This window comes from Grampus griseus (assembly GCF_964374135.1).
Source record: "Grampus griseus genome assembly, chromosome: 15".
Taxonomy (NCBI): Eukaryota; Metazoa; Chordata; class Mammalia; order Artiodactyla; family Delphinidae; genus Grampus; species Grampus griseus.
Window position 1 is genome coordinate 63,989,027 of NC_139009.1, and position 62,999 is coordinate 64,052,025.

General features: G+C 40.8%; 1 protein-coding gene, 1 long non-coding RNA gene and 2 pseudogenes across 4 annotated transcripts; 1 reads left to right on the plus strand and 3 right to left on the minus strand.

Annotated features, from left to right (window-relative positions):
- Positions 1-12,202: 12,202 nt before the first annotated feature.
- LOC309834131 (uncharacterized protein C2orf78-like) lies at positions 12,203-24,042 on the minus strand (the record flags this gene model as incomplete). The annotated part of the gene is given in 10 exon segments (XM_082672758.1): positions 12,203-12,339; positions 15,657-15,837; positions 15,841-16,115; positions 16,118-16,355; positions 16,359-16,474; positions 16,477-17,254; positions 17,256-17,336; positions 17,342-17,622; positions 18,902-19,648; positions 23,943-24,042. Coding segments are annotated over 10 exon segments (2,934 nt in total).
- A 4,419-nt stretch (positions 24,043-28,461) lies between these two features.
- Positions 28,462-38,222, plus strand: LOC309833438. The gene is made up of 5 exons (XR_014297759.1): positions 28,462-28,655; positions 30,061-30,136; positions 31,122-31,252; positions 34,590-34,714; positions 38,176-38,222. It is a non-coding gene; the product is annotated as an uncharacterized lncRNA (long non-coding RNA).
- Positions 38,223-42,712: 4,490 nt separating this feature from the next.
- LOC309834132 (uncharacterized protein C2orf78-like) lies at positions 42,713-47,328 on the minus strand (annotated as a pseudogene). The gene is made up of 3 exons: positions 47,301-47,328; positions 46,058-46,804; positions 42,713-44,778 (listed from the first exon to the last, which is right to left on the minus strand). The product of its transcript is annotated as an uncharacterized protein C2orf78-like (transcript).
- Positions 46,731-50,661, minus strand: LOC309833437 (uncharacterized protein C2orf78-like; annotated as a pseudogene). The gene has a single exon. The product of its transcript is annotated as an uncharacterized protein C2orf78-like (transcript).
- Positions 50,662-62,999: the final 12,338 nt, after the last annotated feature.

A 62,999-nucleotide genomic window follows, 5' to 3' on the forward strand; every position in this document is an offset into this window, starting at 1 on the left:
TGGACCACGAAACACTGTGGCATAGTTGGACAAATCTGAGACTTGATTCTAGTCTTTTTTTCTGTTTGCCTGCTGTGCAGCTTGGACTTACATCTCAAGCCTTACTTTTTCATTGTGAAATAAGAACAGTGCTAGTTAACCCGAGAACTCAACAAGCACATAGACCCGTGGCCTGTGAGGAGCAGTGAATGAGAGAAGGAATGGAGGTGTTTGGGACCCCAAGAGCCCTTCAGAAAACGTTTGTTCTTTTTAATATTGAGCATTAAAAGTGAAGGCATTCCATTTGTTTCACTCAAAAACAAATTCTATTCTTCTGTTAGCCTGTTTTTTTTGTGTGTGTGTGCTCCCTTTTTCTATAGTCAGATCAGTTCCTGATGGGCATTCTCCAGTCCACACTATTACATCTGATTGGAGGCTATGCAAAATTTCCCAGAGACAATGAATTTTGACTTTATAGTAGTTAATTCTTCATAGTACGTTCCTGCAAAATACTCTTTTCTTCAGAGTTTTTCCTTTTCAGGATAGTGGTCGTGTTTTGGTAACTAATAAACGCTACTCTTCAGAAAATTGTATAACTTGTGTTTAGTGTATCTACTTCGCTTACTTAATTCCATATTCCCTGTTTTATAGACAGACTTATTGGTGTCCAAAGTACCCATGGTTGAAATAGGACTGCCTACCTCATCTGCAGGTGAGTTGCCAACCCCAAGAGGCAGACCATGTTTAAATTGTTTTGTTTACAACAGTAACGTAAGCTAATGTAAGCTGAATGCAAAAAATGCAGTCAGAGAAATGTATGAAGTGGAAGGCAATTTTGCCCCCTACTCAGAGGTTACCACCAGTAATAATTTAGCACATATTTTTTCAGACGTAAAAAATGCAGATATAAGCATATACAATGGTCCCTTGGTATCTGCAGGGGATTGGTTTTAGGACTCCCCATGGATACCAAAATCCTCGGATGCTCAAGTCCCATATGTAAAATGGTGTAGTATATTCGGCCTTCCATATCTGCAGGATATGGAACCGTTGGATATGCAGAACTGACTGTACATGTGATTTAATGGTATAGTATTTAGACATTCTGGTTTATAATTTAATATATGGTGGACATCTTCCTATGAAAATATTTGGAGACCTCATTCTTATTTATTTATTTATTTATTAATATGTTTTTCCTCAAATTTGCTTTATGTAGTTGGATATAAATTAATGAACAAAAACTTAAGCAAGATACATTTAACAATTTACTAGAACCTGATACTCGAATTCTTTCAGTTTTTCTCAAACTCACCATGGGACTCGTAAGAAAAGTCCCTGAGGCACGACTATGCTTGGCATGTTTGAGGAATAGTAAGGAGGCCAGTGTGGCTGGACAGGGGAAATTCAGTGAGGGCAGGGCAGTAGAGAATGGAATCAGGGAGGCTGGCAGGGGAAAGGAGGGAGGTGGATGATGTAGGTCCTTGTAAGTCATAGTTTGAACTTATAATTCAGTTGGAGAGACAGACTGATATTTGTTTATAAAGAGTTCTCAGTGCTATGCTAACAACCTGGGCTGTATTCTGTGCTACGTGAAGATGTTCAAGCAACAGAGCAATCCAGCCAAGTTTATATTTTAGAAAGATAACAGCGTCACTATCCAAGACACATTGTAGACTATGTATATAGTATGTGTATAGTGTGCTGCTCTTCTATAAACTACAGGATACCTGTTACGTACAAATACTTACATACAAGATACAAGTGTGAATGTAAGCACTTGGGAAATATCTGAAAGAACCACACAAGAAACTGGGAGAGTGGGACAACTTTCCACGTCCCGTATGATTGGAATTCTGAAGGGTACACACACGAGCTAATGGACCTCTGCTACCAGTCTCCTGCTAAGGAGGGAAATTGCAGGCATCAAATCCTCTTTACTAATGAAGCGTCTCAGTAGGCCGACGTGATGACGTCATCTCGACGGGCGGTGGCGCATGCGCAGTAGTAGGAGGGCCGCGACCTGCGTGGGGTAACGCCTAGCCGCCTGTGGTTCATGGCCTTGTGCTGGCACCGGGGTCGCCGGGTTGGCGACTTTGGCACTCTTGGCGTTGGGTGGGCGGTATCTTGGGGGGTCACGTGAGACAGTGGCATCATGCCCGAGGGCGCTGGAGTCAGCGTCGCGGCTTTTCCGGACGTTCATCGGCCAGGAGGAAGGGCAGAAAGCACATCTCGGAAAGGTAATACGCCTTGGCCCCTGGGCGTTGCCGTTGGAGCTCAGAGCCCCTGGGCCTGGGCTTCGTCTCTTGTGCTGTTTCCTGTGACTGTTGCCCCCACGCGCTGCCCCGTTCGCACTGTGCTAGGGGGTATTGGTCGTCTCGCGGCTCAGTTCACAGTAGCTGAAAGGGGCAGTGTGTGGTGTTCTGATTTCCCCCCATCGTTTTAAATGGGAGGCTCTGGCCATTGCTCCTCGGGTAAAATGCAGAGGGACTGTTTTTTAAGATGGGACTGTCTGTCAGTGTTGGGGACACTCCTTAATTACCAAAATGGAATCCCCTTCAGTTCCTCAAGCTGTGTTGTTTTGGCACAGAAAATGTGAGTAAGAGGAACTGGAACTAAGTTTGAGTGAAAAAAATGCACCGGTACCGCCGAATTTTCCATCGAACAGTTGATTTGTGTGCCCCTCGGAATTATAAAGGGCGTACTGTTGCTTCCTAACCGGTGTCATTTGAGAGATCTACCTCTGTACGTTCAAATGATTAATTTTGAGACTTTGCTCATGTGTGCGGTAAATGCTTTAATTCCCTAAGACCTTCCTTTCCTCCATCTCATACCTCATTAAGCCCGCTTCAGTTTATCTGAATTTCTTCTGAATCTGTCAACTCTTCCTCAACATCCTAATACTGAACTTGCCTGCCTGTTGCAATTAGGTCCTAAGTAGTGTCCATATATCTTGTTTCCTTCCAATCCATTTTTCACACAAGAAACCTAAAAAGCAAGTTGGAACATTGCTCATAAACATCGCTCAGAAACATTGTTTTGAGAAGAGAAAACAAACCGTTGGCCTTTAAGACTGTGCGTGGTCAAGAATCCTCTCTGCTTCTATGGCCCCACCTTGTGCCACTTTTGCCCTCACTTTCTATGCTTCAGATACACTGAATTAACCTTAGTTCTAACTCATCTTACAGAAGTCAGTTCAGATATTATTTTTCACTGTGATTCCTAGCATTAAGGAATTTTATTATCAGGTTTTGTATGAGGACTGAAAATAAACTGTGAAGTGGAAGAATTGAGTTTAAACTATTTCAGTCAACACGCATGTATTAATGATACCTTAGTAGTCAGCACCGGGCTAGGTTTTATCAGGGATGCAGAAGTTCTGGCCAGCTCTGGTTTTAGATATCCCTTATTTGTTGAGACCTTTGCATTGTTTTGTTGCCTTTTATCTGTTATCAAGATGGGACAACAGGAACAAGGGAAGTATAAGTTATTACTAGGTGGGGTTGAATAAGTGGAGCAGCAAAATGCAAAGCAGAAAGAAGAGGGACCTACCCTAGAGGGATATGATTTCCATTTTCAAGGCACATCCATCCTATGCAGGGAGACAGCCTAACATAAAATTTGCCTAACAAAAAATATATTAACAGGTGGAAGGACTATCTCCCAGTTGAACAGCGGATGCCTGGGACTCGTTTCCTTGCTTTCAAAGTTCCTTTAAAAAAGGTAAGCAAAAGTTAATACCGTATTCTTCCAGAAATCTGAATTCACCATATAGACCTGGCTCTCAACCCTGTCATACTCCATTTTCCCTTTTTGTAGCAAATACTTTTTAATACCTCCTTTACTATCCAGAAATGGAATTCATAGATGAATACAACCTACTTTTGATCTTAATTAAAAAAAAAGAAACCAATGGAATGCCCTAATTATAAATAAAGAATAAAGTAATTTATAAGAAAGTAATATGTATCTCAGTATGTAGATGTTTGGGGATGACCATACTAGAAATAAGAAATAGTCAGTTACTTGTACCATGAATGCAATAAACTATGGACTTTGAATGATAATGATGTGTCAGCGTTGGTTCATGAATTTTCACAAATGAAGCACACTGGTATGGCATGTAGATAACAGGGAAGGCTGTGTGGGATGAAGGAGAGCAGGTATAAGTGGGAACTGTGTACTCTTTGCTCAGTTTTGCTGTGAAGTTCAAACTGCTCTAAAACTAGTCTACTAATTTAACAAACACTGTGTGTTGCTGACACTTGAATAACCAAAGAGATCAATGGAACAGGGTACATGTATAAGCCAAATACATGAAAGAATATTTAGCAGTGAAAGCCATCCTTCCTATATGTAGATATTCAAGAAGTATTTATTTCTGTGTCTATTTTCAGGCACTCTGCTTGGAGCTTGCAATACAGTGGTAGGCAAAATTGATGTGGTCCCTGCCTTCTGGAGGTTTACAGTCTGGTTAGGAGACCAAAATGAAATAAACAAACCTAGAAATAAATGTATAGAAGTGAACTTATTTTCTTCCATCTAATCTCTCTGGAAGAAAGGATCATAATATCGCTTGTAAACTCCAGAGGAGGAAACTTTACTTTGAATCTCATATGTTAGCATCACAGGGTTTGAATAAATGGATAAGATAATAAAGGATTTTAAACACATGTGCTTTCTTATTTTATTCTTTCTGACACAGTTTTGAAAAGAATCTTGCTCCAGAAGAATGATTTTCCCCCTTGGATCGTTTTTAACAAACTCCAGGAACAAAATGAAGAACTTGGGCTGATTATTGACTTAACATATACTCACCGCTATTATAAGCCAGAGGTAAATGGAACCCGTAATTGAAAATGACCTTCTTTCTGATACTGTAATAATTGAGAGTAATTCAGTAGTTATCATCTTATGCTAAGGTGAATCCTGGCCTTCTCTCGTGGGTTCAAAAAGGGAAGCTAGTGGTTTCCATAAATACACATTTGTAATTGCTGTTTCAAAATGAGATTAAAGATATGAATTGAACTATAGTATTTGGCAGTAGGCTCTAGATATGCTTAAGAAATTCTATAAGCTTCCATGTTCTATATTTTGAAATTGAAATAAACTTTTAGGTAGAATAGTAGTAGCCTAAAAGGAAAGAAAGGTATGTTCATTATGTCTTTAGCACTTATTTTAAGCAGTTGCCTGAGCATGTTTAAGCATCAGGGTAAAAGACACTTGTTCTCTAAGTTTTATGCTTTCTTTTCCTAATATCTTCTGATATAATACAGAAACATATGCATTCTCTTGGCCCATGTAGGACATACCAGTGCAAAATAATTATCCTTCTTCTGACCTGTTCCATGGCCTTGAGAGACAGTAACACCTAATGTTTGTTAAGATTTGTATAGCAGTTTGCCATTTAGAAAGTTCTTTCATATCCATTGACTTTGTTAATCTTCACAACAATCCTTTGCTGCTGAAGTGGAAGTAGTACTGATACCTCCTACTGAGGGCTTACTCTGCACTAAGCTCAGAGGATAGACAACTACAATTACTAATTTTACAGACGATGAAACTGACTCTCGGACAAGGAAGAATTGAAATTTCAACTCAGTTATTCCTGTTTTTTTACTGTGGTAAAATATAGATAAATCATATTTATTTTCACCATTTATAAATATGCAGTTCAGTGGCATTAAATACAGTCACAGTGTTGTGTAACCATCACCACTGTCTATAACCAAAACTTTTTCATCATCCTCAACAAAAACTCTGTAAGCATCAAACAGTAACAACCCCATTATCCCTCCCACCGGCCCTTAGACACCTCTATTCTATTTTCTGTCTCTATGAATTTGCCTATTCTAGGTACCTCGTGTAAGTGGAATCTACAACATTTATCCTTCTATGTCTGGCTTATTTCACTAAACCTAGTGTTTTCAAGGTTCATCCATGTTATGGCATGTAACAAAATGCCATTCCTTTTTTGGCTTAATAAATCCCATTGTGTGTATATAGACCATAGTTTGTTATTCAACGGTTGATTGACACTTGGTTGTTTTCCACCTTGTAGGTATTGTGAATCATGCTGCTGTGGTCATTGGTGTACAGATATTTGTTCAAATCCCTGCTTTCAGTTCTGTTAGATGTGCAGCGTAGGTAGTAGCAGAGTTGTTGGATCATACGGTAGCTCTACGCTTAACCTTTGAGAAAGCGCCAGACTGTTTTCTACAGTGTTGTCTTGTTTATAAACAATTATCACAATCTTAAGCATATACAAAAGTATACAAAATACTGTGAGTGTTCCTTGTATATCCACGAACTCATCCAGCTTTAATATTTCCCAACTGATGGCTGTCATGTTTTATCTATACCCCCACCTGTTTCACCCCATTCCATATTATCTTGAAGCAGCTCCGAGACAACATGTAATTACACCTATACATTTTTTTAAATTAATTAATTTTTGGCTGTGTTGGGTCTTCGTTTCTGTGCGAGGGCTTTCTCTACTGGCGGCAAGCGGGGGACGCTCTTCATCTCAGTGCATGGGCCTCTCACTATCGCGGCCTTTCGTGTTGTGGAGCACAGGCTCTAGAGTGCAGGCTCAGTAGTTGTGGCTCACGGCCCTAGTTGCTCCGCGGCATGTGGGATCTTCCCAGACCAGGGCTCGAACCTGTGTTCCCTGCATTGGCAGGCAGATTCTCAACCACTGTGCCACCAGGGAAGCCCCAGGTATACATTTTTGGTATGTATATTTAAAATATAGGACTTTTATTCCTTAATATCATTTTTTAATAGTAAACACCCAGTGAGTGCTCAAATTTGCAGTTGTCTCCTAAATGTCATAAAAAATTCTTTTTAAGAATTTTGAATTAGATGCAAATAAGGTCCACACTTTGCCGTGGATTGTTAGGTCTCTGAAGTCTTATTTAATCTCTAGGTTCTCCCTCCATGTCTCTCTCACTTTTTTTTCCTCCTTGAATTTTTTTTTTAAAGAAAACAGGTAATTTGTTCCATCTAGATTTTGATGATTACAGTCCATGTGTTGTTAACATATTCTTCAGTCCTTTTATTTCCTGTAAATTGGTAGTTGATCAGTATGAAGCTTGCATGTTTTGTTTTGGCAAGACAGTTTCATAGGTGATGATGTGTTCTTCCATGGAGACATATATAATTGTGTCTTTCTGTGGTATTAGCAGTCATTGATGATTCATACCTTCATCCATTAATTCAGTTGAGGCTTCAAAGAATGGTGAATTCTGTTGTTCTTTTTTTCACTTATTAGCTGGGTATATTTGTATGAGGAGAAGATTCCCCTCATCAACTATTTGGTTGCCCAGTTATAGAGGCATGATTCTCTTCTTTTATTTAAGAGTTTTCAAACTAATGAGTTGATTCACAAATATCCTTCAGTGGTGACCAATTTCGTAAAATTTATTTATTCATATCATCGTGGACTGCGTTACAGTTATTATTCTAACTGAAGCCCTATCTTTGGCCAGTTGGAGCTTCTCAGTGACTCCTGAGTACTTTTAACATGACATCAGTTGTTTCTAGACTTTTTCAGTGGTCAGAGCTAGGAAATATTTATGTTTGTTTTTAATATTTTAAAAATATGTCATAGGTTCATACTGTTACTTTCCATTTAAATTCAGAACTAGAGAATTTTCACTTATCCTTTTCTGTCTTCTATTGATAGTCTACTTTCTCCCACCCCAAGAATACCAGTTCTCAACAATGCCTGAAATTGCCTCTATTTCCTAATTCGAATCCAAGTTCTTCTGACTCTATTCTACTCTTCTGCTTAAATCACAGCCTCTTTATGGCCCTTGAAATGTAAGATAGAACATAAATGTAGGTAGAACTGTTTATATCATTTTGAGTTACATGTCCATTCGTTCACATAGATTTGCTTTTCCTTTTGCATGCCTGGTAACTGTCCATTCTGCAGTTTTAATGAAAATCAAGTGATAATTACTGGTTAAAGCAGCTTTGGAAAAATGGCTCTTATCAGAATGACTGACATACTAAGTTTAATGTACTCTCTTTGTTTGTATTCTGCCTTCTCTAATTTTTTAGTCTTTCCCTACAAAGGAAATAATACATATTTTCATGGTTTTGCCTTATAGGACTTACCAGCAACTATTCCTTATTTAAAAATTTGTACAATTGGGCATCAGGTGCCAGATGACGACACTAGTGTTAAATTCCAGTGGGAATTTAAATGGGTTTCTGAAAGAAAATAAAGATAATGGTGAGTTGTTTTTGGTTTTTTTCCTTTACCTGAACTTTGGTATGCATTTTGAGTGGGGTTGGGGATTTTGAACATTTTTAATAGTTCTGACATTAGGCCTGTTGTGTTTGGTAACATTAAGGTGGAAATGTCAGATGGTGCTAATAGAGTACGGTGCTTTTCCTATTTATCGTCACTAACAATTTAGTTTAGTTTGGAAAGTGATTTTTGTGAGAAATATGAACTGTACTAGCTTATCTCTTTTCTAAAAATTTGAAGATAGGGGATAGGAGGTGAGAGAGAGAGGGAGAGACTGGAATTTCAAGATGACTTTTCATTCTATAACCTGGTTGCTTAATGCAGGTACTAGCTCTTAAATATCTGCAGCCCTATTCACAAATCTTCCCTGTACTTTAGGTTTAAAACTTGAGAGGCTTGGCCTTGCCTGTGATAACCAGGGTGTCTAGAAAGGAGGCAAATGATCTGATTTGTGTAAACTGTAGTCACAGAAATGTTACCTGTGCTGGCCTACTCACTTCCTCCAGGCTCCTTTGTGTGTGTTCTGTCTGTTCCGTGTGGGCTAGAAGATCCTTACTAGTGCATGAGAACACGTTTGTAAACCTTGATTGTTCACATGTTATACCAAGTGTAGTCCAGTGCATATGCTGACTCCTCTGTGGGTCTTCTGCATGCAGTGGGCTAACTTCACCATGCTCTCTGCCATTGCAGTCTCAGGACCTTAGTTATGATCCATTGGTGACTTCCTCTGCTATAAGCCCCTCCCACAGATGTCAGGCTCACTGATAATGAGGAGGAGACTATACTATCCACTCCCTAGAATTGGTAGAGACTCAGAAAATAAATTGTTTCAGTAAACACCGAGAGCCTTATAGGTTTGTTGTTAGGGCACGGGGATACAGAGGTGAGTAGAAGTCTTTGTTCAGTAGCAACTTACACTTATCTAGGAAGATAAACATGTAGTGACTATAAGTGGGTTAATTATGGTAAAAGAATCAAGTGCAGCAGGATGTTGAGTGATGATTAGTGATGTTGAGCAGCTTTTCATGTGCCTCTTGGCCATCTTATGTGTTCTTTGGAGAAATGTCTGTTTAGGTCTTCTGCCCATTTTTTGATTGGGTTGTTTGTTTTTTTAATAATGAGCTGCATGACCTATTTATATATTTTGGAGATTAATCCATTGTCTGTTGATTTGTTTGCAAATATTTTCTCCCATCCTGAGGGTTGTCTTTTTGTCCTGTTTATACTTTCCTTTGCTGTGCAAAAGCTTTTAAGTTTCATTAGGTCCCATTTGTTTATTTTTTTTAAGGCTGCATTGTTCCTTTGCTCACTGATGAACATATAAAAGTCTGAAGTTTTTGATACTATAAAATGTCGAAGTAATGAACATTGCTGTGTGAACACCTTTGAATATATATGCTTTGTCTCAGTTAACTTCACTCAGAATGGGACTTCTGCATCAAAGAGTTGGTGCCCTTATGCTTTTTGTGGTTGTTGCTACACTGTACCAATTTATGGTTGTTCATGCAGGAAATACTTATTGAGCATGTGTTATGTTTAAGCACTGTGCTGGGTGCTAACAAAAAGACTTGTGAAATTTTGTGAGTGAAAAGACTTGACCTGCCCTTTGTGAATTCTAACAGTCCAGAGAGGGAATAGATATTCAAGAATCATACACTGCATGTAGAATTACATCTCTGACAAGTGCCAAGGCGAGGAACATGGTACCATGAGAGCATATTTTAGGGAGGATTTGATCTCATCATGGAGACTAGAGAAGGTTTATTTAGGGATGTTTCAGCTGATATCTGAAGGATGAGTAGGTATTAAGTAGATAGGGACACTGTAGAGAGATTTCTGAGCATAAGGAATATCAAAAGACCCTATAAGAGGAAAGCATATGGTGTGTTGGAGGAACTGGCCAGGAAGGTGGGGCTGTTGGGGGAGCATGTGATTATAATGGAGCTACAAGTATGGGTAGGAGCTCGATCGTGCAGGCTTATGTTTAAGGTTTCAGACTTTAATAGAAAACCATTGAACTTTGTTGTTGAAGGTGAGTGCATGGAACATACCCAATTGCATTTTCAACCTATCATTTTGCTACCAAGTGGAGAATAGACTGCAAGGAGAAAGAGTGGAAGCGAGGAAACAAGTTAGGAGACTTTTGTAGAAATTGGACATAATGATGGCTTGGACCAGGGTATGGTGGTCATTTTGGTGGAAAGATGTGGACAGATTCTAGAGGTATGTAGGCAGTATCATTGTTAGCACTGGTGGTGGGCTGAGGATGAGGGTGAGGGAGAAATAGCTGTCAGTGATGGTGATTCCTAAGTCTCTGGCTCCTATGGTTGGTTAGATAGGGTTTTTTAGATATGATGTTAATATTTGTCCTGATTTGTCTTTTGTTATTTGTTGGTTCTTGATGAATACTCTGTCATATTAAGTCTCCTGTTTTTAGCGTACAGAGCATTTTCACCCAAACTGACTGTTGCACGTTATCAGATAACTTTTTAACATCTGCCAGTTTGGTCCTGTATTTTATTCTCTTTCATTTATTAATTAAGTTGTTGTATCAATGTAAATAATTATATTAATAAATTTTCTAAAGTTGCGTTATCCTTGCATCCTTGGAATAACGCCTTTTTGTGGTCCTGGTGTATATCATTCTTTAATAATTATTGATTAGATGTGCTGATATTTTCTTAGGATTTTTATATCTATATTTGTAAAGTGATATTGGACCTTTTTTGCAAAACCTTGATTTTCTTTTCTTTTTATTTACAAATGACTCGAATATTGTTGTTTTGTAGATATTTGATTGATGTAGAAGGCATGTGGCCAGATGATGCAATTGGATGTAAGTATAAGGGTTGTCACTACTTTTCCCTTTTTATAAAATTTGAAGGTAGAAGTGTAGGAGAATTTCTCAAATTTTGGACAAAGAGAAAAGTTTGTAATTCATTTGTTCTGACATAAGATAACGTTTTACCAAAAGTGTTGAAAGGGATGTATCTGGAAATAGCGAGATATAACAGCCTGAATAATTAGTCAGTGGATTTCAGCATTTTTTTTCTTTTTTAAAGTTATTTAATTAATTACTTTATTTTTGATATTATATCTACTGCACCACCAAGGAAGTCCCTTTTTCTTCCTTCCTTCCTTCCTTTCTTTAAAGCTCCAAGTCATTTAAAATATATGACTTCTTACTAAAAATCTCCAGTTCATATACCAAGGGGTTTATAACTTCTTCTCTAAAAGTTATATTCCTGGGACTTCCCTGGTGGTCCAGTGGTTAAGACTCTGCGCTTCCAGTGCAGCAGGTGTGGGTTCAATCCCTAGTTGGGGAGCTAAGATCCCACATGCTGCGCAGCCAAAGAAAAATGTTTTAAAAGTTATATTCCTGTATTATTGAATTTAGTGGTTTAGATTTTTTTTAATGTTTAGAAGATTTCAATTTATTTACCAGGAACAAACAAAACATAATGTAAAAATAGTTTTCCGGAAACTATTTCCATCATTCTCTTCTTCCCTTTCTCCTGCAGACTGGTGTTTTATCCTTACAAGTTCTCCGTCGTTCCATAAGAGAGCTGCTCTTCTTCTGGTTTCATAACAGATGGTGAACAGTGTTAAAATATCCAGTATACCTAAATTTCTAGAGTACACTTCAGGGAGTGAATGATGGGGTGGGATGTTGGGGCAGAGTGAGAGATACAGATTCTGGCGAGACTGAGAGTCATTCACAAAAATTACTGGGCTGTGGTGAAGGGAGAATAAAAATAAATCAGCTTCCTGCTGGTGGACAGGAAGCCAAAATGAAGAAGAATGGTGCGTAGCCGGGCAATGTAATTAGACCCATAAGTGCTGTGTCTTCTGATAGTAATTATGAACAGAAACCAACTAATAATTACGAATAACATGTAGGTGACCAATCCTTGAGAGCTGAGGCAGAGAGAAGGAAAGATGGCATTATACCTTGTCTCTGGTTCATTGAGTTTCCCAGGCTGGTTGGTGACCAATCTTGGGTGAAATCATAACTAAATCATTTTTGCTAAGGTGATCAGCTTTCGTGGGGTCCTTTCTCTGCACTCTGTCCAATGATAAAGCCCACTGGTTTATGCCTCCTGGAAAAGAGTTATTTCAAAACAGTATAAATGAAGCATTGATGAAACAGCCATGAGGAACACGTTTCCACATGGCCTCACACCTCCTTTTCAAAGTGCTTTAAAACTTTTTTCATCCAAAAATCAATAAAAGAAAAGGATTGGGATCATATCCCATACAGAGGTAGTGTAAGAAAAAAGAGAATAAGGAGCAGAATAGCATCTCTTCAGACAATAAAATCAAGTTGGAAAAGACAGGTCCACAAAACAGATCAAAACTGTAACCTATTATTTCAAAGTGGGCTAAAAGATGCTAAGAAAAACAGTGGAAAAGATGAAAGAACATGGATCAAGGAGGGAATGGGAAGTTATTGTTTAATGGCTCTAGAGTCTCTGTTTGGGATGGTGAAAAAGTTCTGGAAAAGGTAAATGCTGATAAATGCCACCTATGGGTGTTTGGTTTTAGTTGATCTTCTTCCATGAAAGGGTTTGGAGAGATTCAGAAACTATGCTGCTGCCTCCATCTTTCTGAGGTCCTGCTCAATCTTTAGACATAATTATTTTGAATTTGAATAGTGGTGATAGTCGCACAGCATTGTGAGTGTATTTAATGTCACTTAATTATATACTTGAAAATGGTTGAAATACTAAATTTTGTTTTATGTATATTTTACCATAATAAAAAAAAAAGGTGAACGAACAGCATAAACCAGAATATTAGGTAAGATGATAGAACTCAGGACAGAATTCAAAATAAAAGAAAAAAAAATTCAGAAATGAGGACTAAATTTAAAATAATACAAGAGTGGGGACTTCCTTGGTTGTCCAGTGGTTAAGAATCTGCCTTCCAATGCAGGGGATGCAGGTTCGATCCCTGGCTGAGGAACCGAGATCCCCCATGCCGCAGACCAACTAAGCCCGCACGCCGCAACTACTGAGCCCACGTGCTGTGGAGCCCACGCGCCACAACTAGAGAGCCCACAAGCCGCGAGGAAGAGCCCCAGCGCTGCAACGAAGAGCCCACGTGCTGCAACTAATACCCGATACCACCAAAAGTAAATCATTTAAATAAAATCATATGAGTGCATGAACATAATGCCTTAAGAGAAACAAACAGGAAAAGGAAAAATTTTTTTGAAGATAAAAAGGATTTTAGAGAAATGGAAAACATAAAAGATAGGCAAAAACGAGCCAGGACAGCTCTGAGAAAAGTAATATAAATATGTATAAGAATCTATTATACCATAAAAGTGACATTTCAAATCATTGGGACAGATTAGTCAGTAAATTGTGATACATACACGTTGAGGTATAAATAGTTCTCTGGAAGGATCCACAGCATGGCAAAAGCAGATGTCTCTGAGGAGGGAAATGTGTGGCTGGGGCATGTGGGGAAAAGGGTGACTTTTCGTTGAATACCCTTGTGTACCTTTTCTAATGTTCTGTCATGTGAATTTATTACCTCTGAAGTTCGCCTGAGTTCAAACCCCAGTTCCCCCAGTTGCTAGCTCTTAATCTTGGGCAAACTCTTCACACTCTCCAAGCCTCTTTATCTGTGAAATAAGGTCAGTAACTTAGCCTGGTGCTGCCTGGCACAGAATAAACTGTCAATAAATGGAGATTATTAGTGTAAAAAACCCAAATGCCCATGAATGGATGAATGGATTTTTAAAATGTGGTGTATTTGTGAAATATTATACAGTCATAAAAAGGAATGAAGTACTGACACATGCTACGACATGGACGAACTTGAAAACATTATGCTAAGTGAAAGAAGCCACACACAGTGGTCCCATTTGTATTATGTCATGAAATGTCCAGAAAAGGCAAAACCATAGCAACAGAAAGGAAATTAATGGTTGCAGGGACTGAAGGAGGAGGGGATGAAGAGGGCCTGCTGATGGTTACAGGGGCTTCTTTGTGGGGTGATGAAAACGTGATGGGTTAGATGACGGTGATGGTTGCATAGGCTTGTGAATGTACGAAATGACGCTGAATTTGCAGTTTCAGAAGGTGAATGTTATGGCATGTGAATGACATCTCAAAAAATTAATGTTGAAAATGAAAATTGCCAGTTTTCCCATGGTCACTATCCACTATCCACTGTCTCCATCTCTCCCTTCTCCCCACTGCATTCCTTTTGACGCCCACCCCTGCCGCTCTCTCCCATCCTCACTCCCTCGACCTGCCCCACGAGGCCTCCCAGGGAGCCTGTGAACCACTGGGCGCCTGGGTCCTGTGGCTGTTGGAGCGGCTGCCCAGTGTGCGTGCCCCCACCGCTCTCACCCGTGAGAGTGGACGCTTCCGTCGGATTTTTCTCGTGCGTTTCAGTTGATGGTGATGTTTACAGAAGGTGGCATGCGCCCTGGTCAATGGAGGAAGCCCCTCAAGATAATATTTAGGCCTGTCCAGAAGTTTGATCTCATCCACCAGTAACCTCAGGATGCTGTGCTCTGAAAGCCAGGTTGGCCGCCTGCGGGCACTTGCAGATACTGAGGACTTTGGAGGCATTTGGGCCTGCAATTGAGGCCTTGTACCTCCACATGCGACGTGACCTCAGCCCTTTGCTGCACCTCTCTAAGTGAAGTGGCACAGGAATACTGGCCTTGCCTGTCGTTGCCAGGATTAACTGAGTAGTGCATTAGCTGCCCTGGTGCTTAGGTGTGGAGTACATGGTGATTTACATACCAGGGCCTACTCGTGGGCCTCCTGATGCAGCAGTTCCTTGGCTGTGCCCCTGTCGTCAGCTACCCCTAGGATAACTGAGCCCTAGCCACCTCTCTGGTAGATTTCCTATCCCCCCACTATAATCACACCTGGATAAGGCAACTCAAACCTTTCAGAGATGTGTGCTGAACCTCCTGTTTTCTTAAATACCTATCTAGTGGTTGTGAGACTTAAGGCCAACCTCCCCAAGAGACTTTTTCTGTTTCTCCTAGTAAACCTAGACTCACCTTCTGTCATCTTCAATTCTACTCAAATTTTGTTTTTTCACCCCTGACCACTCACCATGCTTTTTACTTCTGCCATTTCATCCCCACTCCTGCTTCCTTTCATAAATCCATAAATGTCTTTTGGCCTTCCTAGCCCTGGGCCAAGTTCCTTTCTTTTTCCTCTGTTTTTATCCCTTTCCTTCATTCTCCCATCCAACTTTCAGTCCTTCCTTTCTCATGCAGACTTTGATTCCAACCCCATCAAAAAACAAAAACAAAAAACACACCACAGTTAGCAGCATCTCAAAATTCAAAAGTTTTATTACTCACCTATGAATTCTATTACATTTATTTATTCAGTTTTATTGTTTTAAAATATATCAAAATAAATAGAGAAATTTATACCTGTCTTATCTGTATATGGAAGAGCAGCTGGTCCCCAAGGTGGCACCAACACTCCTAGCAGCTCTGACTTTACATATCCGTAATAGTCAGCAATTTCCATTTCTTTTTCCCTCTCAATGAAAAATTGCACTTTCCCCAATGAGGTGTATTTGGCAGCAATACGTTCTTGTTGAGCCCATCTCTACATGGCCTCCCGCTCTGGCCTCTGCTCGTGTTCGGTGGGCTTTGACATTACTGGCTTAGGAACATTGGGTTCCCTCCATGGAACTGGTTGCTTGCTGAAGTCTTGCAGTAGAAATGGGGTTTGGAGCTTGGGTGGGGACTGGCGCTTAGTCACAGCAGGGGGAACAGGCTCCCACTGGAGAGAAGTGCAAGATGAAGTTCCGTAGGGTGCAGGCCTAGGAGCAGCAGACTGAGGGACACTAGGCTGCGTATGGTCGGTCCAACCCGGTTGGGTTGGTTAGTCATAGTTGGCTGAGATGGTTTGGCAGGACCTGGCAAAGAGGCAGGAGCTGGGTGGGATGAACTCACTGCAGGAGGTTGAGCTGAGTTAGTAAAAACAGGCCGGGCACACTCAGCCACAGCAGGCCGATGTGAGGCCAGAGACTGTGGCCTCCGAGGAGCAGGTCGAGATTGAGGCTTGTCCCAGGCAGAAAACGGCAGAGGTATCAACTTGACCTTCCCAGGAGGCGGCAGCTCCTACTGGGATGGAGATGGACACTCTTTCTCGGCTCTGCTGTCTGGTTTCTGGGCTTTGACTTGAGTTTTCTCAGGACTCTTACCCTCAGGTGGGGTATACCTCCATGGCTGGATAGCTGGGGGTGTTTAGGGTTGCTTGAATTTCCCAAGACCCGACAGGAAGAGAGCCCAGTTTTCTTATCATTCTTCTCCCCCAGTGCATGAAAAACCTTCACAGACCCCAGCCTGCACATGCCTAGGGAGGTTCGAGGCTTTTTAAAGCTCTCTTGGATAAGCTCAGTTTGGTGTTCCTTTCGCTTCGTCTGGGGAATTGTTGGCTTCTCTCCTGCCTTGACTTTGTTCCCTGACTGCTTTTTCTCATCAGCCTTCTTCCTTCCTCTGGTCCTTGTGGTCCTTTCCTGCCCGTGGCTCTTTGTTTTGCTGATCTTTCTGGATGCAGCTTTCTGAGGTTTGCCTTTGGAATGCTTGGCCGTGTTCACAGGAGCGCTGTCCCTGACTGCAGCATGGTGTAGAAGCACTTCTCCCCCTAACAGGCACTCTGGATTCTTTGGCTGGATTTTGGCCTTGGGAGCACCACTGATAGACTCAGAGGCTTTATGTTTGTTCTTCCTGGGTTGAGCAGAGGGAACCTTTATGACACTTGGCTTTTCCTGCACCTGATTCACCTTAATGGCTCTGGTGTCTTTGGCTTTGATCATGTTGGGACCTTTGAATTGATCAAGATCTTTCAAAGAATTAAAGAGCTGGGGAAGGTGAATATCCTCCGCCAGTGTAGTAATGTCTGCAAAACCACTGCTAGATTCCATCCCATTTTCAAGTGTCCCTAGGTCCTCAAGACTCAGGCTGTTCTTTCCCAGATCAGCATTTTCAGAAGCAGGCTGCTCCTCTGGGCTAAGGGGATACATCCGTGCAGGCCAGGAGCTGGTGAATATCAGGGATTTCTAAAGGGAGTAGTGGAGGCTCTTGGTTTTCTCTTGGGATCTGTAGGCATCCAGAGGCTTTGAAAGCTTGGTTTTCATATCCTCCAAGTGCTCACTCTCTATTTGTCCCTGGCTTGGAGCTGGAGGCAGGGCCAGGAGACTACTGGCGCTCTGGACTGGAGCTGTCCCTGAAATGTCCCCAAGTTCAGGTGGTGGGTTACTCTCAAGTATCTGGATATTTCTGCTCCTGCAGGGCCTGGGGAGTTCTTGAGTTTGTGTCACACAAGATGTCTGGCTTGGAGGTTGCAATCCCAGGGAATTTTTCGTCACCAGGGAAGTCTCCATCCCTACAAAGGAATCAAGGTAGAAGTCAGTCCCTGGTAAGTGAGATGCTCCCCCTAAACACCAACACAGCACTCATGTACCTTTCAAGGTACATGATTGATGTGTTGGTGTTTAGGGGCAAGATGGGCAAGGCATTTCTAGTAACTCTTCTTAAGGATCACGGACAGTGCCCTATGCTACGAGATAAGGGGTGACTGTTGTAATTCTTACTGGTGCTCATTTCATGTCACAGATTCTTGGCTTTCTTTGTATTTCATAGGATTGTTAAAAGTCAAATAAAAAATGAGTCTTATTTTTTAAAGAAATGAAATATTTTACAAAGCCTAGCATTCTCTTATAGAGTCCTTTCAATTCTCCCCACTTTCCTGAGAGGCTAAGAACACTTCACACCATGAACTAGGAGAGGGAGTAGAGCCCTTCCTGATGAAATAAATAAACAAGGACAGAGTCTTAGCCTGCTTGCTCTGGACAGGATCCCGGACCACAAGGTCTTAAATCCTAGTATAAATTAGGGAAGTGAGGACAGTTAAACTGTCACTATGATAACAAGAGTTCTGAAACACCTTCCAAAGAGACTGTAGCAGTAGATCAGGGAAGGGAGTGATACAGTGTGGTAGTAGAGGGGGAACGATCGGCTACAGCAGTGAAAAATGTGGTACCTGTTGGTATGCTCTCGGGGTTCTTGTACATGCAGCATAGATGACATTTAGAGTGTCCCTCCCACCTTCCCACCTGAATTAGGTGTTCTTTTTTAAAATTTTATTTTTACTTATTTATTTTTGAACTTACTTATTTTATGTATGTATTTGTTTGGCTGCACTGGGTCTTCATTGCTGTGCACGGGCTTTCTCTAGTTGCGGCTAGCGGGGGCTACTCTTGGTTGCAGTGTGCGGGCTTCTCATTGCGGTGGCTTCTCTTTCTGTGGAGCATGGGCTCTAGGCGCGTGGGCTTCAGTAGTTGTGGCTCACGGGCTCTAGAATGCAGGCTCAGTAGTTATGGCACATGGGCTTAGTTGCTCCACGGCCTGTGGGATCTTCGCAGACCAGGGCTCGAACCCGTGTCCCCTGCATTGGCAGGCGGATTCTTAACCACTGCGCCACCAGGAAAGCCCTAGGTGTTCTTATATAGAGTCTAAAACCAGAGAGCCCTGAGCGAAGGTAGTGGTTATTAAAGGCTCAGGATCTAAATTCTACCTGTCTGTACACCACTTCCCAGCTGTAGATTTGACCCCACTTTTGAATGCTGACCTCATTGTTCAACTTTCTTGCTGTTTGTACTCACCTTGAAAACTTGTTTCTGTGACGGGTTGAGCAGACACAGGGTAGTAGATTCCAGAGGTGGAAGCTGGTGGTTGGATATTTGTGGGCTGAATCTCCTTTAGTACCATAACTACTTTTGGTTGCACAGAGGCCCTACTTCCTGTGTATGACACAGAGCCATAGGATTGCAGGCAGGAGCCAAGTTCTCCATTCAGTAAAGACCCCAATGTGCCTTGGTTATAGTAATATACCTGGCTTCCTTCCTGGTACGGAAGTGACAGGCTGTGTCCCTGATTTGGAATTTGAGATGGTGTTCCCTGAGCAAGCCTGGCAGAAGGTGATGGATATAGAGGGACCATGTTATTGGTGTCTGCAGTTTTATCATACTGGGCTGCCATAAACATGGAGGAAGCAGCTGTGTGCTGGTCAGTGACTGCCAGAGTAAAGTCTCCGAGTGAAGGAGAATTCTTTTCGGTGCTTCCTGTGATGTCCCAGTCAAGAACACCCGGATAGGAAGCAGCTGAAGTGGACGTCTGGCTCTGATCAGTAACTCCAGATAACATAGTTGTGCTAGACTGTTGGTGAAGGTAGGCGCTACCCATGAGTGTCTGGAAAGAGGTACCAGTAGCTGATGCCGAACTGACAGCAGGAGCAGAGACTCTGGAGAAGTTGCAGACACTTCCTGTTAGGGAAGTTGCATTGCTCACCCCAGGAAGAGAGTGCTGCAGAGAATTCAGAGTTCCAAGTCGAGATGGATTTTGGAAATTTTCTGTAAGAACAAGAGGGTAATGAAAAAGTCAGGGACATTGATAAATTCTCACTATGTTTGAAGAACAGCATTATCTTAAGTTTCTTGCTATCCGGATACCTCTAGTGTCAATACTTACTGAGAAACCAAAAATCAGACCGTTATGATGGTTGCAAGGACTGAGCAGTTTTACACTCTTCTGTATTAGCTGCCTGTGCTCCCATGTTGGGCACAGATGGGCAGAAGACCCAAGTGGTATGGTTCAGACATTGTTCTCTAGGCTGGAAGCAACCTTCTCCCTGCCCTATCTTTCCCTTCAGCCTGCACTAGTATGGACTTCTATGCTGTTTCGTAGACTGGGAGCATTTTAGAACTAGGAGGTCCTTGGAGAACCTCTGTTTTCACAATCTCATTTCATGAGGAAGGCAATTGAGGCGCAGAGAGGTCGGGTTGACTTGTTCAACTTCTCTCATTATGTTAGTATCTTTACCAGGTTTCAGAGCCTAAGTATCCTGACTTACTTGCCAGGACGCTACTCTGAGCATGATACTGCCAGGAAGCGGGAGAAATAGAATTTATAGGCATTTTTTTCGTCCGTTAGAAAACAGTACGGCTATTACCATTGGAATCTTCAGTGTGTCACTTTGCTTGTGCAGTTCCCACGCTATTACCTAGAGTTCACATATAGCTCAGTCCAACTGGTAAATTTAAAGAGTCATTTCTACCCTCTTCAATCCTGGAGGTTGAGCTGAGTTAGTAGAAACAGGCTGGGCACACTCAGCCACAGCAGGCCGCTGTGAGGCCAGAGACTGTGGCCTCCGAGGAGCAGGTCGAGATTGAGGCTTGTCCCAGGCAGAAAACGGCAGAGGTATCAACTTGACCTTCCCAGGAGGCGGCAGCTCCTACTGGGATGGAGATGGACACTCTTTTTCAGCACTGCTGTCTGGTTTCTGGGCTTCGACTTGAGTTTTCTCAGGACTCTTACCCTCAGGTGGGGTATGCCTCCATGGCTGGATAGCTGGGGGTGTTTAGGGTTGCTTGAATTTCCCAAGACCCGACAGGAAGAGAGCCCAGTTTTCTTATCATTCTTCTCCCCTAGTGCATGAAAAACCTTCACAGACTCCAGCCTGCACATGCCTGGGGAGGTTCGAGGCTTTTTAAAGCTCTCTTGGATAAGCTCAGTTTGCTGCTTCCTTCGCTTCGTCTGGGGAATTGTTGGCTTCTCTTCTGCCTTGACTTTGTTCCCTGACTGCTTTTTCTCATCAGCCTTCTTCCTTCGTCTGGTCCTTGAGGTCCTTTCCTGCCCGCGGCTCTTCGTTTTGCTGATTTTTCTGGATGCAGCTTTCTGAGGTTTGCCTTTGGAATGCTTGGCCGTGGTCACAGGAGCGCTGTCCCTGACTGCAGCATGGTGTAGAAGCACTTCTCCCCCTAACAGGCACTCTGGATTCTTTGGCTGGATTTTGGCCTTGGGAGCACCATGATAGGCTCAGAGGCTTTATGTTTGTTCTTCCTGGGTTGAGCAGAGGGAACCTTTATGACACTTGGCTTTTCCTGCACCTGATTCACCTTAATGGCTCTGGTGTCTTTGGCTTTGGTCACGTTGGGACCTTTGGATTGATCAAGATCTTTCAAAGAATTAAAGAGCTGGGGAAGGTGAATATCCTCCGCCAGTGTAGTAACGTCTGCAAAACCACTGCTAGATTCCATCCCATTTTCAGGTGTCCCTAGGTGTCCCTTTCCCTTCAGCCTGCACTAGTATGGACTTCTATGCTGTTTCGTAGACTGGGAGCATTTTAGAACTAGGAGATCCTTAGAGAACCTCTGTTTTCACAATCTCATTTCATGAGGAAGGCAATTGAGGCGCAGAGAGGTCGGGTTGACTTGTTCAAGTTCTCTCATTATGTTAGTATCCTTACCAGGTTTCAGAACCTAAGTATCCTGACTTGCTCTCCAGGACACTACTCTGAGCATGATGCCGCCAGAAAGCGAGAGAAATAGAACTTATAATACAGGCATTTTTTTCGTCCGTTAGAAAACAATACGGCTATTACCATTGTATTCTTCAGTGTCTCACTTTGCTTGTGCAGTTCCCACGCTATTACCTAGAGTTCACATATAGCTCAGTCCAACTGGTAAATTTAAAGAGTCATTTTTACCCTCTTCAAACCTGGTTTCTTATCCCACCTCAAAATGATTACCTGAAAGTGAATTTCTTAAGTGCTTTTGGAAAGAAAAAAGTTATCTGATTACTTCAGATTACTCATCTGTAAAGTGCTTATAACACCACCACCAATAATAATAGCAATAATAATTAATACATGAATAAACTGATATATTGCGTATGATTTATATGGAGGAAGATACAATAAGTTCTAGAAAGACAAAGAAATATCATGAAAAACATATTACATAATGTAAAATACATAGTTATGGAAACTGGGGTATGTGGCAAGTGTCAAAGCATAATGAGTTTACTAACAAATGACATTCTGTACCATACATGCAATAATATGAAAGTGAATTTTGCCCACTGTATTTTAGTGAATACTATTAACCAAAAAACACGATAGAAGGTGATTTTGAATGAATTCCAAGCCAATACATACAGACAGAGAAGATATATCAGTAAAAATGCATAACAAGCAACAAAATTCAATCAATGTAAATGTATAGGGGGCCACAATATATGCAGACAAGTATTTCAATGAAAACTGGTACAAAGCAGACAGCAAAATAATAAATGTAAAAGAATTTCATTGTGCTCATTCATATTTTTACCCAGCAATAACAGGTATTAAGCCTGGTAAAAATATATATTTCAAAGAATAGAAACATACAATAAGCAGAAAGGAAGCTTAAAAAGTATCAAGAAGGTTTTTGTATTTATCCTAGAACTTAGATTATCTTATTATTATCTTCAACATCCACGAAGATGACATCCCAAAACCTAAAAAAACCATCATCACTAGAATCCAATTAAAAAAGATTTTCGAATGTAAGAACATCAAAAGGACTCCACAATATTGTTCTAGATAAATGTGGATTTTTTTTTTTTTTTTTTTTTTGCCGTGCCACGTGGCCCTGGCAGTGAAAGCACCGAGTCCTAACCACTGGACTGCCAGCGAATTCCCTCAATTTGGAATTAGAGATGTGGGGCTTGAATTTTTCTTTTTCTTCTTAGGTAGCTAAGATCTAAAAACGAACGATGGCTGTTGATCAATGTGCTCTCTGTGTTAGGAAGGAAAGAACTGTAAAGATGAAAAGCAACCTTGCCTTAGAAGCTACATATCACACAAAGGAAATAGTCCTTCTGATTCAATTTCGAAGATATCATTTAAAAATTTTAATTGGTAAAACGTCTACATAGTTGAAAAATTAGAAAGAATCAAACATTGAAAAGCAGAACCCTAGATAACCACTTTGGTTTCTTGTATATAGGAAGCATCATTTCTGGGACGTATTTCTAAAATGTTTATATTCAAAACTGTCAAGTGCCAACTGTATTCAGAGAGGCAATAAAAGAAAAAAAACTGAGTATGACTTTTCTGGTAAGCTGCCTTTCCTGGTGATACCCTGTTCTGTCCTTACTTTCCTCTTAGTCTGTTAAAATAAGGATTTGCTACAATCAACTTTGTTTTGCCCTGCTCTGAGCAGAATTCACTCTATGCTGTTTCTGCTTTAATTTAAAATCTTTTTTTCCCATCAACATTCCATTGCAAACTACATTTTTCTTGAGAGCTCCTCTATGCTTTCCCTCTTCATTCTTATATTTTTATCCTATCTCTTGGTTCCTCTTGGCCTGTGCTGATGAAAACAATCCTAAACTTCCTTACGTTTGACTCTGTGCCTCCCTATAGCCCAGTACCCTCCATCCTCTCTCCCTATTTTCTCTTTTCAACTAGTCGACATATTAGTGGAGGGAGACCTTTAGAGATGAAACATCTTGCTGTATATTGCTAGTTTTCTGTGTCACCTGGCTTTTCTGTGTTTCTGTTGAAACACTCTTGAGAAGTCTCTGATTTCATTTTCTACATGGGTACCCTTTAAGGCTCAATATTAGAAAAGAAAGGGATCAGAGTGATCAACCAATGTAGTATCCTAACGTAACAGATAAGGAAAATATCAGGCTTTGTGAGACAGTCAATGATTTGTCCAAAGTGACACAGATAGTAAATGCCAAAGTCAAAACTGAAATTAGGTCTCCAGACTTCTAGTTCAGTACTTTCGCTCATTATTCCATGCTATTGTGAATCTACTAGTAAATTTAGGGGCAAAATAAACCTAACGAAAAACTTTAAAAAGTTTCTTTTCTTACCTGACGTGGTCAGAGAAGAAGAGAAAACATCAACTGCAGATACAAGGGATGAGGAGACAACACCAGAGGATGTCTGAGTGGCTGCAGCTGAACGGCGCATGTGTGCAGTACAAAGGTCACAGGTTACTGCTCACTGGTCACTTGTGATGATGTAGGAGAATGATGTCACGAGGCAGGCAGTTTCAAGGTATGAGATAGCCAATAGGGAGGTCCGATCCCCAACAGGAAGGCGGGGTTGGGTGGAGAAAGTGTAGGAGAGCTAAAACAACACCTAAATTTCTGAGCTCTGGGGAGGAAATCCTAGAAGACAGATTTACCTCCCCCAGGCTCTTACATGAGGGAAATCAATGCAAGATTTCTTACAGACGTTCATTAATATAATTTACTAACAGTTACCTATATCCTGGAGAGTATTATATTTCATGTATCATATACTTAGAGCTATATATATATATATCTTATTTAATTAATATCCTTAGGAAGGCAAGAGCCATCTAGTTTGAACTATTACAGTTGTTCTGAAATCATACCTGTCTAATTAGTGAACTTATAGCAGCTTTTAAGGAGCAAAAGTAGGGATTAAGAAGCTCTTTTTGTAACTTGGTTGAAGCGTAGGGTGAACTTTGTTGAGTGTACCTTGTGGAGAGTGTTGTGGTCCAAGGCTCTTCTCTTTCAGTTTCGTCTCCTTGACTCCTACCTTCCTTGGGCTGGGCCAGGCTGGGCCAGGTTGGACTTGCGACTTACATTTCTCTTCTGCTTTCCTTTTTTTTTTTTTTTTTTTTCCATTATGGGCATTGTTTCTAGGACAAGCCTTGATCTTGCATTCTCACCCTCATGGATGTTACTTCCTGTCAACTTCCTGCAGCAGGAATCTTCTTTTCAGTGCTTGATGCTTCACAAAATAGACTCTGCTCGTTGGACGCAAATACCAGAGAGCTAGGAGACAGAGCTGGTTGCAAACCTTTCCTCTTCCAGCCTTTGATTGCAATTTTTTCCCCATAATTTGCTAACTAGAAGTTCCTTGGGCCACACAGGTATCCTGCCATCCAGCTCCTTTATATGTGAGAGACATTCTGAATACTGTCCCTTTTTCTTTGCACAGAAGTATATACAGTGTGGCAGTTACTGTAATCTCCTCCCCCTTGCAAACAGCCACTCTAGAATCTTGGACCTCTAGGATTCTCTGTCTTTCATGCTTGGGTGCAAGGCCAAGCAAAATGAAGAGGAGAATAATTAGAGAAGGAAGAGGACATTTCATGGAGAACTGGGAGCAGATAAGGTGAAAGGGCACAGGAGAAAAGAGATTCATGTAGACTTTTTGGTTTCTGTGGGAAACAAGTTGACACACTTTGGCCTCATTTTGTATCACCAGAACAGACAGTCATAGATGTAAGTAGCTCGATAGTGCGGCAACTGCCATGAATTCTGTACACTAAAGGGAACAGTCTTAAATATATTTCTCGTTTTGTTTTCTCTCATAGTACCTTATTAATAGCATTCACTGGTACGTTTGTAGAATACAGATTTTTTAAAATGCTCTGGTTTTGTCTGCATGGTTATTTCCTTGTCATATTTTTAAGGACTCCAACATTGTAAGACATACTGCATGTTTTTCTCTTGACGATCGTTTATCTTGAAGCATCATGAACGAACTTGACCTGCTGGATTTTGTGGAGAAACTTTAAAAAGGGTCTGTGAAAAAGGCATTGCGGTGAGTCGCGTTATGCACCCAAGCGTAAGGAGCAGACATCTGCCATCAGCCCAGCTTGGCCTGGGTTGCCTCTGTTTTAGTTCCCGTGGTTGGTGCTTTGCTCCCTAACCACTCTTGTGACTGTGGTGATGTGAGTAAGAGCTGAGTTGCTAATGATTTATATGTGAGGTAAGCTGGTTTGAGGGAGGAAATCTATGGATCTAGTCATTTTCCTTGGTGGTAAGCTTTCAGGGAGGGGTGAAAAGATTGATCTTTCTGGGGACTTTTCTAGTACCAGGAAGATATCCCATAGATGGGACCTCCAAAGACACACATTTAATTTTTAGGCCTGTTTTTCCTATTATGAGATATGAGTTTTTTCACTGATGGGGATGATGCTTACCTGAGAAGAAATTGTGAAAGGTGTTGTAGTACAGAGATGTGGCTTAAGCTTTTAAGTGTTTTTCAAGGTTTTTCCCCTAAGCTTCCTACTTCAGATGGCCTACTCACATGATGCTAGTATGTGATGTGAGGCTAACAACTACTGAATAATGCAAGCCAGATCAGTGTCTCTTTTCTCTGTATTTCCATGGAAATCAAGGGACCCATAGCTACTGCAGGTTAGGGTGGGTGGTGTGAGATTGGGGGAAGTGTGGTAAGACACATTTTGGTATCAGTAAAATGTTTACATATTAAAATATTCAGTTCCAACATTCTATTCTATTTAGTTAGGCAAACCCTTAGTTAGGCTTTTCCTGGTTCCGAGCCTATGTAACTTATTTTCTCTCTCTAGTTCCAGTCGTTTAACTTTAGCTTGCAGGTTGAGCATCATCTTAACCTCTAAAGAATCTTACATGTAGGAGGAAGAAACTAAAGAGCTCTATTTCAACACTTAGCAACATCAGGCCCTACCCTGACCTAAACCTTTATTCTTACAGTTAGGGTATTGTCTTGTCCCGTATACCCACTTCCTGCATTTTGAACCCATCAGGTTAACTGAGACATGTCTTTGTGTAACATCCCCAGTTCATCTATCCCTGAGGCTGTCCTTAATTCTTCCCATTGTCACATTGTGACTTAATTAAATACTGGAATCCCTCAAACCCTTACATGGTACCTGAGGCCCTATCAGATACTGGTAGATTTTGTTATTGTCAAATACTTAGCTCCCTGATTCCCCAAATATCCCTTGCTCCTATATTTTCCATCCCAGCCTACTACATACCCATTAATGCATTGTTTTATCTCATGTTGGACCCACTCCCATCCAGAGGCCTACTCTTTGCTAGTTCCCATACTTTCTGCCAACCCTGTTATGGCCAGGTCTGGATTTTTTTGTGTTCCCACCCAAAGCCTGTATCTTTTAACAAGCTGGAACTATAGGACCAACATAGATTTTCTAGTTTCTGATAGATTTATGTCACAATTTGTACACTGTCATGTTTATAGATATTTGTATCATTAGTACTTTTTGGCCATTACATGCCTATTGGATATTTTTCATAAATTGCAAAAGAATATTTTATGACTTAGCACCAAATTGAATGTGCCTAATTGTAAGTTTGTAAACTAGGTTGTGCTAACTTGTATTTTTTCTTTATCCAAATAGTAATTTACTGCTCTTGTCCCATTTGTAATTCTGTGGAAGTTTTCAGAATTGTAAATAAATGATTGTGGATTGAAACTTGGTTAGACTATGACTGTCCCAGGTACGTTAAAGCTAGTGATGTTTTACTCATTCACTCATTCATTCATTCAATAATTCTGACCTTCCTGACTCAGTTAACCCAGCTCAAATGGTTGTGAAGATTACTCACAGTGTATGTAAGATACTTTCAGAAATTAGAAACTGAAAAGTAAAACTAACAAAAAACATTTGTTATTATAAATAACAATGGAATTTAGTATGCTATTATACCTTCAGACCTACTATAGGACATGCTGTTCTTTGCTGTTCCACTTGTGGTAGGATTCATAGTTTTTCTAACAGGTGCAGATCCCTATGCCTGATACTGTGAGGAAATGTTATACTTAAGCTCCACTCTTATCTCTCTCAGGCATTTTTTGGTGTTGTCTAAAATGTAAATACATACTGTCAACCTCCAGCTTGATACCAGGCTCATAATAGAAACCCAATAAATGTTTCACTGTGAGTGGAGTATAAGTTGATAGAATATTTTTGGAGGTTGATCAGGCAGATTAGATTGTTTGAAAAACTTTCAATATTTTAAGTTTGCATCTCTTTCATTCCAGAAATTCTATGTCTAGAAATTTATATATAGCTATACACATGTATAAAGAGGTTCACATTGCAGCCTATCTGTAACAGAGGACACAAACAAAAACAAACAAAATGCCCCCAAACTGAAAACAACCAAAAGTCCATCAATATTGGACTGGCCATGTAAATTATGTAATGTGACGCAGCTATTAAAGAGAATGGAATGGATGTACGCAAAAATTGACTGGGAGAATCACTATCCAAGACAGATGGTAGACTATGTATAGTACGCTGCTCTTGTATAAAATACAGGATCTCCATTAGGTAGAAATACTTACATACAAGATACAACAAGTGTGAATGTAAGCACTTGGGAAATATCTGAAAGAACCACACAAGATACTGGGAGAGTGGGACAACTTTCCATGTCCCATATGATTGGAATTCTGAAGGGTACACACACGAACTAATGGACCTCTGCTACCATCTTCCGGCTAAGGAGGGAATTGCAGGCGTCAGACTCCTCTTTACCAATGAAGCGTCTCAGTCGGCCGGTGTGAGGACGTCATCTGGACTGGCGGTGGCGCATGCGCAGTAGAAGATGGTCAGCGAGCTGCGTGGGCTAGTGCCAAGGCGCTTGTGTTTCGGGGCCTTGTGCTGGCACCGGGGGCGCCGGGTTGGCGACTTTGGCACTCCTGGCGTTGGGTGGGCGGCATCGTGCCCGTGGGCGCTGGGGTCAGCGTCGCGGCTTTTCCGGACGTTCGTCGGCCAGGAGGAAGGGCAGAAAGCACATCCCGGAAAGGTAATACGCCTTGGCCCCTGGGCGTTGCCGTTGGAGCTCAGAACCCCTGGGTCTGGGCTTCGTCTCCTGTGCTGTCTCCTGTGACTGTTGCTCACGCGCGCTGCCCCGTCCGCGCTGTGCTAGGGGGTACTGGTCGTCTCACGGATCAGTTTCCAGTAGGTGAAAGGGACAGTGTGTGATGTTCTGATTTCCCCCCATCGTTTTAAATGGGAGGCTCTGGCCATTGCTCCTCGGGTAAAATGCAGAGGGACTGCTTTTTAAGATGGGACTGTCAGTGTTGGGGACCCTCCTTAGTTACCAGGATGGAATCCCCTTCAATTCCTCAAGATGTGTTGTTTTGGCACAGAAAATGTGAGTAAGAGGAACTGGAACTAAGTTTGAGTGAAAAAAATGCACCGGTACCGCCGAATTTTCCATCGAACAGTTGATTTGTGTGCCCCTCGGAATTATAAAGGGCGTACTGTTGCTTCCTAACCGGTGTCATTTGAGAGATCTACCTCTGTACGTTCAAATGATTAATTTTGAGACTTTGCTCATGTGTGCGGTAAACGCTTTAATTTCCTAAGATCTTCCTTTCCTCCATCTCATACCCCATTAAGCCCGCTTCAGTTTATCTCCTGAATTTCTTCTGAATCTGTCAACTCTTCCTCAACATCCTAATACTGAACTTGCCTGCCTGTTGCAATTAGGTCCTAAGTAGTGTCCATATATCTTGTTTCCTTCCAATCCATTCTTCACAAAAGAAACCGTAAAAGCAAGTTGGAACATTGCTCATAAACATCGCTCAAAAACATTGTTTTGAGAATAGAAAACAAACCGTTGGCCTTTAAGACTGTGCGTGGTCTAGAATCCTCTCTGCTTCTATGACCCCACCTTGTGCCACTTTTGCCCTCACTTTTTATGCTTCAGATTCACTGAATTAACCTTAGTTTAACTCATCTTACAGAAGTCAGTTCAGATATTATTTTTCACTGTGATTCCTAGCATTAAGGAATTTTATTATCAGGTTTTGTATGAGGACTGAAAATAAACTGTGAAGTGGAAGAATTGAGTTAAAACTATTTCAGTCAACACGCAGGTATTAATGATACCTTAGTAGTCAGCACCGGGCTAGGTTTTATCAGAGATACAGAAGTTCTGGCCAGCTCTGGTTTTAGATATCCCTTATTTGTTGAGACCTTTGCATTGTTTTGTTGCCTTTTATCTGCTTTCAAGATGGGACAACAGGAACAAGGGAAGTATAGGTTATTACTAGGTGGGGTTGAATAAGTGGAGCAGCAAAATGCAAAGCAGAAAGAAGAGGGACCTACCCTACAGGGGTATGATTTCCATTTTCAAGGCGCATCCATCCTATGCAGGGAGACAGCCTAACATAAAATATTCCTAACAAAAAATATATTAACAGGTGGAAGGACTATCTCCCAGTTGAACAGCCGATGCCTGGGACTCGTTTCCTTGCTTTCAAAGTTCCTTTAAAAAAGGTAAGCAAAAGTTAATACCGTATGCTTCCAGAAATCTGAATTCACCATATAGAGCCCTGGCTGTCAACCCCGTCGTACTCCATTTTCCCTTTTGTAGCAAATACTTTTTAATACCTCCTTTACTATCCAGAAATGGAATTCATAGATGAATACAACCTACTTTTGTACTTAATTAAAAAACAACAACAACAATGTACTGCCCTAACTATAAATAAAGAATAAAGTAATTTATAAGAAAGTAATATGTATCTCAGTAAGTAAATGTTTGGCGATGACCATACTAGAAATATAGAAATAGTCAGTTACTTGTACCATGAATGCAATAAACTATGGACTTTGAATGATAATGATGTGTCAGTGTTGGTTCATGAATTCTAACAAATGAAGCACACTGGTATGGCATGTTGATCATGGGGAAGGCTGTGAGGGATGAAGGAGAGAGGGTATATGTGGGAACTGTGAACTTCTTGCTCACTTTTGCTGTGAATCTCAAACTGCTCTAAAACTAGTCTACTAATTTAAAAAAAAGTGTGTGTTGCTGACACTTGAATAACCAAACAGATCAACGGAACAGAGTACATAAATAAGCCAAATACATAAAAGAATATTTAGCAGTGAAAGCCATCCTTCCTATATGTAGATATTCAAGACATATTTATTTTTGTGTCTATTTACAGGCACTCTGCTTGGAGCTGGCAGTACAGTGGTAGGCAAAATTGATGTGGTCCCTGCCTTCTGGGAGTTTACAGTCTGGTTAGGAGACCAACATGAAATAAACAAACATAGAAATAAATATATAGAAGTGAGCTAATTTTCTTCCTTCTAATCTCTCTTGAAGAAAGGATTGTAATATCGCTTGTAAATTCCAGAGGAGGAAACTTTACTTTGAATCTCATATGTTAGCATCACAGGGTTTGTATAAATGGATAATACAATAAAGGATTTTAAACACATGTGCTTTCTTATTTTATTCTTTCTGACACAGTTTTGAAAAGAATCTTGCTCCAGAAGAATGATTTTCCCTCTTGGACCTTTTTTAACAAACTCCAAGAACAGAATGAAGAACTTGGGCTAATTATTGACTTAACATATACTCGCCGCTATTATAAGCCAGAGGTAAATGGAACCCGTAACTGAAAATGTCCTTCTTTCTGATACTGTAATAATTGATAGTAATTCAGTAGTTATCATCTTATGCTAAGGTGAATCCTGGCCTTCTCTCGTGGGTTCAAAAAGGGAAGCTAGTGGTTTCCATAAATACACATTTGTAATTGCTGTTTCAAAATGAGATTAAAGATATGAATTGAACTATAGTATTTGGCAGTAGGCTCTAGATATGCTTAAGAAATTCTATAAGCTTCCATGTTCTATATTTTGAAATTGAAGTAAACTTTTAGTAAGAATAGTAGTAGCCTAAAAGGAAAGAAAGGTATGTCCATTATGTCTTTAGCACTTATTTTAAGCAGTTGCCTGAGCACGTTTAAGCATCACGGTAAAAGACAATTGTTCTCTAAGTTTTATGCTTTCTTTTCCTAATACCTTCTGATATAGTACAGAAACCCATATATTCTCTTAGTCCATGTAGGACATACCAGTGCAAAATAATTATCCTTCTTCTGACCTGTTCCATGGCCTTGAGAGACAGTAACACCTAATGTTTGTTAAGATTTGTATAGCAGTTTGCCATTTAGAAAGTTCTTTCATATCCATTGACTTTGTTAATCTTCACAACAATCCTTTGCTGCTGAAGTGGAAGTAGTACTGATACCTCCTACTGAGGGCTTACTCTGCACTAAGCTCAGAGGATAGACAACTACAATTACTAATTTTAAAGACGGTGAAACTGACTCTCGGACAAGGAAGAATTGAAATTTCAACTCAGTTATTCCCATTTTTTTTATTGTGGTAAAATATAGATAAATCATATTTATTTTCACCATTTATAAATATGCAGTTCAGTGGCATTAAGTACAGTCACAGTGTTGTGTAACCATCACCGCTGTCTATAACCAAAACTTTTTCATCATCCTCAACAAAAACTCTGTAAGCATCAAACAGTAACAACCCCATTATCCCTCCCACCGGCCCTTAGACACCTCTATTCTATTTTCTGTCTCTATGAATTTGCCTATTCTAGGTACCTCGTGTAAGTGGAATCTACAACATTTATCCTTCTATGTCTGGCTTATTTCACTAAACCTAGTGTTTTCAAGGTTCATCCATGTTATGGCATGTAACAAAATGCCATTCCTTTTTTGGCTTAATAAATCCCACTGTGTGTATATAGACCATAGTTTGTTATTCAACGGTTGATTGACACTTGGTTGTTTTCCACCTTGTAGGTATTGTGAATCATGCTGCTGTGGTCATTGGTGTACAGATATTTGTTCAAATCCCTGCTTTCAGTTCTGTTAGATGTGCAGCGTAGGTAGTAGCAGAGTTGTTGGATCATACGGTAGCTCTACGTTTAACCTTTGAGAAACTGCCAAGCTGTTTTCTACAGTGTCGCCTTGTTTTTAAACAATTATCTCAAATTTTAAACATATACAAAAGTATACAAAATACTGTGAGTGTTCCTTGTATACCCATGAACTCATCCAGCTTTAATATTTCCCAACTGATGGCTGTCATGTTTTATCTATACCCCCACCTGTTTCACCCCATTCCATATTATCTTGAAGCAGCTCCGAGACAACATGTAATAACACCTATACATTTTTTAAAATTAATTAATTAATTACTTTTTTTTTGGCTGTGTTGGGTCTTCGTTTCTGTGCGAGGGCTTTCTCTAGTGGCGGCAAGTGGGGGCCACTCTTCATCGCGGTGCACGGGCCTCTCACTGTCGCGGCCTCTCTTGTTGTGGAGCACAGGCTCCAGATGCGCAGGCTCAGTAGTTGTGACTCGCGGCCCTAGTTGCTCCGCGGCGTGTGGGATCTTCCCAGACTAGGGTTCGAACCTGTGTTCCCTGCATTGGCAGGCAGATTCTCAACCACTGCGCCACCAGGGAAGCCCCACCCATACAATTTTGGTGTGTATATTTAAAATATAGGACTTTTATTCCTTAATATCATTTTTTAATAGTAAACACCCAGTGAGTGCTCAAATTTGCAGTTGTCTCCTAAATGTCATAAAAAATTGTTTATAAGAATTTTGAATTAGATCCAAATAAGGTCCGTACTTTGCCATTGATTGTTAGGTCTCTGAAGTCTTGTTTAATCTATAGGTTCTCCCTCCATGTCTCTCTCACTTTTTTTTTTTAAATTTTATTTTTATTTTTAAAGAAACCAGGTAATTTTATTTTTAAAGAAACCAGGTAATTTGTCCCATCTAGATTTTGATGATTACAGTCCATGTGTTGTTAACATATTCTTCAATCCTTTTATTTCCTGTAAATTGGTAGTTGATCAATTACAAATTAGTTGATCAATGAAGCTTGCATGTTTTGTTTTGGCAAGACAGTTTCATAGGTGACGATGTGTTCTTCCATGGAGACATATAATTGTCTCTTTCTGTGATATTAGCAGTCACTGATGATTCATACCTACATCCATTAATTCAGTTGAGGCTTCAAAAAATGGTGAATTCTGTTGTTCTTTTTTTCACTTATTAGCTGGGTATATTTGTATGAGGAGAAGATTCCCCTCATCAACTATTTGGTTGCCCAGTTATAGAGGCATGATTCTCTTCTTTTATTTAAGAGTTTTCAAACTAATGAGTTGATTCACAAATATCCTCCAGTGGTGACCAGTTTTGTAAAATTTTATTTATTCCTATCACCGTGGACTCCATTACAGTTATTATTCTAACTGAGGCCCTATCTTTGGCCAGTTGGAGCTTCTCAGTGACTCCTGAGTACTTTTAACATGACATCAGTTGTTTCTAGACTTTTTCAGTGGTCAGAGCTAGGAAATATGTTTGTTTTTAATATTTTTAAAATTTGTCATAGGTTCCTGCTGCTACTTTCCATTTAAATTCAGAACTAGAGAATTTTCACTTATCCTTTTCTGTCTTCTATTGATAGTCTACTTTCTCCCACCCCAAGAATACCAGTTCTCAACAATGCCTGAAATTTGCTCTATTTCCTAATTCGAATCCAAGTTCTTCTGACTCTATTCTACTACTCTCCTTAAATCACAGCCGCTTTATGGCCCTTGAAATGTAAGATAGAACATAAATGTAGGTAGAACTGTTTATATCATTTTGAGTTACATGTCCATTCGTTCACATAGATTTGCTTTTCCTTTTGCATGCCTAGTAACTGTCCATTCTGCAGTTTTAATGAAAATGAAGTGATAATTACTGGTTAAAGCAGCTTTGGAAAAAATGACTCTTATCAGAATGACTGACATACTAAGTTTAATGTACTCTCTTGGTTTATATTCTGCCTTCTCTTAATTTTTTATTCTTTCCCTGCAAAGGAAATAATACGTATTGTCATGGTTTTGCCTTATAGGACTTACCAGCAACTATTCCTTATTTAAAAATTTGTACAATTGGGCATCAGGTGCCAGATGACGACACTAGTGTTAAATTCCAGTGGGAATTTATATGGGTTTCTGAAAGAAAATAAAGATAATGGTGAGTTGTTTTTGTTTTTGTTTTCCTTTACCTGAACTTTGGTATGCATTTTGAGTGGGGTTGGGGATTTTGAACATTTTTAATAGTTCTGACATTAGGCCTGTTATGTTTGGTAACATTAAGGTGGAAATGTCAGATGGTGCTAATAGAGTACGGTGCTTTTCCTGTTTATTGTCACTAACAATTTAGTTTAGTTTGGAAAGTGATTTTTGTGAGAAATATGAACTGAACTAGCTTACTTATCTCTTTTTTAAAAATTTGAATGGAAAATAAATAAAAAATGAAAATGTTCTTTTGTCCTATTTATTGGTTGCGAGCTGGAAGAAAACGTTAAGACTCTCAGGTTCTTAGCGTATATAAAAGAGAAAACTAAAAGGAAGGGTTCGGAGTGAGACAGATCCCTAGAAGCAAAACAGAACAAGTGGACCAGAAGAGCGGCTTCCTCATCATATGTGTTTAAGATATTTTTGCTGCTTTTACACTTTGGGTGCAGGTGAGGAAGAACACTACCACGTCTTATTCTTATCTTCAGACAGGAAGAACTTAAAAGGCTGGTGTTTTCTTGTTTCTGCTTTAAGATCTACTCTGTTGATAGTAGGTCTTAATAGCGTGTGAATTTTAAGGATCCACTTGCCTTTTTCTAGCATCTAACTATCAGAAGGAACGTGGTGTTTGCCATGTTTTAAGACTGAGGAATCTTTTGTCTTTGGAACGCCCTGACCCCCATGAGAAAGAATTCATTTTGTCCTCTTTCTAAATTTAGCCTGAGGAGTGTGCACTTTATTAAATAAATCTAACAGACAGTAAATATTCCGTGTATATATAAAATGATGCACATTTATACATAAAACAGGGAGTAGGGGAGAAGGAATAGAGATGGAGGTGGGAAGATAGGGGATAGGAGGTGAGAGAGCGAGGGAGAGACTGGAATTTCAAGATGACTTTTCATTCTATAACCTGGTAGCTTAATGCAGGTACTAGCTCTTAAATATCTTCAGCCCTATTCACAGATCTTCCCTGTACTCTAGCTTTAAAACTTGAGAGGCTTCGCCTTGCCTGTGATAACCAGGGTGTCTAGAAAGGGGGCAAATGATCCAATTTGTGTAAACTGTAGTCACAGAGATGTTACCTGTTAAGATGTTAGGGTGCAGCTGCCGGCCTACTCGCTTCCTCCAGGCTCCTTTGTGTGTGTTCTGTCTGTTCCGTGTGGGCTAGAAGATCCTTACTAGTGCATGAGAACACGTTTGTAAACCTTGATTGTTCACATGTTATACCAAGTGTAGTCCAGTGCATATGCTGACTCCCCTGTGGGTCTTCTGCATGTAGTGGGCTAACTTCACCATGCTCTCTGCCATTGCAGTCTCAGGACCTTAGTTATGATCCATTGGTGACTTCCTCTGCTATAAGCCCCTCCCACAGATGTCAGGCTCACTGATAATGAGGAGGAGACTATACTATCCACTCCCTAGAATTGGTAGAGACTCAGAAAATAAATTGTTTCCGTAAACACCGAGAGGCTTATAGGTTTGTTGTTAGGGCACGGGGATACAGAGGTGAGTAGAAGTCTTTGTTCAGTAGCAACTTACAGTTATCTAGGAAGATAAACATGTAGTGACTATAAGTGGGTTAATTATGATAAAAGAATCAAGTGCAGCAGGATGTTGAGTGATGATTAGTGATGTTGAGCAGCTTTTCATATGCCTCTTGGCCATCTGTATGTGTTCTTTGGAGAAATGTCTGTTTAGGTCTTCTGCCCATTTTTTGATTGGGTTGTTTGTTTTTTTAATAATGAGCTGCATGACCTATTTATATATTTTGGAGATTAATCCATTGTCTGTTGATTTGTTTGCAAATATTTTCTCCCATCCTGAGGGTTGTCTTTTTGTCCTGTTTCTACTTTCCTTTGCTGTGCAAAAGCTTTTAAGTTTCATTAGGTCCCATTTGTTTATTTTTTTTAAGGCTGCATTGTTCCTTTGCTCACTGATGAACATATAAAAGTCCGAAGTTTTTGATATTATAAAACGTCAAAGTAATGAACATTGCTGTGTGAACACCTTTGAATATATATGCTTTGTCTCAGTTAACTTCACTCAGAATGGGACTTCTGCATCAAAGAGTTGGTGCCCTTATGCTTTTTGTGGTTGTTGCTACACTGTACCAATTTATGGTTGTTCATGCAGGAAATACTTATTGAGCATGTGTTATGTTTAAGTACTGTGCTGGGGGCTAGCAAAAAGACTAGTGAAATTTTGTGAGTGAAAAGACTTGACCTGCCCTTTGTGAATTCTAACAGTCCAGAGAGGGAATAGATATTCAAGAATCATACACTGCATGTAGAATTACATCTCTGACAAGTGCCAAGGCGAGGAACATGGTACCATGAGAGCATATTTTAGGGAGGATTTGATCTCATCATGGAGACTAGAGAAGGTTTATTTAGGGATGTTTCAGCTGATATCTGAAGGATGAGTAGGTATTAAGCAGATAGGGACACTGTAGAGAGATTTCTGAGCATAAGGAATATCAAAAGACCCTATAAGAGGAAAGCATATGGTGTGTTGGAGGAACAGGCCAGGAAGGTGGGGCTGTTGGGGGAGCATGTGATTATAATGGAGCTACAAGTATGGGTAGGAGCTCGATCGTGCAGGCTTATGTTTAAGGTTTCAGACTTTAATAGAAAACCATTGAACTTTGTTTGTTGAAGGTGAGTGCATGGAACATACCCAATTGCATTTTCAACCTATCATTTTGCTACCGAGTAGAGAATAGACTGCAGGGAGAAAGAGTGGAAGCGAGGAAACAAGTTAGGAGACTTTTGTAGAAATTGGGCATAATGGTGGCTTGGACCAGGGTATGGTGGTCATTTTGGTGGAAAGATGTGGACAGATTCTAGAGGTATGTAGGCAGTATCATTGTTAGCACTGGTGGTGGGCTGAGGATGAGGGTGAGGGAGAAATAGCTGTCAGTGATGGTGATTCCTAAGTCTCTGGCTCCTATGGTTGGTTAGATAGGGTTTTTTAGATATGATGTTAATATTTGTTCTGATTTGTCTTTTGTTATTTGTTGGTTCTTGATGAATACTCTGTCATATTAAGTCTCCTGTTTTTAGCGTACAGAGCATTTTCACCCAAACTGACTGTTGCACGTTATCAGATAACTTTTTAACATCTGCCAGTTTGGTCCTGTATTTTATTCTCTTTCATTTATTAATTAAGTTTTTGTATCAATGTAAATAATTATATTAATAAATTTTCTAAAGTTGCGTTATCCTTGCATCCTTGGAATAACGCCTTTTTGTGGTCCTGGTGTATATCATTCTTTAATAATTATTGATTAGATGTGCTGATATTTTCTTAGGATTTTTATATCTATATTTGTAAAGGGAAATTGGACCTTTTTTGCGAAACCTTGATTTTCTTTTCTTTTTATTTACAAATGACTCGAATTTTGTTGTTTTGTAGATATTTGATTGATGTAGAAGGCATGTGGCCAGATGATGCAATTGGATGTAAGTAGAAGGGTTGTCACTACTTTTCCCTTTTTATAAAATTTGAAGGTAGAAATGTAGGGGAATTTCTCAAATTTTGGACAACGAGAAAAGTTTGTAATTCATTTGTTCTGACATAAGGTAATGTTTTACCAAAAGTGTTGAAAGGGATGTATCTGGAAATAGCGAGATATAACAGCCTGAATAATTAGTCAGTGGATTTCAGCATTTTTTTTCTTTTTTAAATTTATTTAATTAATTACTTTATTTTTGATATTATATCTACTGCACCACCAAGGAAGTCCCTTTTTCTTCCTTCCTTCCTTTCTTTAAAGCTCCAAGTCATTTAAAATATATGACTTCGTACTAAAAATCTCCAGTTCACATAGCCAAGGGGTTTATAACTTCTCCTCTAAAAGTTATATTCCTGGGACTTCCCTGGTGGTCCAGTGGTTAAGACTCTGCGCTTCCAGTGCAGCAGGTGTGGGTTCAATCCCTACTTGGGGAGCTAAGATCCCAAATGCTGCGCAGCCAAAGAAATTTTTTTTAAAAGTTATATTCCTGTATTATTGAATTTAGTGATTTAGATTTTCTTTTAATGTTTAGAAGATTTCAATTTATTTACCAGGAACAAACAAAACAAAATGTAAAAATAGTTTTCCGGAAACTATTTCCATCATTCTCTTCTTCCCTTTCTCCTGCAGACTGGTGTTTTATCCTTGCAAGTTCTCCGTCATTCCATAAGAGAGCTGCTCTTCTTCTGGTTTCATAAGAGATGGTGAACAGTGTTAAAATATCCAGTTTACCTAAATTTCTAGAGTACACTTCAGGGAGCGAATGATGGGGTGGGATGTTGGGGCAGAGTGAGAGATACAGACTCTGGCGAGACTGAGAGTCATTCACAAAAATTACTGGGCTGTGGTGAGGGGAGAACAAAAATAAATCAGCTTCCTGCTGGTGGACAGGAAGCCAAAATGAAGAAGAATGGTGCGTAGCCGGGCAATGTAATTAGACCCATAAGTGCTGTGTCTTCTGATAGTAATTATGAACAGAAACCAACTAATAATTACAAATAACATGTAGGTGACCAATCCTTGAGAGCTGAGGCAGAGAGAAGGAAAGATGGCATTATACCTTGTCTCTGGTTCATTGAGTTTCCCAGGCTGGTTGGTGACCAATCTTGGGTGAAATCATAACTAAATCATTTTTGCTAAGGTGATCAGCTTTCGTGGGGTCGTTTCCCTGAACTCTGTCCAATGATAAAGCCCACTGGTTTATGCCTCCTGGAAAAGAGTTATTTCAAAACAGTATAAGTGAAGCATTGATGAAACAGCCATGAGGAACACGTTTCCACATGGCCTCGCACCTCCTTTTCAACGTGCTTTAAAACTTTTTTCATCCAAAAATCAATAAAAGAAAAGGATTGGGATCAAATCCCATACAGAGGTAGTGTAAGCAAAAAGAGAATAAGGAGCAGAATAGCATCTCTTCAGACAATAAAATCAAGTTGGAAAAGACAGGTCCACAAAACAGATCAAAACTGTAACCTATTATTTCAAAGTGGGCTAAAAGATGTTAGGAAAAACAGTGGAAAAGGTGAAAGAACATGGATCAAGGAGGGAATGGGAAGTTACTGTTTAATGGCTCTAGAGTCTCTGTTTGGGATGGTGAAAAAGTTCTGGAAAAGGTAAATGCTGATAAATGCCACCTATGGGTGTTTGGTTTTAGTTGATCTTCTTCCATGAAAGGGTTTGGAGAGATTCAGAAACTATGCTGCTGCCTCCATCTTTCTGAGGTCCTGCTTAATCTTTAGACATAATTATTTTGAATTTGAATAGTGGTGATGGTCGCACAGCATTGTGAGTGTATTTAATGTCACTTAATTGTATACTTGAAAATGGTTGAAGTACTAAATTTTGTTTTATGTATATTTTACCATAATTAAAAAAAAAAGATGAAGGAACTGTGTAAACCAGAATATTAGGTAAGATGATAGAACTCAGGACAGAATTCAAAATAAAAGAAAAAAAATTCAGAAATGAGGACTAAATTTAAAATAATACAAGAGTGGGGACTTCCTTGGTTGTCCAGTGGTTAAGAATCTGCCTTCCAATGCAGGGGATGCAGGTTCGATCCCTGGCTGAGGAACTGAGATCCCCCATGCCGCAGGCCAACTAAGCCCGCACGCCGCAACTACTGAGCCCACGTGCTGTGGAGCCCACGCCCCACAACTAGAGAGCCCACGAGCTGCGAGGGAGAGCCCCCGCGCTGCAACGAAGAGCCCACATGCTGCAACTAATACCCGACACCGCCAAAAGTAAATCATTTAAAATCATACGAGTGAATGAACATAATGCCTTAAGAGAAACAAACAGGAAAAGGAAAAATTTTTTTGAAGATAAAAAGGATTTTAGAGAAATGGAAAACATAAAAGATAGGCAAAAACGAGCCAGGACAGCTCTGAGAAAAGTAATATAAATATGTATAAGAATCTATTATACCATAAAAGTGACATTTCAAATCATTGGGACAGATTAGTCAATAAATTGTGATACATACACGTTGAGGTATAAATAGTTCTCTGGAAGGATCCACAGCATGGCAAAAGCAGATGTCTCTGAGGAGGGAAATGTGTGGCTGGGGCATGTGGGGAAAAGGGTGACTTTTCGTTGAATACCCTTGTGTACCTTTTCTAATGTTCTGTCATGTGAATTTATTACCTCTGAAGTTCGCCTGAGTTCAAACCCCAGTTCCCCCAGTTGCTAGCTCTTAATCTTGGGCAAACTCTTCACACTCTCCAAGCCTCTTTATCTGTGAAATAAGGTCAGTAACTTAGCCTGGTGCTGCCTGGCACAGAATAAACTGTCAATAAATGGAGATTATTAGTGTAAAAAACCCAAATGCCCATGAATGGATGAATGGATTTTTAAAATGTGGTGTATTTGTGAAATATTATACAGTCATAAAAAGGAATGAAGTACTGACACATGCTACGACATGGACGAACTTGAAAACATTATGCTAAGTGAAAGAAGCCACACACAGTGGTCCCATTTGTATTATGTCATGAAATGTCCAGAAAAGGCAAAACCATAGCAACAGAAAGGAAATTAATGGTTGCAGGGACTGAAGGAGGAGGGGATGAAGAGGGCCTGCTGATGGTTACAGGGGCTTCTTTGTGGGGTGATGAAAACGTGATGGGTTAGATGACGGTGATGGTTGCATAGGCTTGTGAATGTACGAAATGACGCTGAATTTGCAGTTTCAGAAGGTGAATGTTATGGCATGTGAATGACATCTCAAAAAATTAATGTTGAAAATGAAAATTGCCAGTTTTCCCATGGTCACTATCCACTATCCACTGTCTCCATCTCTCCCTTCTCCCCACTGCATTCCTTTTGACGCCCACCCCTGCCGCTCTCTCCCATCCTCACTCCCTCGACCTGCCCCACGAGGCCTCCCAGGGAGCCTGTGAACCACTGGGCGCCTGGGTCCTGTGGCTGTTGGAGCGGCTGCCCAGTGTGCGTGCCCCCACCGCTCTCACCCGTGAGAGTGGACGCTTCCGTCGGATTTTTCTCGTGCGTTTCAGTTGATGGTGATGTTTACAGAAGGTGGCATGCGCCCTGGTCAATGGAGGAAGCCCCTCAAGATAATATTTAGGCCTGTCCAGAAGTTTGATCTCATCCACCAGTAACCTCAGGATGCTGTGCTCTGAAAGCCAGGTTGGCCGCCTGCGGGCACTTGCAGATACTGAGGACTTTGGAGGCATTTGGGCCTGCAATTGAGGCCTTGTACCTCCACATGCGACGTGACCTCAGCCCTTTGCTGCACCTCTCTAAGTGAAGTGGCACAGGAATACTGGCCTTGCCTGTCGTTGCCAGGATTAACTGAGTAGTGCATTAGCTGCCCTGGTGCTTAGGTGTGGAGTACATGGTGATTTACATACCAGGGCCTACTCGTGGGCCTCCTGATGCAGCAGTTCCTTGGCTGTGCCCCTGTCGTCAGCTGCCCCTAGGATAACTGAGCCCTAGCCACCTCTCTGGTAGATTTCCTATCCCCCCACTATAATCACACCTGGATAAGGCAACTCAAACCTTTCAGAGATGTGTGCTGAACCTCCTGTTTTCTTAAATACCTATCTGGTGGTTGTGAGACTTAAGGCCAACCTCCCCAAGAGACTTTTTCTGTTTCTCCTAGTAAACCTAGACTCACCTTCTGTCATCTTCAACTCTATTCAAATTTTGTTCTTTCACCCCTGACCTCTGACCCTGCTTTTTACTTCTGCCATTTCATCCTCACTCCTGCTTCCTTTCATAAATCCATAAATGCCTTTTGGCCTTCCTAGCCCTGGGCCAAGTTCCTTTCTCTTTCCTCTGTTTTTACCCCTTTCCTTCATTCTCCCATCCAACTTTCAGTCCTTCCTTTCTCATGCAGACTTTGATTCCAACCCCATCAAAAAACAAACAAAAAAAAAACACACCACAGTTAGCAGCATCTCAAAATTCAAAAGTTTTATTACTCACCTATGAATTCTATTACATTTATTTATTCAGTTTTATTGTTTTAAAATATATCAAAATAAATAGAGAAATTTATACCTGTCTTATCTGTATATGGAAGAGCAGCTGGTCCCCAAGGTCGCACCAACACTCCTAGCAGCTCTGACTTTACATATCCGTAGTAGTCAGCAATTTCCATTTCTTTTTCCCTCTCAATGAAAAATTGCAGTTTCCCCAAAGAGGAGTATTTGGCAGCAATACGTTCTTGTTGAGCCAGTCTCTTTATGGCCTCCCGCTCTGGCCTCTGCTCGTGTTCGGTGGACTTTGACATTACTGGCTCAGGAACATAGGGTTCCCTCCATGGAACTGGTTGCTTGCTGAAGTCTTGCAGTAGAAATGGGGTTTGGAGCTTGGGTGGGGACTGGCGCTTAGTCACAGCAGGGGGAACAGGCTCCCACTGGAGAGAAGTGCAAGATGAAGTTCCGTAGGGTGCAGGCCTAGGAGCAGCAGACTGAGGGACACTAGGCTGCGTATGGTCGGTCCAACCCGGTTGGGTTGGTTAGTCATAGTTGGCTGAGATGGTTTGGCAGGACCTGGCAAAGAGGCAGGAGCTGGGTGGGATGAACTCACTGCAGGAGGTTGAGCTGAGTTAGAAGCAGGCTGGACACAGTCAGCCAGAGCAGGCCAATGAGAGGACAGAGACTGTGGCCTCCGAGGAGCAGGTCGAGATTGAGACTTGTCCCAGGCAGAAAACGGCAGAGGTATCAACTTGACCTTCCCAGGAGGCGGCAGCTCCTACTGGGATGGAGATGGACACTCTTTCTCAGCTCTGCTGTCTGGTTTCTGGGCTTCGACTTGAGTTTTCTCAGGACTCTTACCCTCAGGTGGGGTATACCTCCATGGCTGGATAGCTGGGGGTGTTTAGGGTTGCTTGAATTTCCCAAGACCCGACAGGAAGAGAGCCCAGTTTTCTTATCATTCTTCTCCCCCAGTGCATGAAAAACCTTCACAGACGCCAGCCTGCACATGCCTAGGGAGGTTCGAGGCTTTTTAAAGCTCTCTTGGATAAGCTCAGTTTGCTGCTTCCTTCGCTTCGTCTGGGGAATTGTTGGCTTCTCTTCTGCCTTGACTTTGTTCCCTGACTGCTTTTTCTCATCAGCCTTCTTCCTTCGTTTGGTCCTTGAGGTGCTTTCCTGCCCGTGGCTCTGAGTATTGCTGATCTTTCTGGATGCAGCTTTCTGAGGTTTGCCTTTGGAATGCTTGGCCGTGGTCACAGGAGCGCTGTCCCTGACTGCAGCATGGCATAGAAGCACTTCTCCCCCTAGCAGGCACTCTGGATTCTTTGGCTGGATTTTGGCCTTGGGAGCACCACTGATAGGCTCAGAGGCTTTATGTTTGTTCTTCCTGGGTTGAGCAGAGGGAACCTTTATGACACTTGGCTTTTCCTGCACCTGATTCACCTTAAAGGCTCTGATTCACCTTAAAGGCTCTGAGTGTCTTTGGCTTTGATCCTGTTGGGACCTTTGGATCAAGATCTTTCAAAGAATTAAAGAGCTGGGGAAGGTGAATATCCTCCGCCAGTGTAGTAATGTCTGCAAAACCACTGCTAGATTCCATCCCATTTTCAGGTGTCCCTAGGTCCTCAAGACTCAGGCTGTTCTTTCCCAGATCAGCATTTTCAGAAGCAGGCTGCTCCTCTTGGCTAAGGGGATGCATCAGTGCAGGCCAGGAGCTGCTGAATATCAGGGATTTCTAAAGGGAGTAGTGGAGGCTCTTGGTTTTCTCTTGGGATCTGTAGGCATCCAGAGGCTTTGAAAGCTTGGTTTTCATATCCTCCAAGTGCTCACTCTCTATTTGTCCCTGGCTTGGAGCTGGAGGCAGGGCCAGGAGACTACTGGCGCTCTGGACTGGAGCTGTCCCTGAAATGTCCCCAAGTTCAGGTGGTGGGTTACTCTCAAGTATCTGGATATTTCTGCTCCTGCAGGGCCTGGGGAGTTCTTGAGTTTGTGTCACACAAGATGTCTGGCTTGGAGGTTGCAATCCCAGGGAATTTTTTGTCACCAGGGAAGTCTCCATCCCTACAAAGGAATCAAGGTAGAAGTCAGTCCCTGGTAAGTGAGATGCTCCCCCTAAACACCAACACAGCACTCATGTACCTTTCAAGGTACATGATTGATGTGTTGGTGTTTAGGGGCAAGATGGGCAAGGCATTTCTAGTAACTCTTCTTAAGGATCACGGACAGTGCCCTATGCTACGAGATAAGCGGTGACTGTTGTAATTCTTACTGGTGATCATTTCATGTCACCGATTCTTGGCTTTCTTTGTATTTCCTAGGATTGTGCAAAGTCAAATAAAAAATGAGTCTTATTTTTTAAAGAAACGAAATATTTTACAAAGCCTAGCATTCTCTTATAGAGTCCTTTCAATTCTCCCCACTTTCCTGAGAGGCTAAGAACACTTCACACCATGAACTAGGAGAGGGAGTAGAGCCCTTCCTGATGAAATAAATAAACAAAGACAGAGTCTTAGCCTGCTTGCTCTGGACAGGATCCCGGACCACAAGGTCTTAAATCCTGGTATAAATTAGGGAAGTGAGGACAGTTAAACTGGCACTATGATAACAAGAGTTCTGAAACACCTTCCAAAGAGACTGTAGCAGTAGATCAGGGAAGGGAGTGATACAGTGTGGTAGTAGAGGGGGAATGATCGGCTACAGCAGTGAAAAATGTGGTACCTCTTGGTATGCTCTCGGGGTTCTTGTACATGCAGCATAGATGACATTTAGAGTGTCCCTCCCACCTTCCAACCTGAATTAGGTGTTCTTTTTTAAAAATTTTATTTTTATTTATTTATTTTTGAACTTACTTATTTTATGTATGTATTTGTTTGGCTGCACTGGGTCTTCATTGCTGTGCACGGGCTTTCTCTAGTTGCGGCTAGCGGGGGCCACTCTTGGTTGCGGTGTGCAGGCTTCTCATTGCGGTGGCTTCTCTTGCTATGGAGCACGGGCTCTAGGCGCGTGGGCTTCAGTTGATGTGGCTCACGGGCTCTAGAATGCAGGCTCAGTAGTTATGGCACATGGGCTTAGTTGCTCCACGGCCTGTGGGATCTTCCCTGACCAGGGCTCGAACCCGTGTCCCCTGCATTGGCAGGCGGATTCTTAACCACTGCGCCACCAGGGAAGCCCTAGGTGTTCTTATATAGAGTCTAAACCAGAGAGCCCTGTGTGAAGGTAGTGGTTATTAAAGGCTCAGGATCTAAATTCTACCTGTCTGTACACCACTTCCCAGCTGTAGATTTGACCCCACTTTTGAATGCTGACCTCATTGTTCAACTTTCTTGCTGTTTGTACTCACCTTGAAAACTTGTTTCTGTGACGGGTTGAGCAGACACAGGGTAGTAGATTCCAGAGGTGGAAGCTGGTGGTTGGATATTTGTGGGCTGAATCTCCTTTAGTACCATAACCACTTTTGGTTGCACAGAGACCTTACTTCCTGTGTATGACACAGAGCCATAGGATTGCAGGCAGGAGCCAAGTTCTCCATTCAGTAAAGACCCCAATGTGCCTTGGTTATAGTAATATACCTGGCTTCCTTCCTGGTACGGAAGTGACAGGCTGTGTCCCTGATTTGGAATCTGAGATGGTGTTCCCTGAGCAAGCCTGGCAGAAGGTGATGGATATAGAGGGACCATGTTATTGGTGTCTGCAGTTTTATCATACTGGGCTGCCATAAACATGGAGGAAGCAGCTGTGTGCTGGTCAGTGACTGCCAGAGTAAAGTCTCCGAGTGAAGGAGAATTCTTTTCGGTGCTTCCTGTGATGTCCCAGTCAAGAACACCTGGATAGGAAGCAGCTGAAGTGGACGTCTGGCTCTGGTCAGTAACTCCAGATAACATAGTTGTGCTAGACTGTTGGTGAAGGTAGGCGCTACACATGAGTGTCTGGAAAGAGGTACCAGTAGCTGATGCCGAACTGACGGCAGGAGCAGAGACTCTGGAGAAGTTGCAGACACTTCCTGTTAGGGAAGTTGCATTGCTCACCCCAGGAAGAGAGTGCTGCAGAGAATTCAGAGTTCCAAGTCGAGATGGATTTTGGAAATTTTCTGTAAGAACAAGAGGGTAATGAAAACATCAGGGAGATTGATAAATTCTCACTATGTTTGAGGAACAGCATTATCTTAAGTTTCTTGCTATCCAGACACCTGTAATGTCAATACTTACTGAGAAACCAAAAATCAGACCGTTATGATGGTTGCAAGGACTGAGCAGTTTTACACTCTTCTGTATTAGCTGCCTGTGCTCCCATGTTGGGCACAGATGGGCAGAAGACCCAAGTGGTATGGTTCAGACATTGTTCTCTAGGCTGGAAGCAACTTTCTCCCTGACCTATCTTTCCTTTCAGCCTGCACTAGTATGGACTTCTATGCTGTTTCCTAGACTGGGAGCATTTTAGAACTAGGAGGTCCTTAGAGAACTTCTGTTTTCACAGTCTCATTTCATGAGGAAGGAAATTGAGGCTCAGAGAGGTCGGGCTGACTTGTTCAAGTTCTCTCATTATGTTAGTATCCTTACCAGATTTCAGAACCTAAGTATCCTGACTTGCTTGCCAGGACACTATTCTGAGCATGATACTGCCAGAAAGCAGGAGAAATAGAACTTATAATATAGGCATTTTTTTCGTCCGTTAGAAAACAGTACGGCTATTACCATTGGAATCTTCAGTGTCTCACTTTGCTTGTGCAGTTCCCACGCTATTACCTAGAGTTCACATACAGCTCAGTCCAACTGGTAAATTTAAAGAGTCATTTCTACCCTCTTCAATCCTGGAGGTTGAGCTGAGTTAGTAGAAACAGGCTGGGCACACTCAGCCACAGCAGGCCGATGTGAGGCCAGAGACTGTGGCCTCCGCGGAGCAGGTCGAGATTGAGGCTTGTCCCAGGCAGAAAACGGCAGAGGTATCAACTTGACCTTCCCAGGAGGCGGCAGCTCCTACTGGGACGGAGATGGACACTGTTTTCCAGCACTGCTGTCTGGTTTCTGGGCTTCGACTTGAGTTTTCTCAGGACTCTTACCCTCAGGTGGGGTATACCTCCATGGCTGGATAGCTGGGGGTGTTTAGGGTTGCTTGAATTTCCCAAGACCCGACAGGAAGAGAGCCCAGTTTTCTTATCATTCTTCTCCCCCAGTGCATGAAAAACCTTCACAGACGCCAGCCTGCACATGCCTAGGGAGGTTCGAGGCTTTTTAAAGCTCTCTTGGATAAGCTCAGTTTGCTGCTTCCTTCGCTTCGTCTGGGGAATTGTTGGCTTCTCTTCTGCCTTGACTTTGTTCCCTGACTGCTTTTTCTCATCAGCCTTCTTCCTTCGTTTGGTCCTTGAGGTGCTTTCCTGCCCGTGGCTCTGAGTATTGCTGATCTTTCTGGATGCAGCTTTCTGAGGTTTGCCTTTGGAATGCTTGGCCGTGGTCACAGGAGCGCTGTCCCTGACTGCAGCATGGCATAGAAGCACTTCTCCCCCTAGCAGGCACTCTGGATTCTTTGGCTGGATTTTGGCCTTGGGAGCACCACTGATAGGCTCAGAGGCTTTATGTTTGTTCTTCCTGGGTTGAGCAGAGGGAACCTTTATGACACTTGGCTTTTCCTGCACCTGATTCACCTTAAAGGCTCTGATTCACCTTAAAGGCTCTGAGTGTCTTTGGCTTTGATCCTGTTGGGACCTTTGGATCAAGATCTTTCAAAGAATTAAAGAGCTGGGGAAGGTGAATATCCTCCGCCAGTGTAGTAATGTCTGCAAAACCACTGCTAGATTCCATCCCATTTTCAGGTGTCCCTAGGTCCTCAAGACTCAGGCTGTTCTTTCCCAGATCAGCATTTTCAGAAGCAGGCTGCTCCTCTTGGCTAAGGGGATGCATCAGTGCAGGCCAGGAGCTGCTGAATATCAGGGATTTCTAAAGGGAGTAGTGGAGGCTCTTGGTTTTCTCTTGGGATCTGTAGGCATCCAGAGGCTTTGAAAGCTTGGTTTTCATATCCTCCAAGTGCTCACTCTCTATTTGTCCCTGGCTTGGAGCTGGAGGCAGGGCCAGGAGACTACTGGCGCTCTGGACTGGAGCTGTCCCTGAAATGTCCCCAAGTTCAGGTGGTGGGTTACTCTCAAGTATCTGGATATTTCTGCTCCTGCAGGGCCTGGGGAGTTCTTGAGTTTGTGTCACACAAGATGTCTGGCTTGGAGGTTGCAATCCCAGGGAATTTTTTGTCACCAGGGAAGTCTCCATCCCTACAAAGGAATCAAGGTAGAAGTCAGTCCCTGGTAAGTGAGATGCTCCCCCTAAACACCAACACAGCACTCATGTACCTTTCAAGGTACATGATTGATGTGTTGGTGTTTAGGGGCAAGATGGGCAAGGCATTTCTAGTAACTCTTCTTAAGGATCACGGACAGTGCCCTATGCTACGAGATAAGCGGTGACTGTTGTAATTCTTACTGGTGATCATTTCATGTCACCGATTCTTGGCTTTCTTTGTATTTCCTAGGATTGTGCAAAGTCAAATAAAAAATGAGTCTTATTTTTTAAAGAAACGAAATATTTTACAAAGCCTAGCATTCTCTTATAGAGTCCTTTCAATTCTCCCCACTTTCCTGAGAGGCTAAGAACACTTCACACCATGAACTAGGAGAGGGAGTAGAGCCCTTCCTGATGAAATAAATAAACAAGGACAGAGTCTTTCTGGACAGGATCCCGGACCACAAGGTCTTAAATCCTGGTATAAATTAGGGAAGTGAGGACAGTTAAACTGTCACTATGATAACAAGAGTTCTGAAACACCTTCCAAAGAGACTGTGGCAGTAGATCAGGGAAGGGAGTGATACAGTGTGGTAGTAGAGGGGGAATGATCGGCTACAGCAGTGAAAAATGTGGTACCTCTTGGTATGCTCTCGGGGTTCTTGTACATGCAGCATAGATGACATTTAGAGTGTCCCTCCCACCTTCCAACCTGAATTAGGTGTTCTTTTTTAAAAATTTATTTTTATTTATTTATTTTTGAACTTACTTATTTTATGTATGTATTTGTTTGGCTGCACTGGGTCTTCATTGCTGTGCACGGGCTTTCTCTAGTTGCGGCTAGCGGGGGCTACTCTTGGTTGCGGTGTGCGGGCTTCTCATTGCGGTGGCTTCTCTTGCTGTGGAGCACGGGCTCTAGGCGCGTGGGCTTCAGTAGATGTGGCTCACGGGCTCTAGAATGCAGGCTCAGTAGTTGTGGCACATGGGCTTAGTATCTCCACGGCCTGTGGGATCTTCCCAGACCAGGGCTCGAACCCATGTCCCCTGCATTGGCAGGTGGATTCTTAACCACTGCGCCACCAGGGAAGCCCTAGGTGTTCTTATATAGAGTCTAAAACCACAGAGCCCTGAGCAAAGATAGTGGTTATTAAAGGCTCAAACTGAAAGGATCCAAGGGAAGCCAGGGAGAGCAGATCTTGCAATAGATCCAGCTGGGAGGTGCTGGCCGCTGAGATCAGATTTGTACCAGTGGAGGTTTTGAGAAGTAGTTCAGTGATGGATATTATCCTGCAGGATGCAGGTGAAATCAGGTGTTCAGTTTTGAGCATGTGAAGTTGATCAGAAATCCAAGTGAAGATGTCCTGTAGGCATATTGACAGGCATTAACATGATAGGAGCCCAGGGCCTGTCTGTGTTGTAGATGTATTAGGATACATCAGTGAAGAGACAATATTTAAACCCATGAAAATAGGTGGAATCATCTGGAAAGTGGGTGTTGTAAACAAGGAAGTGTCTGAGGTCAGAGACCTGTAGCACTGCAACATTTGCCAGTTAGAGGATGTCAAGGCACCAGCAAAGAAGGCTGGGAAGGTGTGGCCCATGGGGAGGTGAGTGGAGAGAGATGCGGTCCAGGAAGCTGGGAAATAAAGAGGAAGGTGAGATTCCCTCTGTCATGTGGTGCCACTAGGTCAAACGTTTGTATATATATACTTATGTACAAAATGTATATATATATGTATGTACAGTATTAGCCTTCTTAACTTGACGTTACTTCATGAGGGCATTTTCCCATGTAAATGATGGTTTAACACTGTTAACAAGAAATGTATATTTGACTTTGCCTGTGCCCGCCCTGAGCCAGCGATCCTCCATGCTCCCTGCATCCAGTGAGATGCGCTACACACTGATGGAGCGGACATGAGCAGAACGATGGTGGCCAGGCTCCGACTGGGGCTGCTGCTTCTGGTGCTGCTCTTACCTACGCAGATTTATTCAAATCAAACAATTGTTGTAAAACCTTCAAGTAACCCCTCCCAGAATATCTCAGCTGCCCCCAATCCAGCCAATGCCACCATCATGTCAAGTGATGATGCTCCACAGTCAACAGCCAGTCTCTTCATGATCTCGGTCTCCCTTCTACATCTCTGCTGTTAAGAGACTCAGGGCAAGAAGCATCTATACATCCCCATCTTCTAAACCCAGTTCAAAAGGCGTCTAGACATCTAGTGTGACAAGGAAAACAACAACAACCAGGGCTTCATTGAATGAATCTGCTGATTTCACACCTTATTTTATTGACAGAAATTGTTGAGGATCCCACATTTGATTGGTTTGAAGAGCATGTGAAGGGTTTGACTAGATGATGAATGCCAATATTAAAGCTGCTGGAGTTTCCTGTACAAGATGAAGAGAGACAATATCCAAAATTAGTTGAGATGATTTTCTTAAATGTGGCTTAAGAAGTATGGGCACATAAAACTCCACCTTGAAAATGAGAATAGATTTTATCTTACTTAGAGATAAAGAATAAGATGTAGAACAAAGATTCAGTTTTCATTTGGTGCATTAAATTTATAAGGCCATAAAACAATTGGATAAAACAGAAAGCTTCCATGATTCTCTTTATACATACATTAGAAGGAACTTCTAGGTGTTACTGCAAATCCTCCATGTGTTGTTTCAGCATTACTAACTTAATGCCGATGTACTCTAAATAAAATTTTATGTTAAGCTATCACTGTTCTCTTGGGAACTGAACTCTTTCTTCTGGGACTTTGTGTTTGACATTGAATTTGGATTATTATTTCTTTTTGCGGTACGCGGGCCTCTCACTGTTGTGACCTCTCCCATTGCGGAGCACAGGCTCTGGACGCGCAGACTCAGCGGCCATGGCTCACGGGCCTAGCCGCTCTGCGGCATGTGGGATCTTCCCGGACCGGGGCACGAACCCGTGTCCCCTGAGTCGGCAGGTGGACTCTCAACCACTGCGCCACCAGGGAAGCCCCAAATTTGGATTTTTATATAGCCATTGACATGTGCCAGCTCAATGATGGATTGGAATCTACCCCAAATCCAAGCATAATGAGTACATTTTGCTTATATACTTATCAACTATTCTTATTCAAAAAGAGTGCTAGATTCATTTAGCTAGACAGATAACAAAGAGTAGAAGTATATTAATCTCAACTAATTTCAAAATGCTTTTTATTTCTGCATAGGTTGAATAATTTTTACAATTTAAAAAATGGTCTGTTTTGAAGGTAAAATTGACAAATCTTGAAATTAAAAAGGTAAATATGTGAAGGAACCAAACTGTAAATCAAATATTCGAGAACTGAAGACTGGAAGCTTGCTTACATTAAATTCAGAAAAAAAATTATACTCTTTTCTGTAAATACTTCCTTTTAAACTGAATCAGAATGGCCATATTTGGAACACTTTCTGTTGTCATTCAATATTTTTAGACAGTTGGAACCCGGTCTTAAGCCTAAAGTGGGCTTGATTTTGGAAAGTAAAACTTTTCACAACTGCTTTGATGCACAGAAACCTTTTTAAAAGTAGCCATTCCCTAAAGTCTTTTGTTCACATGGTCACACAATGATGCTTAGATGTTCCAAAATCTAATATGGTCACAGTTAACCAAAGTCATATTTTTCCATCTTTAAAAACCTACATTGGAATAACCATATCCAACAGATCTCAAGCTACTGTGTGTGTGAATGAACATTCTCTTTTGTTTCATACCTGAATGCTGTATCTCTATTTTGGATTGTATATTGTTTTTTATTGTATTTATGCTTTGATTTATAGTAACTTCTCATGTTATGGAATTGATATTGTATTAAACATAAACTGTAAATAAAAAGAAGTGGCTGAAAGAGCAAAAAAATCAAGATATGTATATTTTCCTTGCTGTGTTATATTTAATATATAGAGGGAATATAGGACAGTTATAATGATATTAATTTCTGTTAGGATAATGGTAACATTAGAGCATGAGAATGATATTACTGCAAACAGTTCTCCATTTAGTTTGATTTTGGGGGTTAAAGTTAGGTTGGTGAGAGTTGCTAGGAGTCATAATGCTGCTATAGGTGGAAGGAGTGTTCATAAACTGTGAGCTAGAACTATAGTTCAACTGTGAATTTGTTCATAATTCAGGTTTGGTAGGTAGAATAATATTGATGATGTAAGGCATTGGACAATTATTAGGGCTGTAGCTCCTATACAGCTTCCTGGTGTTTAAATAAGAATGGCTACAATGACTAGTACTATGTGGCTGAAAGAGTGATTTTAAGTCTGGCATAAACAGATTGAGCTGGTTATGATTGGTCCTCAGAAGAATAATATGAGGAGGAATTATGCCATGTAATTTGTTAAGATGCTTAGTATTGTTCTAATTCATCAAGTTTTAGCAGTAATGCTGCAAGTAGATTCAACAAGTAGTGGCTTTTGCTTTGTGCTTTTGGTAGTCAAATGGTTGTTGCTATGGCTTGAGTGTTGACTATGTGCAAAGCACAGCGTTTTACAAGCATATTATTTCATTTTACCATCATGACAACCTTATGAAGTATTATTTTCATTATATAGATGTAATTTTTGAGGCACAGAGAGGTTAAGTAACATTCCCCAAATCGCAAAGTTAGGAAGTAGAGAATCAAAGTCTATGTCCAGTTCCATCTGTCTCTCAAACCACTGTTCTGTTTTAAGGTGATGTCTTTGAAGAGAATAAAACAAAAAGTATGACATGACTCTTTCCTATGGTATATATCTGGAGAAAGCTTTAATCATACCAGATAAAAATAGAAAAAAAGTCCATTTTGAAAAAGGCAGATCACATATTCTGCAGAAGTAGAAAGAACATCAAAGTGGGGTTGTAATTTGTACAAGTAGGAATAGGTTAGAGAGGGCATCTTTTTGCTGATCCATCTTGTTATCTAAGCAGGACTGGAAAGACTATAAAATATAGGACCTGAAACTCAACCCATCTCCAGAGGTGAGTGGGCTCCAGGGGACAGACCCAGCTGGGTATTATCAGGCAGTATGTGCCACTTAGATGAATGGATCTAGAGTGTCTGCTCCAAAGAAATGCAACCCAAGGAAGCAGAGTATACTGGTGGGTGAGCAGAAATTACACAAGAAGGGGATTTATTTGCCATATGGAGAAGGATAATGAAGTGGGTCAGAGGGAAGGCTGGCTTATTCACACATTTATCAATCACAACTTTCGTGATCTTGGACATGTTATATACTCCCTGATTCTGTTTCTTTATCTAGAAATTGGAGATAATAATGTAATCTACATAATAAAGTTGTAAGGAAGATTAAAATGATTCATGGAAAGCAATTAGCACACTGTCTAAAATAGGTTAGGTACTATATAAAGGCTTCCTATTATTTTAATCATACACAGGACATAGTAAAAATAAAAGGGAGAAGTTATCAGAACTGGAGAGGTCAGCAAGGGAGAGAGTAAAGCATATGACAGCATGGAAGAAGTTGTTGGCAATGAGATGTACCTTGGATGGTGGATCATGGGCATGTGGTTGGTGGAGTTAAGAGGTACTATAATAACTGATCCTTTTATATGTGCCAGACATGACTTAACTCATTACATATCTATGATGTAGTCTACTCTATTGCTTCATTTTACAGATGTAGAAACTGAGGCTCAGGGATAGGGATTCAAATAATCTATTTATTGTCCTCAGGTTTTTATTACATCATTGGTTCAGAATTATTTTGGTGCCTATACCAGATGTTGGGGAGGATTTTAGTCCTGTCTAGCCTCTAAACTGATTCTCTTTAACCTTTAACAATCCCAGCTACCTAATAAAATGACATTTTGTGTCTTAGGATACGTTTGATCTAATCTCACTAGATTATTATCATTTTCCCCACACTTTATCCATCCCCCAAATTATTCATTCAGTCTCTCATTCAACCAATACTTGTTGTTAAGCTCTTTCCAACATTCTAGATACAATTTAGGATGTAGTGACTCAGAGATGATAAAATACAGAGGCAGAGATACAGGTAAATAGATATTCACAGATCGCTCTATAAATATTATGGTAGAAGCTTAATAGACATGTGTATATTGGGAGGGAGTGTCACAGGGAACAGTCAAGAGGCCAATTACCTCACCTAAGCAGCCCAACTCTTGAAATCTAGAATTAGATTAGTTCCTGGACACTCTCATTCATTCCTCTGTCTCATTTCATCTCTGCCTGCTCTGTGCCCAATCCTTGCTTCATCCTTCAAGTCTCACATTGACTTCAGAATCATCTCTGTCTCAGTCCCTGGAATTTCTATTTAAGTTCCTATGACCATATAAGGTTTAAATTGACTAATCAATATTGAAGCTGAGACTTGCCTTTTTCCCAAAAGTCAAAAGTCATCTTTAGATGACAAAGAGATGGAAAATAATGACTAAATTTTGAGGGAAGAAGCAGGGAGAGAACTATGGCAGAAAAATTCTATATATCTCATTTTCAGTTAAAGGAGATTTTATGTGTTTTTTGTTTGATTGCTAGATCTTGAACTAGTAGCTAATATTGAATGTAGCTATGAATGACACATTAATCAGGGCAAAAGTCTCATAACCACAAAAAGCCTATTTCAATGACACCACAGGGGTTATTCTATCCTTCCCTCTTTTTTAATGAACAGTTGTTTGTCACCTACATTGGGCAAAGCAATGAGATAGATACAAAATGGAGGGTGACATATACCCTACTTTTTTTAAAGGAACTTCTTTGTTTTTTATTGTCACTGTAAATGACTACTGAGATAATTTTTAAAACTTTAACACAGATCTTTCTAGGCTAACAGAATCACAGCCTCTAATTTTATAAATCTCTCTTCTTCTGGTATCAAGAGTTAAAATTTGTGGAACAAAACGATTTTCCTAAAAACACAAAATCAGCTGTTAATCATGCATATACCCTACTTTTAAGGAACATTATATTATTTACTATAGTGTATATGAAACAGAATCAGTATTACCCCAGAGAAGCAATTAAGTAACCAGACTATATATAAAGATTTGACAGGGTCACAAGGATTTTTCAACATACACAAATCAATCAGTGTGATACACCACATCAACAAGACAAAAATTACATGATCATCTCAATATATTCAGAAAAAGTATTTGATAAAATGCAACATCCATTCATGATTTAAAAAATAAAACCTACAAAAGTGGATATAGAAGGAACATATCTTAACATAATAAAACCTATTTATGATAAACCCACAGCCAATATAATATTCAACAGTGAAAAGCTTAAAAGCCTTCATGCTAAAATCTGGAACAAGACAAGGATGCCCACTCTCACCACTTTTCTTCAACATAGTATTGGAAGTCCTAGCCACAGCAATCAGAAAAGAAAAAGAAATAAAAGGTATTCAAATTGGTAGGGAAGAGGTAAAATTGTCATTATATGCAGATGACATGATGCTATATATAGAAAACACTAAAGACTCCACACAAAAACTACTAGAACTGATACATGAATTCAGCAAGGTAGCAGGACACAAGATTAACATACAAAAATCATTACATTTCCTTACAGTAACAATGAAATATCAGAAAGGAATGTAAACAAACAATCTTTTTAAAATTGCATCAAAAATAACATACTTAGGGGGACTTCCCTGGCAGTAAAGTCGTTAAGACTTTGCTTTCCAATGTAGGTTGTGCAGGTTCGATCCCTGGTTGGGGAGCTAAGATTCCACATACCTCGTGACCAAAAACATTTAAAAAAAGCCATATTGTAACAAAATCAATAAAGACTTTAAAAATGGTTCACATCAAAAGAAAATCTTTAAAAAAAACACTTAGGAATAAACCTAACCAAGGAATGTGAAAGACTTATATGCTGAGAACTACAAAACATTAATAAAGGAAATTGAAGATCATTCAAAGAAATGGAAAGATAGCCAATGCTCTTGGGAAGAGTTAATATTGTTAAAATGGTCATACAACCCAAAGCAATTTACAAATTTAATGCAATCCCTATCAAATTACCCATGACATCTTCTCACAGAACTAGAACAAATAATCCTAAAATTTATATGGAACCATAAAAGACCCATAATTGTCAAAGCAATCTTGAGGAAAAAGAGCAAAGCAGGAGGCATAGCCCTCCCAGACTTCAGACAATACTACAAAGCTACAGTAATCAAAACAGTGTGGTATTGGCACTAAAACAGACATATGGATCAAGGGAACAGAATAGAGAGCCCAGAAATAAACCCACATACTGATGGACAATTAATTCTTTACAAGAGGCAAGAATATACAGTGGGAAAAAGACAGTCTCTTCAACAAGTTGTGTTGGAAAAGTTGGACAGCTACATGTAAATCAATGAAGTTAGAACACACCCTCATACCATGCACAAAAATAAACTCAAAATGGCTTAAAGACTTACATATAAGACGTGACACCATAAAACTCTTAGAAGAAAATATAGGCACAGCATTCTCTGATGTAAATTGTACCAATGTTTTCTTAGATCAATCTCCCAGGGCAATAGAAATAAAAGCAAAAATAAACAAATGGGACCTAATCAAACTTATAAGCTTTTGCACAGCAAATGAAACCATAAACAAAATGAAAACTCAACCTACAGACTGAAGAAAGTATTTGCAAAAGATGCGACTGACAAGGGCTTGATTTGCAGAATATACAAACAGCTTATAGAATTCAATAACAAAAGAACAAACAACCCAATTGATAAATGGGTAGAAGACCTAAATAGACATTTCTCCAAAGAAGACATGCAGATGGCCAAAAGGCACATGAAAAGATGCTTATCATTGTTAATTATTAGAGAAATACAAATCAAAACTACAATGAGGTACCACCTCACACCAGTCAGAATAGCCATCATTAAAATGTCTACAAATAATAAAAGCTGGAGAGGATGTGGAGAAAAGGAAACCCTCTTACACTGTTGGTGGGAATATGTACTGGTGCAGCCACTATGGAAAATAGTATGGAGGTTCCTCAAAAAACTAAAATTAGAGTTCCATATTATCCAGCAATCCTACTCCTGGGCATATACCCAGACAAAACTATAATTCAAAAAGATACATGGACCACTATGTTCATAGCAACACTATTCACAATATCCAAGACATGGAAACAACCTAAATGTCCATTCACAGATGAAGATGTGGTATATGTGTACAGTGGAATACTCCTCAGCAATGTAATGCCATTTGCAGCAACGTGGATGGACCTAGAGGTTATCATACTAAAGTGAAGTCAGAAAGAGAAAGATAAATACCATATGATACCACTTATATATGGAATCTAAAATACAACACAAGTGAACATATCTACAAAACAGAAACAGACTCACAGACATAGAGAACAGACTTGTGGTTGCCAAGGGGGAGGGGAGTGGGGTAAGGAAGGACTGGGAATTTTGGATTAGCAGATGCAAACTATTATATATAGGATGGATAAAAAACAAGGTTCTAGTGTGTAGTTCAGGGAACTATATTCAACATCCTGTGATAAACCATAACTGAAAAGAATAAGAAAATAATATATAATATATATAATAATATATATATATATAACTGAGTCACTTTGCAGTACAGCAGAAATTAACACAACATTGTAAATCAACTGCGCTTCAATAAAAGTTTTAAAAAATAAAGATTTGACAGTTACTTATGGTCTTAATAGCTAATATTCTCAAAATGCTTTTAAGCTATTCTGATAAGGTCAGTCTATAGCACCAGTGACATTTCCCAAACCCCCCCAGAGGCCAAGAGTCTTTGTCTTTTCATGCTGTTGCTGGAGCTGATGGTCTGGTCTAGTGTGCGTATTCCTTAGAGGACACATGGGTGTCAGTCTATCACAGAGACACTATAGAAAAATCCATCATCACACTAGAATATAAGCTTGACACGGTTTTTTGAGGGTAAAGAAAAATCAAAGGTGGAGGAGCAGGTATGACTAAAAATCATCAGTGTCACTTGGGGTACCTATAAACAGTCCCTCTGATGTCTGCTTTACTACTTTTTTTTGAAGTATAGTTGACTTACAACTATATTTACATTAGTTTCATGTGTAACATAGTGATTCAATATTTTATACATTCCAAAATGAACACCACAATAAGTCTAGTTGCCATATTGACTATATACCGTACACAGTACATCACATCACTCTGGCTTATTTATTTTATAACTGGAGGCTTTTAATATCCTCATCTATTTCACTTATCCAAACACAACCCTTCCCTCTGGCAAACACATTTGTTCTCTGTATCTATGAATCTATTTCTGTTTTTTTATGTTTGTTCATTTCCTTTTTTAGATTTCACATATAAGTGAAATCATATAGTATTTGTCTTTCTCTGTCTGACTTACTTCAGTTAGCTCAATATTCTCTAGGTACATCCATGTTGTCACAAATGGCAAGATTTCACTTTCATGGTTGAATAATATTCCATTGTATATACAATGGACTATTATATATAATATATACCACATCTTCTTTATCCATTCATCTACCAACCTAACAATTAAGTTCTTCCCATATCTTGGGTATTGTAAATAATGCCACAAAAATCCCGTGTTCATATATCTTTTCAAATTAGCATTTTCTTACTTGCAGAATTTCTGCTGAAAGATCAGCTGTTAACCTTATGGAGAGTCACTTGTGTGTTATTTGTTGCTTTTCCGTTGCTGCTTTTAATATTTTTTTCCTTGTATTTAATTTTTGTTAGTTGGGTTAATATGCGTCTTGGCCTGTTTCTCCTTGGATTTATCCTGTATGGGACTCTCTGCACTTCCTGGACTTGATTGACTATTTCCTTTCCCATATTAGGGAAGTTTTCAATTATAATCTCTTCAAATATTTTCTCAGTCCCTTTCTTTTTCTCTTCTTCTTCTGGGACCCCTATAATTCGAATGTTGGTGCATTTAACATTGTCCCAGAGGTCTCTGAGACTGTCCTCAATTCTTTTCATTCTTTTTTCATTATTCTGCTCTGTGGCAGTTATTTCCACCATTTTATCTTCCAGGTCACTTATCCGTTCTTCTGCCTCAGTTATTCTGCTATTGATCTCATCTAGAGTATTTTTCATTTCATTTATTGTGTTGTTCATCATTGTTTGTTTGCTCTTTAGTTCTTCTAGGTCCTTGTTAAATGTTTCTTGCATTTTCTCTATTCTATTTCCAAGATTTTGGATCATCTTTACTATCATTATTCTGAATTCTTTTTCAGGTAGACTGCCTATTTCCTCTTCATTTGTTGGGTCTGGTGGGTTTTTACCTTCCTCCTTCATCTGCTGCATGTTTCTCTGTCTTCTCATTTTGTTTATCTTACTGTGTTTGGGGCCTGCTTTTTGCAGGCTGCAGGTTTGTAGTTCCCATTGTTTTTGGTGTCTGCCCCCAGTGGGTGAGGTTGGTTCAGTGGCTTGTGTAGGTTTCCTGGTGGAGAGGACTGGTGCTTGTTTTCTGACAGGTGGGGCTGGGTCTTGTCCTTCTGGTGGGCAGGGTTCCATCCAGTGGTGTGTTTTGTGGTGTCAGTGAACTTAGTATGACTTTAGGCAGCCTCTCTGTTAATGAGTGGGGTTGTGCTCCTGTCTTGCTAGTTGTTTGGCATGGGGCATCCAGCACTGGAGCTTGCTGGCAGTTGGGTGGAGCTGTGTCTTTGTGTTGAGATGGAGATCTCTAGGAAAGCTCTTGTCAATTGACATTACGTGAGGCTGGGAGTTCTCTGGTGCTCCAATGTTCTGCACTTGGCTCTTCCACCTCAGAGGCTCAGGCCTGACACCCAGCTGGAGCACAAAGACCCAGCCAGCCACACGGCTCAGAAGAAAAGGAAGAAAAAAAAGAAAACCAACAGAAAGGACCCCAAACCAAATGGTAAAAGCAAAACTAAACAGACAAAATCACACACAGAAACATACACACTCATAAAAAGAAAGCAAAGAAACAAACAAAAATAACAACCAAAAAAGAACAGTCAGAACCCTAGGAAAAATGTTAAAAGCAAACCTAAACAGACAAAATCACACAAGAAAACATACACATACACACTCACAAAAAGAGAAAAAAGAAAAAAAATTATAAATTTAAAAAATAATAAAATAAATTTAAAATTTTAAAAAGGAATTGAGCAACCAAACCAATAAACAAATGGAGCCAACAAATCAATCCACCTATGATAACAAACACTAAAAACTAAACTAAGATAAACATAAAAACCAGAAACAAATCAGATGCAGAAAACAAACCCCATGTCTACAGTTGCTTCCAAAGTCTGCCACCTCAATTTTGGGAACTTTTATTGTCTATTCAGGTATTCCACATGTGCAGGGTTCAACAAGTTGATTGTGGGTATTTAATCTGCTGCTCCTGAAGCTGCAGGGAGAAATTTCCCTTTCTCTTCTTTGTTCACACAACTCCTGGGCTTCAGCTTTGGTTTTGGCCCCTCCTCTGCCTGTAGGCCACCCTCAGGCATGTTATTAGGGCTCTCTTGCTCACTCAGGCCAGGGAGAGGGAGGGGTATGGTAGTCGTAATTGGAATGCCGTGCAAGCCTGCAGTGGCAGAGGCTGGTTTGACATTGCAATGGCCTGAGGCATGCCATGTGTTATCCCGGGGAAGTTGTCCCTTGGTCTCGGGACCCTGGCAGTGGCATGCTGCACAGGTTCCCAGCGGGATGTGGTTAGTGACCTGCACTTGCACACAGGATTCTTGTTGGTGGCGGTTGTAAGGTTAACAGTTCATGCCCATCTCTGTGGTCTGAGCTGATAGCTGTGGCTCATGTCTATCTCTGGAGCTTGCTTAGGCAGAGCTCTGCCTTCTGTGGGCACATGGAGTACAAATTCCCTCTCCTCATGCACCCCAAAACAATGATCTCTTGCCTCTTCAGCAGCTCCAGACTTTTCCCCTGACTCCCTCCTGGCTAGCTGTGGCACACTAACCCCCTTCAGGCTGTCTTAATGCAGCCAACCCCAGTCCTCTACCTGGGGTCTGACCTCTGAAGCCAGAGCCTCAGTTCCCAGCCCCCACCCGACCCAAGCAGACAAGCGTCTCAGGTTGGTGAGTGCTGGTCAGCACTGATCTCCTGTTGCTGTGCTCTCCTCTGTGGCTCTGAAGCTTCTGCCCTGCCCACACCCTGTCCCCACCAGTGAAGGGGCTCCCTAGTGTGTGGAAATTTTTCCTCCTTCACAGCTCCCTCCCAGAGGTGCAGGTCCTGTCCCTATTCTTTTGTCTCTGTTTTTCCTTTTTTCTTTTGCCCTACCCAGGTACGTTGGGATTTTCTGGCCTTTTGGGAAGTCTGGGGTCTTCTGCCAGCATTCAGTAGGTGTTCTGTAAGAGTTGTTCCACATGTAGATGTATTTTTGATGTATTTGTGGGGAGGAAGGTGATCTCCACATCTTACTCCTCTGCCATCTTGAAGGTCTCCCCTTTGATATTTTGGATATTAACCCCTTGTCAGATATATTGTTTGCAAATATCTTCTCCTATTCAGTAGGCTGCCTTTTCATTTTATTGATAGTTTCCTTTGCTATGCAAAAGGTTTATAGCTTGATAGAGTCCCATTTGTTTATTTTTGCTTTTGTTTACCTTGACATATCCAAAAAAAATACTGCTAAGACCAATGTCAAGGAGTATACTGCCTGTGTTTTCTTTTAGACATTTATGACCTTACATTTAACTCTTTAATCCATTTTGAGTTTATTTTTGTATACGGTGATAGAAAGTAGTCCAGTATGATTGTTTTGCATGTAGCTCTCCAGTTTTCCCAACACAATTTATTGAAGATTATCTTTTCTCTATTATATATTCTTGCCTCTTTTGTCATAGATTAATTGCCCATATAAGTGTGGGTTCATTTCTGTCTGTCTATCCTGTTCCATTTATCTATGTGCTTGTTTTTGTGCCAATGCCATACAGTTCCAATAAGAGTAGCTTTGTAGTATAGATTAAATTAGGGTGTGTGGTATCTTCAATTTTGTTCATCTTTCTCAAGATCATT